The following is a 72089-nucleotide window of genomic DNA, read 5'->3' on the forward strand; positions in this document are numbered from 1 at the left end:
GCAGAGCAACAGGCTGCTGCACATGCTCAAAACAGGGAACATGATAAAATGGACACTAAAGCTAGATGCATGTTGATGGTATCGATAGACGATTCCCAATTACCTCATGTGGAAAATTTAAGGTCTGCATTTGAAATTTGGGAAGCTCTTAGGCGAATTCACCATAGAGCCACGCCCGGAGAGAAGGTGAACATTATACGTGCTTTGTATGAGTTGAAATTGAAGCCAGGGGATAGTGTGGTTGAACACACGTCACAGATGACTGAGTATTTCAACCGACTGTCATCTTTAGGTGTGAATTTTCCTGAAAATATTAAAGTTTATACTCTGCTTAGCAGCCTGCATGCAGGGTTTGAAAAGTTAGTACTAACTTTACAAGTTTTGCCAGAGGACCAGCTGAATATGAATTATGTGACTGGTAGATTGTGTGAACAAGAATATCAACATCATCGAAAACGTATTGATAATTCAAATACCCCAAGGGTTGGATGTTCAGATAATTCCCAGCGTGGGGAAACTAGCAGGCAGAGCTGTAAGGAAGCCTCACAAGTGTCTGCTATGGCCAGCAAGTCATGTTTTCGATCTGGCAGCAGGTTTCATTTGATAGCAAAGTGTCCAGAAAAGCAACAGGAATTTCAACAGTCCAAGGCCAGTTTCCGGAGTTACAGGGGAAGACGACGTGAGAACTACAAGAATCAATGATCCAGAGGGGGAGCAGGTGCTGATAAGGGACTATCTGCAATGGCAGCACAACAGAGTCCTAAAAGGAGCCAACAAACTTTGAAGTGGATAATTGACAGTGGAGCAAGTCACAGTTTAGTTCCAGCGACATCTAGTGGCCGCTTGATGAACTGCAAGACATTGCCAGTTGTAAAAACCGTGACTATAGCAGACAATAGTAAACGAGAAATGAACCTTAAAGGCACAATTTATGTTAACTGTTTGCAAACTAACCTTCCTGTTTTTGTTCTTCCAGGAATGAAGAATGGACTTTTGAGTGTGTCATGCCTGGTAAAAAGTAGTTTTAAGGTTGAGTTTGAAAATGATGTGTGCACCATTTCGAAACAGGGGAAGGAGCTAGTTAAAATTGTCAGGAAAAAGCAGCAATGCAAAAGCCAGCTGCAGGTGGCTGGAAAGCAAAACAGGATGTTGTTGTCTGGAACTGTACTGGTGGGGAAAAGGGGCAGTCCATTCTCTGTACTGAGCACCGGATGTTAGCTCAGAGTGTCATCTGACCTGTACTGGAAGTACAGGGGCGGAGTGGTGACTCTACTGCTGGAGTCTGAAGGGTACAGACACGTTTCTCTGTACTGCTGAAATGACAGGAATAAAGACATGTAAATAGGACTCCTGTCTGTCTTTCTTCCCCTCCCTGGGGGAATGCAGGGAGGGAGAAGGAGGAGGGTGTGTTCTCCTCACATCTGAGGAGGATCGCCGATTTATGACCTTGCCTGCCGGGAGACGCAGACGGGAAGGTCAACAAGTATCTCAGTCGGTTGCCTGGAGTATGAGGCCAGTTACCTCTGACTGCGAGCTGAGATACTGACAAAAATTCCCTGTGATGATGGGCTTTTTGTTTTGGTTGAAGAGCAGTTAGCAGCAGGTAGATGTTCAACAGGTGAAGCACAAGCTAAGTGTGTAAATAAGGCTCCTCATACAGGTTGTGCACATCTACTACACAGAAGGTTAGCTCATATATGCTTTAAGTATGTAAGCAAGATGCCAGATTTAGCTGAGGAGTGTAACATGAAACCCTGTCCAAATTTTCTGGATTGTTGTGCTTGTAAACATGCTAAGGTTAAGACATGTAACTATCCTAGATCTGATAGAGTAAGCAAGAAACCCTTTGAACTTGTGCACACAGACGTGTGTGGCCCTATGCCAGTCAAATCGCTTGGAGGTGCGAGATTTATGCAAATTTTGGTGGATGACTTTTCAAGGGCTAGTTGGGTTTTCTTTCTGAAAGAAAAATCACAAGCAGCTTCCATCCTGATGGATTGGATTGAAGAAGTCGAATGTAAATTTGACACCAGGGTACGTAAAATACAATCAGATCGTGGTGGGGAATATGTGAACCACACGCTGGAGACGTGGTTAAAAAGGAAAGGTATAGTTCATAGACTTACCAATCCCTATTCACCACAGGAGAATGCAGTTGCCGAAAGAAAATTCCGAACATTACAGGAAGCCAGTGCTGCTTTGCTGTTTGATTCTGGACTTCCACAGCGTTTTTGGGCTGAGGCTGCACTGTATGCGAATTATACTTTTAACAGAGTGTACAATAGCACAGTAGGCAACACTCCTTACTTCATGCTATTTGGGGAAAAACCAAAAATTGATCATCTAAGAGTTTTTGGATGTCGTGCTTATGTGCTGGTGCCTAGGGCACAACGTAGGAAAGGCGATCCTAGGTCTAAAGAAATGTTTTTCTGTGGTTATCAAGCAAACACAAAAGGTTGGAGATTTGTGAATGTAGAAGGCAATCAAACGAAAATCACAATCAGCAGAAGTGCGGAATTTTGTGAACAGGATGGTTGGAATAAAATTCATGGAAATCCTGACATACTATTTGATGTGGTGAACAGTAACAATGAAACTCAGGCCCCAGGGCAGGTGTTAGTTCCAGAACAGACTGGGGAATTTGAGTCTGAGGACGAGGGTGAGAAATCGTCTAGTTCACCCAAGTCTGTAAAGTCAGAATCTTCTAGCTCTAAAAGTTCACCTGTACAGCAAGAGAGACGTGTAAAGTCAGAATCAGAAAGTTCTTCAACTACTAGTGACAAACAGGTGACGACTAGTGATTCTGGGTCAGAGGGGGAAACTGAAGGAACATCGCAGGAACAGTTAAGGCGTTCTAAGCGTATCAACAAAGGTAAACCTCATGAAAGGTACCAAGCTATTAGTGTTTGGGCTGGTTTGGCAAATTGCGAACCTGAAAGTTTTGAGGAGGTTGAGCAATTACCCCAGGAGGAGGCCAGTAGGTGGCGTGAGGCCATGCAAAAGGAGTTGAATTCTATGAAAGAACTGGGTGTGTTTTCCATCAGCAAACTGCCAGAAGGTACCAAGGCAGTAAGTTGTAGGTGGGTGTACAGGATAAAGACAACAGCGATGGAGAAACCAGAGTACAAAGCAAGGCTTGTAGCTCGAGGTTTTACGCAAAGAAAGGGGTTACATTATTCCGAAGTCTATGCACCCACTTCAAGGAGTGAAACTCTACGGGCACTATTAGCAGTTGCTGCTCAGAAAGGATTCAAAGTGAATCAATTTGATGTCTCTACAGCTTATCTTCATTCAGACTTGGCTGAAGAGCTCTATATGGAGCTACCGCCAGGATTGAAAGTTGGTAAATCAAATCAGGTATGGAAACTACATAAATCTATTTATGGACTCAAGCAATCTGCTCATAATTGGAATGAGTGTTTGAATGACGTTTTGGTAGGCATTGGTTTTAGCAGGAGCAAGGCTGACAATTGCTTATATTTCAGAAGTTCAGGAGATGCTCAAGAATCTTTGCTTGTTTATGTAGATGACCTGATTTATACTTCAAAGACACAAGAACAAGTAAAAAAACTAGCCAAAGAGTTAAATAAACACTTCAAAGTTAAGAATCTTGGTGATGTGAAGGTCTATCTTGGTGTTCAGATAGATAGGACCAAAAATGGCAGTTTTCTACTGAATCAAAAAGGCAAGATATTGCAAATGTTGAAAAAGTTTAACATGACAGAGTGTGCAGGTGTTAGAACACCAATGGAAATGGGTTTTGTAAAAGACAATGAGTTCATGGATAGTGCTGAATTCAAGCGTGCTCAAATCTGTCAGTTAGCACTGGGAAGCTTACTTCATCTTTCACAATGGAGTAGACCAGATATTGCTTACACTGTTAACTTACTCAGCAGAGAAGCTTCGAAACCTAGTGTAAATGCATGGAAAGGAATTCAAAGACTGTTAAGATATTTACAATACACCAAAGATTTTTGCCTTGAATTATCTTCGGAAGGACAAGCACAGATTACTTGTTGGGCAGATAGTGATTGGGCAAATTTAAAGGATAGAAAATCAGTGTATGGCTGTGTAATAAAATTTGGTAACTCTCTGATTGGGTGGAGATCCAAGAAACAGAACCTGATTACTTTGTCGTCAACAGAAGCTGAGTTCTGTGCCTTATCTGAGTTATGTAGAGATCTAGAATTTTACAAATGCTTGGCACAAGAGATGTATGAAAAGGCCATCATTCCAATCACTGTATGGGGTTATAATCAACCGTGTCTTAAGTTAGCACAAAATGGGCAGTTTAAAGGTCGTACAAAACATTTGGATATCCGCTTTCAATATGTTTGTCAAACGGTAAAAGCAGGAATTGTTAAATTAAATTACTGTCCCAGTCATGAAAATCAAGCTGATGGTTTTACAAAACCGCTTAGGTTTCAGCGGCATGAAAACTTTTGTGAAGAAATGGGTCTGAAGTAATTTTGTTCTTTGTATTGCCAGCGAGAGGGGGTGTTAGGGTGTGAAACCTAAGACGCTGGCAAGTTAGCAATGTCATGTAACTTTAAGTAGTCAAGCTCGTTAAGTTGTTAAGTTGCTCAGTATATAAAGAGTGTTAGTTTTCTCTCCGTGGTGTGGGGCGTGAAGCAAAAATGTCCGAAAGCTCCGGAGGTGTTTCTGTTATCTTTCTGCAATAAACCTGTCTTTGGAAAGACAGGCTTCCCTGTGTCATTATTTCTTTGCTGCTGAGACTTTGAAGCTTGTACTGCAACAAGAATCTCTGCACTGGACTTAATTAATGCTCTGCAAAGCGAGCCGTTGCTGATGGCGCAGTGGAAGCGTTTACTGGACCAGTACACAAACTCTCTTAGTTTTGTGTACATTCCATTGTAAGAATGGAAACAGAGCCAGAGCCACAGCCACAGCCTAAGTCTGAAACAGCCCTTGATAGAGAGCCAGAATCAGAGAATCAGAATCAGAGTCAGAACCAGCTCTTCGGTAAAGACGTGGTCTGGTCTTAGCGCAACTGCTCCTCCCACCCGCGATAACAGAGATTGGGTGTTCCAATACATCCACCCGTAGGGAACCTGCCCCAGCCATTCTGTTGGCTGAGGCCCCCTCCCAGGCAGCCCTGACCCTTTCCCCTTAAAAAGCAAAATACAAACTATACAGTAACCTAAAAAAATAGTAAAAGAAAAACAAAGCAAGAAACAATTATGCTAAACTTAAAATAATCCCCGCCCCACCCCAGAAAGAAAATAACAACAACAACAATAACAACAACAACAATAAACCACCGTTTGAGGTGCAACAGAGACACAGCCAGAAACAGAGCGAGACCCTGAAACAGTGCCATAATCAAGCCCTCATTCAGAACCAGAGCCTGAAAAAGAGCCACAGCCTGAACCAGAGCAACAGCCACAGCCTGAGTCTGAAACAGTCCTTGACAGAGTGCCAGAGCCAGAACCAGAGCGAGACCCTGAATCAGAGTCAGAGGGAGAACATGAATCAGAGCCGGAGCCGGAGCCGGAGCCGGAGCCGGAGCCGGAGCCGGAGCCGGAGCCGGAGCCGGAGCCGGAGCCGGAGCCGTCTCATTGCGCGGAAGTCTTCTGCACAGGGAGGGCGTGGGTAGTGGAGGACCAGTGCTCTCCTCACTGACTTCCAAGGAAGAATCCTGGAGCCCTTCCACCTCCTCTGCCATTTGCTCTCCTGTATCCATGGTGTTACGCTGATTTCCTTCCCGCTCTATCAAGCTACTTCTCCCCCTTGTGCTGGTACCTTCCCCTGCAGAATCGGAGAGCCTCTCCTTCTCCCGTTGCTCTGATGTCAGTTCCCTGACAATGAACAACATCTGAAAAGACGGAACCATGCCGGATTCTTGGAAAGACAGCCTTATTGCATTAATTCCAAAACAGGGAACCGACAATCTACTTATTAACAACTATACTTGACACTTGCCTGAGGAGGTGTTCTAGGTTCCCCCCTCTGAGGGATCCTGAGCTGTCCCTGCCTTGGACTCTGTCCCTGTGGTGGACCCTGTTGCTCTCGACCGTGGTCCCCAGCAACAAGTTCCTCTTCCTCCTCAACATCTGAGTCATATAACTGCTGCGAAATCATGTCTGGATTAGCGTGCAGACGTTTCCAACCAGCTTGCTCACAGAATTCAGCGCTATTGCTGATAACCAACCTAGACTGGTTTCCACTTGGGTACGCAAACCTCCAGGCCTTTGAGCCAGGCTCATACCCTACAAAGATCATTCTTTTAGATCTTGGCTCACCTTTCTTGCGTAGAGCCTTTGGAATAAGAACCCAAGCCTCACAACCAAACACATGGAGGTGTCAGGAAAAAGCAGCAATGCAAAAGCCAGCTGCAGGTGGCTGGAAAGCAAAACAGGATGTTGATGTCTGCAACTGTACTAGTGGAGAAAGGGGGCAGTCCATTCTCCGTACTGAGCACCGGATGTTAGCTCAGAGTGTCATCTGACCTGTACTGGAAGTGCAGGGGTGGAGCGGAGACTCTACTGCCGGAGTCTGGAGGGTACAGACACATTTTCTCTGTACTGCTGAATGACAGGAATAAAACATGTAAAAAGGACTCCTGTCTGTCTTTCTCCCCCCCCCCCGGGGGGAGTGCAGGGAGGGAGAGAAGGAGGAGGGTGTGTTCTCCTCACGTTTGAGGAGGATCGCCGATTTACGACCTTGCCTGCCGGCAGACGCAGACGGAAGGTCAACAAGGATTCCAGCCGAATGCCTGGAGTGAGGCCAGTTCACCTCTGACCCCAGCTGGAATCCTGACAACTGGTAGCAATTCCGGTGGTTCTGATCCATGGAAATCTGCACGAGAGGTGGATGGATCGTTTGCCATCCTCTGCTCAAAAAAGGCAAGCGTCTGCGTGCAGCCAGAAGCTCAACAGACGGCTGGTGGAAAGAGGAGGTGTTTTTCCAAGCAACGGAGCCAAAGGTATGCTGCGTTTCGGGCTAAAAGTGTGAACGCAGATTGATTTATTCTCTGGTTCACGGGAGCTGCGTTTGGGAAAAACAACAGCTCTGAGAGAAGAGGCCTGCAGCTTGGCAGCTCAGCCTGCATTCCAGAAATTTTTTGTGGTTGATAAGCTTTCGTGGAAAAGGGGCTGGACTGGCAAAGGGGCTGTACTGTGAGGCTGGGAAAAGCAAAACAAAACCACGGAGTGTTTTGGCTACAAACGTACGAGCTCTTGGAGGGGACTTTCCATAGCAGCCAGCGTTTAGCTGCCAGGTGCCAAGAGCGTAAACAGCTTGCAGTTTGCCTGCCAGAGAAGGCAGGAAACAACTGTTGGATTTTAGAGCTTACTTGAGAGTGTGAGCTGAAGGCTTGGATTAAAAATGGATGCCAAGAAGGGGGGAGACTTGCCTTGTCCATCTCCCCTGACTAGAGACAATTATTCATCATGGTCTAGATGGATAACTACCCCAGAAGGGGTGAGCCAAGATGATGCTGGCCAAGTTCCTAAGAGCTCATCGAAAGCTGAGGAGAGCTTTGACCCCAGAAGGGGGAGTGAAGGAACTGTTGCTGAAGGAACTGTTGCTGTTCCTGTTCAAGAAGCAATGGATGTTGCTGACAGGGGGAGGGAGGAACAGAGTTCTGACTCCCCCACTGATGATGCTACTGGAGAGCGTGCTGTAGCATTGAGCGCTGTCCGATGTTACAATTGTGGACAGACTGGGCATCTACAGAGGAACTGTAAGAAGCCACGCCAGCCAAGAGGAGCAAAGAGCAGCTCTACGAAGCCTGAGGCGTCAGGCAAAAGCCGTACCAAGTGCCAGGTGAAACCTGCAAAGGCTTTGATGTCGAAAGGAACCACGCCAGATGTTGGGAACTCGTTTGTAATCGACACTGGAGCGACGGTTCATATGTGCCCGCACAGAGAACTGTTTTCAACGTTAAAGAAGCGAAGCTTCGCTGTGAAACAGGCCAACGGTCAGGAGCTGGAAGCGACCGGGATTGGGACTGTGTATCTTGAGAGTCTGAACTTGACTATAGACAATGTTTACCTGGTTCCAGAACTGCGGTTCAATCTGCTGAGTGTGTCGCAGATTGCAAAGAAAGGACTGAAACTGTCCTATGATGCTAAGAGCTGCAAGATCTACAAAGATGGAGAACTGTATCTTACTGCCAGAGAGAAAGATGGACTGTATTTGTTGACTTTTGATCAAAGTGATTACATGAAATGTAATTCCTCTGATTCTAACGTAATCTCTCTTGCAGGTGTGAGCACCAGGAAGGTGACCAAGAAGGTCGACAGAGCATTTCAGCGGGTGTATGCTGATGTGATTGGTCCTCTAGAGCCATCTAGAGGCGGTGCAAGATTTTACCTTGTGTGTGTGGATTGTTTTACTAATTATTCTTGGGTTTTTATGATGGAAAAACCACAAGAAACCTTAGAAAGGTTTCAGGAGTTTTGTGACAAGGTTAAGAATATGCATGATGCTAACATTGACTGTCTCTTCACAGATGAGAAGCCAATTTTTCTGTTACAGAAGTTTCAGATGTTCCTGGATGGAAAAGGCATAGACCACAAAGTTGCTGTTTCGGCGGAAGCATGGAACAGGGGGGTCTGTGTGAGGGTGAACAAAGAATTGCAAAAGGGGAAGAATGCGCAATTGCTGAGTTCACATTTGCCACATGAATATTGGGCGGAGTCACTATTGTCCTATGTTCACGTGTGGGTGAGAAGAGTCTCAAGAGAGTTGGGAAGTTCTCCTTTTGAGAAGCTGTTCCATAGAAAACCTTCTGTTGCCTATTTTAAGGTTTTCGGGTCTCATGTGAGAACAGAAGCTCCAGGTGGAGTAAAGAATGCCAGAGGCATTTTTGTGGGATATGAAAAGGGTCTCTACAGAGTAATTTTGTCTGAATCTGGTCAGGTGATTCTCACAAAGTTTCTGGAGAGTGCTCCTGAACAGGAGCGGGTAGTAGTACACACATTTCCCACAGAGGACAATTCAGATGATGATGATTTCACAGATTACAGTGGTACTGATGATGACAGTGATAGCTCAGAGAGCTCAGTTGTAACAGTCATTGAGAGGAAGGCTCACACAATGGATAGACCTTCACAGGTGAAGGAGGAACCACTGTTTGCAATTGGATCTGGTTCTCAACAAAGTCCAGAGGTTGAACCAGTGAGCAGAGAGGATCAGCACCTCATACGCAGGTCTGAGAGAGTTATAAAGGGTGTACCACCAAAGAGGTACTCAAAAGAGTTTGATAACTTAGCTGTTGCATGTGTTGCTATTGTTAACAACTCAAAACAGGTTGAAGCAGTGTCTACGTCAGAGACAAAGACACGACAGAGGGCTGCCAGCCAAGGTAATGCAGAAGCACTCATTCCTTGGAAGCCAGACAACCAGAGAGGTACACTGGTGGAACCAGTGGTGGGGAGTTCCAAGGGTGGAACTGAAACAACAGGGGACTGTTATATGTATAACAACTGTTTGTTCTTTTCTCTGGATCATGTTTTGCCCATTGATGCTTTTGGGGGAGGTTGTCAGGAAAAAGCAGCAATGCAAAAGCCAGCTGCAGGTGGCTGGAAAGCAAAACAGGATGTTGATATCTGCAACTGTACTAGTGGAGAAAGGGGGCAGTCCATTCTCCGTACTGAGCACCGGATGTTAGCTCAGAGTGTCATCTGACCTGTACTGGAAGTGCAGGGGTGGAGCGGAGACTCTACTGCCGGAGTCTGGAGGGTACAGACACGTTTTCTCTGTATTGCTGAATGACAGGAATAAAACATGTAAAAAGGACTCCTGTCTGTCTTTCTCCCCCCCCCCGGGGGGAGTGCAGGGAGGGAGAGAAGGAGGAGGGTGTGTTCTCCTCATGTTTGAGGAGGATCGCCGATTTACGACCTTGCCTGCCGGGAGACGCAGACGGAAGGCCAACAAGGATTCCAGCCGAATGCCTGGAGTGAGGCCAGTTCACCTCTGACCCCAGCTGGAATCCTGACAGGAGGCAGTGTACCTTGGGCTTCTTTCCATGCAGTAAGAAATACGGCGTATTTCCTACACTAGAGTTGTACACTCTATTCTGCGTATGAACAACGTAGCGCCAGGCCTCAGACCAATATTTCTGGGGTAGCCCTGCGTCCCACAGGATCGCAGACACAGCTTCCTCCACCGTCCTCTTCCTTCTCTCTGCGACCCCATTCTGTTGCGGAGAGTAAGGAGCGGTCAAACGGTGGCTAATCCCCTTCTCCCTAAAGAAATCCTGTAAAGCAGAACCAGTGAATTCAGAACCTCTGTCACTTTGAAAACCACGAACTTTGGTGGAAAAGGTTACCTCAACTGCGGTGATCCAATCCCTGATCATTTTAGCTGCCTCCCCTTTCGTTTTCAGAGAGAAGGTCCAAGCAGACCTCGAAAAATCATCAATCAAAAGCAGAGAATACTTTGATCCTCCCAGTGACTCAACTGTCATGGGTCCACACAAATCTGAATGAATTAATTCAAAGGGTTGTGTGGTCTGCCTCTCTGACTTTGGATATGAGCATGTCACAATTTTTGCCTGTTTACATGCATTGCAATCTAAAAATTTGTCACAAACATTAAATTTGCACCCTTGTGTCAGCTCTGGTGCTTTCTGAAGATATCTCCAATTCAAATGGGCAAAGCGTCGGTGCCAAATATGGGAACAACCATGGTGAGGCGCCACATTCACACATTGGCCCTTCGCATCTTCGGTGTCATCCTCTCCTGTGGAAAAAGGCACATTTACAGCAAACAAATTATCTTTAGACTGCACTGTGTACATGTGTTTCCCATCTTTGGAAAATTCACATTTGTCACCTGCAAAAGAGACATGAAAACCATCAACTAGTAGGTCATGCACACTTAACAAACAGTTACCACAAAAGCTTTGACTTCATGCTTAAGGAAGGGACAGAAGAAAAAGCCTGTCTCTGTTAGTCTTTTTCTGCTTCCATCCGCGATCGTCACAAATTTCTGAGTTTTTACTGCCTGCAATTTCTCAAAAGACCGCTAGATGGCACCAGCGAGTTGGCGGCTCCACTGTCGATTATTACAGTAAGAAAGTCTTGTTGTTGACATTCCTGCACCCCCTCTGGTGGGTAAAGGGCTCCCAACACTTGGCCTCTCTCCTGGCTCCTCACACAGACACGTTGCAGCATCCAAACAGCTCCCAGGCTCAGCAAAAGCACCAGCAGCATTGCCAGCAACAGCAACAGTCCCTTCGCCCCCCTGTGGGCGCTCCCAGCTCCTCCCAGCTGTGTATCGGCTCTCAAGAATGTGGCCGGCGCCATCTTGCCTCTCCCTTTCGGATGCAGCCACTTCTCGGCCCTTGCTTCCCACCCCAGCTCCACAAGCTTCTCGGAGTGCTAGCCAAGCGGCCTCTGGCCTTTTTGCACCCAGGACAACTGGCACCAGCTGAGCATCCACATTTTCTGCCAAAAAAGCAAGCACACACTTCTCAACTTCACTTTGCTCTGCAGCCCTCTTAGCCTCTGCTTTAACAGCTGCATTCTGTGGAGGCTGCACTACGTCCCAAAGCTGCTCCCCCACCAGCAAAAGCTCCACTTGAAAGCTCCACTGCAGCCAATTTTGGCTAGTCAGTTTCTGACATGGCAGTTTAAACTCAAAGCCATGTGCACGGGGCTGAGCCATTGCTTCCCTTCCCTTCTGTTGGCCTCTTGCAAAAGTACTCACTCTGCAGCCAAACCGGGCACTCCGGACGACGTGGCTCCCAGCTCCCACTCCGTCAGCCTCCTCCGATCTGCCCTCTGCTCTCTTTGAAGCCTTGGCAGTCGATCAAGGGGACGTTCAGTCCTTTTAAAGTCTTCCAAGCCCTTTCTCACACGCTTCACGTTCACCCATAACCATGTTTGGTAGATTTATTGCTTTATTGTTCGGCGCCCAGCCACGCTTCCCCTGGGAGCCTCTGTAGATCGTAAAGCAATTAGCAGAAGTACACAGTGGGGTGTGTCGAGAGAGCAGTAAACAAGTCCCACACGTTTCTTCTGTCCTACTATCCCTTTATTTGCTCAAATATAGTGTGTTTACAATTCATAAAGACCATCAGATTCAAGCTGCATTTTCTCTGCGTCCTTCTCTCTCAGTGCAGCGGCTGAACTGCTTTCGGTTCCCACTCAGCTCACAGCATTCCAAGCTGCTTTCGTCACGTCCTGGCTTACTTCCCTTGTAAGCGCCTCCTCTCAGGCTTGAGGCACAGAAGCCTAACCCTTCACTACATCCAACAAGTCAGAATCAGAGAATCAGAATCAGAGTCAGAACCAGATCTTCGGTAAAGACGTGGTCTGGTCTTAGCGCAACTGCTCCTCCCACCCGCGATAACAGAGATTGTGTGTTCCAATACATCCCCCCGTAGGGAACCTGCCCCATCCATTCTGTTGGCTGAGGCCCCCTCCCAGGCAGCCCTGACCCTTTCCCCTTAAAAAGCAAAATACAAACTATACAATAACCTAAAAAAAGTAAAAGAAAAACAAAGCAAGAAACAATTATGCTAAACTTAAAATAATCCCCGCCCCAAGCCCTCATTCAGAACCAGAGCCTGAAAAAGAGCCACAGCCCGAACCAGAGCAACAGCCACAGCCTAGAGCCACAGCCTGAGTCTGCAACAGTACTTGATACAGTGCTGGAGCCTGAAACAGAGACACAGCCTCAAACAAAGCCTGAGCCTGAAACAGAGGCAGAGCCACAGCCACAGCCTGAGTCTGAAACAGTCCTTGATAGAGTGCCAGAGCCAGAGCGAGACCCTGAATCAGAGTCAGAGTGAGACCATGAATCACAGCCAGAGCCAGAGCTGAAAGAAAGCCAGAGCCAGAGCCAGAAATAGGGCTTAATACAGGGCCGGAGCGCAAAACATAGCTGCAGCCACAGCCTAGAGCCACAGCCTGAGTCTATAACAGTACTTGATACAGTGCCGGAGCTGGAGCTGGAGCTGGAGCTGGAGCTGGAGCTGGAGCCAGAGCCAGAGACACAGCCGGAGCCAGAACAAAACCCTAATTCAGAACCAGAGCCTGAAAGAGAGCCAGACCCTGAAACATAGCTGGGTCAGAGGCAGAGCCATCATGAGACCCCGAATCAGAGTCACAACCAGATCTTCATTCAGATCCAGACCCTGAAAGAGAGCCAGAGCCACAGACAGAGCCACAGACAGAGCCACAGACGGAGCCTAGAGCCACAGCCGAGATCCACAGCCACAGCTGGATCCTGAGTGCTGGATCCTGAAACAGAGACACTGTCTGAAACTGAGCCTGACGCTTAAACGTAGCCAGGGGCAGAGGGAGAGGCAGAGCCTGATACAGTGCTTGATACAGCATAGGAGCCTTAAGCAGAAACACAGCCAGATCCAGAGACACAGCCAGAGCCAGAACAAAACCCTAATTCAGAACCAGAGCCTGAAAGAGAGCCAGAGCCAGAAACAGTGCTTGATAGAGTGCCAGAGCCTGAAACAGAGGCAGAGGCAGATACAGGGCTTGAAACAGCGTCGGAGCCTGAAACAGAGAAACAGCGTGAAACAGAGACAAAGGCTGAGACACAGGCCGAGCCTGAAATAGAGCTAGAATAAGTGCTAGAGCCAAAGACTGAGACAAAGCCTAATAAAGAGCAGAAGCCTGAGCCTGAAACAGTGCTTGATACAGTGCCAGAGCCTGAAACAGAACCAGAGCCACAGCTACAGCCATAGTGCCACAGCCTGAGTCTACAACAATGTTTGATACAGCGCCAGAGCCTGAAACAGAGACACAGCCTGAAACAGAACCTGAGCCTGGTTATTAGCATGGCAGTTAAAGAAGAGAGAGGCAGAAAGGCTTATAAATAGAGTTAAGTGCAAAGGCAAAATAATAAACAACCCTAAAGAAATAGAGAAACAATTTCTCGAATTCTTTAGAGAAATCTATAAGGAAGGAAATGAAACAACAGAAGAAGTTAAAGAACATTTAGAACAGAACTGTCTTCCGAAACTTACTAAAGAACAAAAAGAACTGTTGAATGCCCCTATTACATCGTACGAAATGCAAAGAGCAATTAAGGAAGCAAAGATAGGAAAGCCACCAGGGCCAGACGGCCTACCGGCAATATATTATAAAAAAAAAATGGAGGACTTACTGTCTGACCCATTAAGAAGTATCATGAACAACATCTTAAAAGACGGAAGCATGCCGGATTCTTGGAAAGACAGCCTTATTGCATTAATTCCAAAACAGGGAACGGACAATCTACGTATTAACAACTATAGGCCTATCGCACTTCTAAATAACGATTATAAATTATGTGCAAATATTTTAGCCGAAAGATCAAAAAAAGGCTTCCAGATGATGATACACAATGACCAAGCTGGCTTTTTGCCCGGGAGGCACATTTATAGCAACACTAGAAACATTATAAACTTATTAGCGTATTTAGACTTAAGAATAGAAAAGAAGGCAGTCTTAATGGCTATAGATGCAGAAAAAGCTTTCGACGGGGTATCCTGGAAATTTATGAAAGTTTACACCATATGGATTTTGGTATACAGTATATAAAAGGGATTGAAGCAGTATAATCAAAACAAAAGGCTAAAATCATAATCAATGGAAATTTATCACAGGAGTGTGAAATCAGTAAAGGGGTCAGACAAGGTCGCCCACTATCCCCCTTAATTTTCATATTAACATTGGAAGTTTTATGTAAACAAATTAGGGAAGAAAAAGAAATAAAAGGGATTATGCTGGGAAATAGAAGTTACAAAATGAGGGCATTTGCTGACAATTTAATTATAACTGCGGAGCAACCAAAACAGAGTTTAAGAAAGGCGTTGGAAATAATATATGGCTACGGTAAATTTGCGGGGTCCAAATTGAATTTAAACAAGACAAAACTATTAGTTAAAAATATGTTGCCAGATGAAAAAGCGGAATTAGAACAAATAATACACATTAAAATCTACCCCAAAATAAAGTATTTAGGATTATGGATAACACCAAAGAATATTAACTTATATGAAGATTGTTAGGATATTTCCGTTCCACCTTAAAAGGCAGGATGTTTGTGTCAAAGCCTGCGTATTTCCTGTTTTCACAGGATGTTTCTGTTGTGTCTTTTGCTTTCATTTTCTCACTCTCTGTGTCTGGAGACACTGACGCAGGCAGTCATGTCTTTCTTTGTTCTGATCAACGCTGAATAAAACTTGTAAATAATGCTCTCCTGAGTGCGACTTTTGCTGTGCATTATCTGCGGATAGAGTGTGCATGAGCTCTAGAATGTGGCAAGATATTTTCTAGAAACTCATGTCGCTAATTGCTGATACTGCGTGCCTACGGGAGATCGATGGATCGTCCGGCAGACGGCTTGGGGCCATGATGGACTTTGTCTCCCTGGCAGTATCCCAACAACAGGTTATGGGCCCAGATTCACGGCACTTACAGGAGAGTAAGACTGCGACAGACTGCTGAAAGGTATGTGGAGGAAAAGCGAAAGTGAGGCTTTTCGTTTGCCGCGGCAAGAGCTTTTGATGTCCAGCAGGCCTAATTGGCCTGGGAGCCGAGCCAAGCAGGCTTCGTGATTAATGGGCTGCCGATATAAGAAGCCTCTGAAGTGAATAAGATTCACGGCTCAAGTAAAAAGCTGGAATGGAGTTTTTCCAAGCTACTGAGGCTGCTGAGTGCCCAAAGTTAAATCGGCACAATTATAAAACCTGGGCAAAATGGTGTGAGAGTTTGCTGCGTCAGTTTGGAGTGTGGCATACTGTGTCTGAAGCCCCTCCAGTTCCTCTGACAGATAGATGGAGAGCCCAGAATTCGAGGGCCATTGACGTAATAGTCTTGTCCGTCTCTCTGGAGGAAATTAAAACGTTAGCTGGCAACGTGACTGCACGTAAGATGTGGAATGCTTTGAAGATAGCCCAACTGCCAGTCATCCCAGCCCAGAGTTTGACTGCAGCGGAGGTCCTGGCTGTTTCCCAGAATGCGAGTGAATGCAGGGATGCTGAGGGCACCGGTTGCAAGCTGCAGGGGGAGCTGACTGTGATGTCATCCCAGGCAGCATTCCAGCCTCCAGGGGGAGCCAAGGAGTTGGCAGCTGAGAACTCTGTTTCTCATGGGAGCCAAGGTCATCCTCACAGATACCGCAAGGCCAGAAGTAAACAGAGGCAGATGCCTGCAGATGGCCAGAAGCAGAGGGAGGGTGAAGAGCCCACGCCAGTGGAAAACAAGGCTTTGTTTGCTGACACAGCTTCACCAAAGGCTAAAGGCATGTCTGATGGCCAGGAGCAGGGGGGCAAGCTGCAAAAGCCCACGCCGGTGGAAAACAAGGTTTTGCTTGCCAGAAAGACTGCTCCAAAGGCCCAGGGCAGGTTTGTTATTGATTCGGGGTGTACCCGCCATGTCTCAAAAGACCGCCATCTCTTTATCTCCTTCAAACCTCAAGAAGGTGAGATCCACCTGGCTGATGGAAAGATGTTGCGAATCGCAGGAGAAGGGACTGTGAGACTGGCAAGTCTGCACACTACCATCAAAGATGTACTATATGTTCCAGGTGCTGCAGACAATTTGCTCAGTGTCCCACAGCTTACTGGGCGTGGTTTTGAGATTTCCTTCAAGAGGAGCGTCTGTGTCATCAGAAAAGGCAAAGAGGACATTTTGCATGCAAAGTTTATCGATGGTTTGTTCTGTGTCTAATGCTGATTCTTGTTGTGTTGCACAAACTAACAAAGTTCTTCATGCAGGATGCATTCACGATGCACACAGAAGGTTTTGTCACCTCTCTTGGAAGGCACTGCCCAAGATGCCAGAGATGGTTGAGGGTTTGAACATCAAACCCTGTAAGTTTCACATGAAATGTGTATCTTGTGCAGAGAACAAGGTGAAGGTTGCTCCAAAAGGCAAGGAGTCTAGCAGGCAGGCTTCCAAACCCTACCAGCTAGTGCACGCAGACCTGGTTGGTCCACTTGCGCCCTCTTTGGGGGGAGCAAGGTACTTCATGGTTCTAATTGATTCATTTTCCAGGTACATTCATGTGTTTATGCTCGAGCAGAAATCGCAAGTGTTCCCTAAGTTCAAGGCATTCTGTGCTTGGTTGGAAAATGTTCACGGTAAACGTATTGGCTGTCTCTTTACTGATCGGGGCGGGGAGTTCACTTCTCAGCAGTTTGAAGCTTTCCTGACTGAGAAGGGAATCCAGCATGACTTGTCAACGCCTAGATCGCCATGGATGAATGGACTTGCGGAGCGAGCAAATCAAATGTTGCTGCAAGGACTGAAAACCTTGTTGCATGATGCCAATCTCCCTGATAAGCTTTGGGGGGAGGCTCTGTCGAATTTTGTTTACACTTTTAATCGCACATTGTCATCACCTATTGGTTGTACCCCCTATGAGAAGATGTTTGGTAAGAAACCCAACATCAAGCACATGAGAATATTTGGTTCTGACATGTGGGTACACACCCCACAGAGCAACAAGCTTGGGAAGCGTGGGGCACATGGTTTGTTCATGGGGTACGAAAAAGGTGCATACAGGGTATGGATGACCGACTCTAAGTCCATTAAGTTCACAAAGAGTGTTGAGTACAATCCCAAGTGGGGGGGAAATGTGGGAATTTTCCAGAGTTACCCAGAGGAGGATGAAGGTGATGTGAAGAAAGCAGATAATGTTGAGGCAGCTGAGGAAGCTGAGGATGATGATGATGATCAGAGTTCGGATTCCAGCTCAGTGGGCGGCGCTGCTGCTGATGTCAGTGACAGTGATGACACAGCAGACTAAAAGAGCGCAAAGGCCTCAGTCAGACCATCTGATGCGTCTGACAATGAACGGGAAGAACCACTGTTCACCATTGGTCATTTTTCTCCTAAGAAAGAGGAGATGAGTCAAGAAGACTTGCGTCTGGTACACAGATCTGAGAGGGCCACGAAGGGCAGACTTCCAAAGAGATATGCTGATGAGTTTGCTAAGACAGCAACTGCTGTTCTTAGTAGCTCAGAGAAGGTGTGGGAACCTTCAAGCTTCAAAGAGGTTCAGGAGTTAACCTCTAAAGATGCTGAGCTTTGGCTTAATGCCATGAAGGCTGAAGTTGATTCCTTGAACAGGAACCAAACTTGGGAACTGGTACCGGTAGGGCCAGGGATGAGACTGGTTGGCAGCAAATGGGTCTTCAAGGCCAAGACAGACCAGAATGGCAAGGTAGTCAGACACAAAGCCAGATTGGTTGCCAGAGGTTTTTCACAGGATTACCACGAGACCTATTCACCCACAGTCAAATATGAGAGCATTCGGCTGATGCTCAAGATCGCTGCGGAGGAGAAACTGCATGTTTCCCATCATGACATTAATACAGCTTTTTTGTATGGGATTTTGGGGGAGGAGCTGTTTATGCTTCCACCTGATGGGATGCAGATACAGAAGGGAATGGTCTGTAAACTGCGGAAATCCTTATATGGTCTCAAGCAGAGTGCCAGGTGTTGGAACACAAAGCTCACTGAGACATTGCTTTCTCTAGGTTTTCACCAGGGCAAAGCTGATCCATGTGTCTTTGTCAAGGAGGAGGGGCAAAACAAACTGTATTGCTTATGTTTTGTTGGTGATCTTCTGATGTTTTGGAAGAATCAGGCTTTGTACCTGTCAGGGAACTGCCATCAGAGGGAAGAGGAGAAGTAAGACGCTCCAGTTACGCAGGGGAGGGAACTCGCAAGGAGAGAGAGAGAGAGAGAGTCCACGGGGGAAGGAAATCCAGGGGACACCAGGGAGAAAGGGGAAGTTGAGAGTACGGCAGAGGGGAGGCTCAGAGACTCTTCCAGTGAAATCAGCGGAGAGAGCACAGGACCTCCGCTTGGCACGCCCACGCTGTGCAGAAGGCTTCCACGCAGAGAATCTAGGAGGAGACTTGGAGTCAAGCAACTTTTATGTTGGAAGAAATTTAGGTCCCGCCCACTGACGGATTCTGCCAGTGACTAAGGCAGTCGCGTTTCAAGGGCTGTCAAACCAGGGAATAGCTTGGAGCAGTTTGCAGTTTACGCACAAGCAACCCCAAATCCCATTACAGCAATCCGTCAGTCCTCTCGTTGCTTGTGCGGAGAGCAGCAGAGGCAGCGTCATGAGTCAAGCTGGAGGAGCAGGCGCCGGAGAGGGGGCCAGGAAGGAACCAACGCTCGAAGAGAGAAACAGAGAGTTGGAGCAGCAACTGGCTATACTAGCGGCAAGGCTGGATGAAAGGCGGACTCAGGATACCCAAGGGAAGCCCTCCCCCATTGCAAGGAAGGTACCGGGACTAGTGCAGAAGTTTTCAGGCAACCCCAGAGACTATAATGCATTTAAGACAGAAGTGCAATATGCGCTGGACCTGCAGTATGAGGACTTTGTAGATGATGGGGGGAGGGTCGCTTTTGTGATAGGGCACCTGGAAGGCGGGGCCAGAGAATGGATTAGGCCCTTAATGGCATCGGAGAATGGCGCCTTAAAGGACTTGAGGAAATTTTTTAGCGCCATGGACCATATGTTCTCAAGTGATGTGGAGCAAAGCGTGACACGCAAGGAGCTGATGGCGTGCAAACAAGGGAACCAATCAGTGAGAGAGTACTGGTCACGATTTGCCATGCTAATCCACAAACTCGGGTGGGAACTGGGTTCCGAACCAGTACAAATGCTATTTGAGGAAGGCTTATCCTCTTGGGTAAAAGATGAACTTTCCTACTCGCCCCGCCCGCAATCGATGGACCAGCTGACTAAAATGGCGTTTGCTGTGGGAGTACGCCAAGAGGCGCGCACTCTGGAAAGGCAGGAAGGGAGAGCGGAGCGTTGGCATGACAATCGCATTCCAGACGTGCCTGAGCCACCTGCACCGCCCGTGCCGCCCGCGGAACCAATGGAAATTGGAGGAGTGCGTGCGCACGGGGTTTCAAACTCCGGCGAAGTTCGCAAGAAAGAGGGGAAAACGACCAGGAAGTGTTTTCTCTGCCTACAGCCAGGACATTTTGCCAGAGTCTGCCCTCAGAGAAAGGCGTGGGAAGGAATGGTGGGGGCCGCTGGGGGAGAGCAGGAGCAGGGAAACGGCAAGGCTTGGCTGCAGGAGAGCGGGCACAGCAGCCAGGCGAGCAACCAGTGAAGGTGCCCAAACCAGACCCCCCCCCCGGGCAGCCATAGCCATAGAGGTGGTGTTAGAGCTCCCCAACGGACACCCTATTAAGGTGAAGGCATTGCTGGATTCTGGCAGCTCTTGCAACTTCTTTAGCAGGGATTTTGCACTAGAACACCAACTCCAGGTGGTGCCTCTCGAACACCCCCTGCAAGTAACAACCATTGATGGGAGAGAACTCTTGGGAGGGGGGAAGTGACCCACCAGACCCCTCCCATGAAAACGAGGGTCTCCAGACACACTGAGACAATTGCCTTTCACGTTGCCACATTAGCAGGGCCACCAATCATACTGGAAATGACCTGGCTGGCACTGCACGATCCAGTAGTGGGGTGGCACCAGCGAACAGTCACCTTAGGGTCAGCTCACTGCGTAGAGCACTGCCACGAAGGGGAAACCCCGAGGATGGCAGTAGCCAGGGTGGCAGGGATGGCGGTGGGAGAAAAGGTGAGAGTACCACCTCAGTATGCAGACCTGGAAGAAGTCTTCAGCGAGAAAGAGGCGGATAGACTACCCCCTCACAGGCCCTTTGACTGCCAGATCAACCTACTCCCAGGGGCTCAGTTACCAGTGGGTAAGCTGTACGCCATGTCGGACAGGGAGATGCAGGAGTTGCGGAAGTTCATTGACAAGAACCTGAAGAGGGGCTTTATACGAGAATCAAGGGCGGTGGGGGGCAGTCCAGTGTTCTTTGTGGACAAAAGAGACTCCAAGGAGCCCCGCTTGGTCGTAGATTACCGGTCCGTCAACCGGGTATCGGAACCAGTGACCTTCCCAATGCCCAGGATTGATGACATTTTGGCCAGGGTAAGGAAAGGGAAGGTTTTTACCAAGTTGGACCTTTGAGGGGCGTACGATTTGATAAGGATGAGGGAGGGGGATGAATGGAAAACCACGATGTTCACCCCTCTGGGGGCCTTTGAGTACCTCGTGATGCCCTTCGGATTACAATCGGGTTCCAGCACATTTCAAGCATTCATGCACCACGTGCTGGGGTCCCTGCTGTACAAGAATTGCGTGGCCTTCCTGGACGACGTGCTTATCTACTCAGAGAACAAGGAGCAGCATGTAAAAGATGTCAGGGAAGTGCTGAAAAGGGTGCAGGAGCACCAGCTGTGGGTCAAACTGGAGAAATGCCAATTCCACGCCCGAGAGGTGGAGTTCCTGGGTTACAGGTTGTCAGACAAAGGCCTGGCAATGGACCCAGGCAAGGTGCAGGCAGTACTAGAATGGAAGGCTCCCAAGACCCGGAAGGACGTGCAGAGGTTCCTGGGGTTTGGAAACTTCTATAGAAAGTTCATCAAGAACTTCACCCACCTAATGGCACTCATATCTGATTGTCTCAGCAGCAAGAAGTTTGAATGGACAGCAGCAGCTCAGGAGTCTTTTGAAAAGCTAAAGAGGGTGTTCGCTTCGGAGGAGCAACTCTTACACGTGGATCTGCGGAAGCCTATGAGGGTGGAAACAGACGCGTCAGACAGAGTGGTCGGAGCCGTGCTGCTCCAGCCAGGAAATCGATCAGAGTGGAAGCCGTGTGCCTTTTTTTTCTAGGAAGCTGAACAAGTCAGAGCAGAACTACACAGTGTATGACCGGGAATTACTGGCAATTCATGAAGCCTTTCGACTTTGGAGACATTTCCTGATAGGCGCGAAGCACAAGATCCAGGTGTGCACGGACCACAAAAACCTGGAATATTGGAGGACTGCTTGAGTTCTCAACCAAAGACAGGTGCGATGGGCACAGGAGTTTTCCAAGTTCTTCTTTGAAATTCAGTATGTGCCCGGAAAAGAAAACGTCAGGGCAGACGCCCTCTCTCGTAAACCAGAGTACGTGGAAGGAGAGGGAGAGCCAGAAGCACGACATGTGATACCCGAGGACCGATGGGTGTGTGGGGGAGTGTTGATAGGGAGACAAGAACTAACCGGGTTGACGAGGAATGACGAGTACGCACAAACTAAAATCAGGGAGATACGAGACGCAGAAGAAAATCAGGGGGGTTTTGAGGAAAAGGAGGGGGCGCTGTACTATAAGGGAGCATTGCACATACCAGAAGGGGACTTGAGGAGAAAAGTACTCAAACAACTACATGATAACCCCACGGCGGGACATTTTGGTCAACACAAAACCATGTTGCTAGTTGCTAGGGGGTGCGAGCGCTGCCAGAGGGCTAAAGGGGAGAGGGCACCACCCGCGGGGTTACTGGAGCCCTTACCCACCCCGGAAAGGCCATGGGAGGTGGTATCCATAGATTTTATGACCGATTTACCCAAGTCCAGGGGGAAAACAGCAGTCATTTGTTCCAAACTTTGCAGATTCTCGACAAGATGGACTGTTTCAAGAGGTGGCAGAAAGATATTTTGAAATTTGTCTGGCAGGGCAAAAAGCCCAGAATTAAATTTAAAATATTGACAGATGCTAAAGAAAGAGGGGGATTTGCCCTGCCGGACTTAAAATTGTACTATGAAGCAGCAGCATTCTGCTGGCTGAAAGAGTGGATGCTCCTCGAGAACACAGACATTTTGGATTTGGAAGGTTTTAATAAGGCATTTGGTTGGCATGCATATCTATGGTATGATAAAATTAAGGTGCATAGGGCCTTTAAAAACCATATTGTTAGAAAAGCATTGTTCAATGTCTGGATAAGATATAAAGATCTGTTGGAAAACAAAACCCCTAGATGGGTCTCACCCGTGGAGGCTAAGGCAGTGAAGAAACTCAATATGGAGGTCGGATGGCCGAAGTATTGGGAAATCTTGGAACAGGAGGGAGATAAATTGAAATTACAAAGCTATGAGAAAATGAAACCTAAAGTACAAGATTGGCTTCAATATTTCCAAATAATGGAGATCTTTAAACAGGACAGGAAAATTGGCTTCCAGGTGGAAAAATCAAAATTAGAAACTGAACTGTTAGAACCCAATACTAAGAACTTGTCAAGAATGTATAATTTGCTGTTGAAATGGAATACACAAGATGAAACAGTTAAATCGGCTATGATTAAGTGGGCACAGGATATTGGTCATAACATCATGTCTGCTGACTGGGAATGGTTGTGGAACACCGGTATTAAATTTACGGCATGTAATGCCTTAAAGGAAAATATTATGAAAATGGTTTACAGATGGTACATGACCCCAGTCAAGCTAGCAAAAATTTATCATTTGCCTGATAATAAGTGTTGGAAATGTAAAGAAACTGAAGGTACTTTCTATCACCTTTGGTGGACATGCCCGAAGATTAAGGCTTTCTGGGAAATGATATATAATGAAATGAAAAAGGTACTTAAATGTACTTTTCTTAAAAAACCAGAGGCCTTTCTCTTGGGCATTGTCGGCCAAGTGGTGTCAAAGAAAGACAGAACTTTCTTTATGTATGCTACAACAGCAGCAAGAATACTCATCGCAAAGTATTGGAAGACACAAGATCTACCCACCTTGGAAGAATGGCAGATGAAAGTGATGGACTATATGACACTAGCTGAGATGACTGGCAGAATCCGCGATCGGGGAAAGGAGACGGCGGAAGAAGAATGGAAGAAATTTAAGATTTACCTTAAGGACTATTATAAACTTGCTGAATGTTAGAATGTCGAGGTTTGAGTAAGAAAGGGTTACAGCGAAATAACATCAGATGAAGAAAAGAGTAAGAGGACAGAGGACTGACAGATGTATTTAGAGTTGCTAAAAACTTTTTGGTCATTGGGATGCAGAAAGGGGAGGTACGGGGAAGTCGGAGAAACACGGTTTATGAAAAAAGGTTATGAAACTATACGTGTTTGTATGTCTTTTTATATGTTTGTATTGTCCTAAAAAATCTGTAAAACCAATAAAAAAGTTATATAAAAAAAAGAAAACAGCAGTCATGGTGGTAGTGGACTTGATGACCAAAATGTGCCATTTTATTGCTTGCTCGCATGCAGTGACAGCAGAGGAGACAGCTAGGCTGTTTATAGATCACGTTTTCAGGTTGCATGGCGCCCCCTTGAGGGTTTTGTCTGACAGAGGCAGACAATTTACTTCCAGATTCTGGAAGAAGCTCATGAGCCTGCTGGAGATCGAAGTGAGCTTCTCGACGGCCAGACACCCGGAGACCAACGGACAAGCAGAAAGAGCTAATAGCGTACTTCAGCAGTACCTTCGCTGCTACGTCAACGAAAGGGGGAACGATTGGGTGGAAAAGCTAGCGCTGGCCGAATTTGCATACAATAACGCTGAACATGTGTCCACGGGGATGAGTCCCTTCATGGCGAATTATGGGTGTCACCCCAGGGCCTTCCCAGGGGAGGGGGAGGGGAGGTGGAGTGTGCCGGCGGCCGAACAATTTGTGGAAGAAATGGAAGCTTTACACCAACAACTTAAGGCTAACCTGGAGAGGGCTAAGGAAGTATACAAGAGGCAGGCAGACAAGCACCGAAGAGAAGGGGAGAGAATAAGGGTTGGGGATCAGGTGTGGTTGTCAACCAAAGGGTTACCGTTCAAAGGGGGGTGTAAGAAATTACAGCCGAGACGACTGGGACCCTTTGAAGTAACGCAGCAGGTAAATCCGGTGACCTTTAGACTAAAATTGCCCACCAACATGAAGCTACACCCGGTGTTCCACAGGTCCTTGCTCTCACCGTACCGGGAAGGGTGGGAATTGCAGGGAGGAGAAAGAGAAATCCCCAGGCATCCACAGGTGGAGGAAAGGGAATTCAGTGGTCAGGCAGCGGAAATCCTCGATTCAAGGTGGAGAGGGAGAAGGGTGGAATATTTGGTGGCCTGGGAAGGGGAACCAGAGTCGGAAAATGCTTGGGTTCCTGCGGAAGAGATCAGGGATGAGTATCTGCAGGAGGAGTTTCATAGCAGGTTCCCAAGAAAGCCCAAACCCCTTGGAAGATTCTGGGGAGAGCAATTTGGCACCACGGAGGATGAAGAAGAGTTTGAGGGGTGGCCAGCCTCAGAAGAGGAGGAAGGAGGGGAAGCCGAAGGAGAGGAATCCGACTGGGGAGATTGGGCAGCGGAAAGAGATAGCAACAGATGGAGAGCAGTGTTTGAATCCTCTGAGGAAGGGGATAGCTCCTTCCCGGGGTTTCCCGCATCGCCGTCCAAGGAACGGACGGGAGAGGTGGAGGGCCCTGGGAGGGAGGTGGATGTCAGGAAACTGCCATCAGAGGGAAGAGGAGAAGTAAGATGCTCCAGTTACGCAGGGGAGGGAACTAGCAAGGAGAGAGAGAGAGAGTCCACGGGGGAAGGAAATCCAGGGGACACCAGGGAGAAAGGGGAAGTTGAGAGTACGGCGGAGGGGAGGCTCAGAGACTCTTCCAGTGAAATCAGCGGAGAGAGCACAGGACCTCCGCTTGCCACGCCCACGCTGCGCAGAAGGCTTCCACGCAGAGAATCTAGGAGGAGACTTGGAGTCAAGCAACTTTTATGTTGGAAGAAATTTAGGTCCCGCCCACTGACGGATTCTGCCAGTGACTAAGGCAGTCGTGTTTCAAGGGCTGTCAAACCAGGGGAAGTTTTAGCTATACGAATAGCTTGGAGCAGTTTGCAGTTTACGCACAAGCAACCCCAAATCCCATTACAGTACCAAAGCACCCTAGCTCAGCTGAAGGAGCACTTTGACATGAAGGATCTTGGTGAGGTATCCAACTATCTTTCTCTGCAGGTGGAGAGGGACCAAGCAGGTAATTTTCTGGTATACCAAACACAGAAAATTGCTGATGTGTTAACCAGGTTGAATTTGGTTGATGCAAACCCAACAGACACACCGATGGTGACAGGTTACCAGGTGGACAGTACTGCTGAAGTGTTTTCTGACACAACGCTGTACAGATGCATTCTAGGCAAGTTGAATTTCATTGCTAGATGCTCAAGACCTGACATAGCTGTAAGCTGTAACCTGCTTAGCAGACATGCCAACAATCCTACGGTTCAGGATTGGAAAGCTCTGAAGCGCATAGCCCGCTATTTGAAAGGGACTATGCACTACAGGCTGAGGTTCACCAGTCAAAAGACTGGTGGGGTCTTGAAATCTTTGCTGATGCAAGTTTTGGAAGTGACACCACAGATGGTACAAGCACTTCTGGAGTATGCTACATGTACAACCACTGCCTGTTTGACTGGTTGTGCAAGAAGCAGACAACAGTGAGCCTAAGTTCCTGTGAAGCAGAACTCAATGCTCTGTCTTTTTCACTCATGGATTGTGAATGGTTGATGCAACTGTTTAAGGACATCAGAGTGTCTGTAAAATGTCCTGTACAAGTGTATCAAGACAATAGATCGTGTTTGGCTTTGCTGAACTCAGAGAGTTGCAAGCAAAGGACCAAGTACTTGCAGATTAAGCTACATCGTGCAAGAGTGTGTATTCAGAAAGGACTCATTCAGGTGTCCTACATGCCAGGAAATGAAATTCCTGCTGATCTGTTGTCTAAGGTTGTTAACAGAGAACAACTTAAGGTTTACATACAAAGGTTGCAATTGGGTTACAGGTTACACGGAAAGGGGGAGGATGTTAGGATATTTCCGTTCCACCTTAAAAGGGAGCAGGGTTTGTGAGTCACAGAGTCTGCGCATGTCCTGTTCACAGGATGCTTATGTTTGCTGTTGCTTTCGATTTCTCAGTCGGTCGGAGACACTGACTCAGAACGGTCATGTTTTTCTTTGGTCTGATCAACGCTAAATAAAGTCTGTAGATATGCTCTCCTGTTGTGCATCTTCTGCTGTGTGCATTATCTGCTAATAAAGAGTGTGCACGAGCCCAGGAATGTGGCAAGGTATTTCCAGGAAACTCGTGTCGCTAGAAGCTGCGTGACTGCAGGGATCGATGGATCGTCCGGCAGCCGGCTTGGGGCCATGATGGACTATATCTCCCTGGCAGTATCCCAACATAATTGTCATTAGTCAGTGGAGGTGGGTAAGGTAAGCCTCCCCCCTTCTTGGTATTCATTTTGAATCCAAGCCTCAGCTCTCACTCTCAAGCCTGCAAAATTCCAAGAGTCTATTGGCTGTTCACTGCGTTGCACTTTGCAGCTAAACGCAGGCTGTTTTGAAAGTCCCTCCAAGAGCAGTGAGATAGCAGACAAAACAAATGCTGGAATTTTTGCCAGTGTTTTTCCAGCCTTTCACAGTCCCAGCCCCTTTTCCGTTGGCTAGTAACTTTCCACTTTACTGACGTTTCGTTGCTTAGCAACTGGCTTATCAAGACTCAGCAATGCGAAGAATGTGGCTCTCTCTCAGTGCTGTTTTCATCCAAAGGCAGACACTCAGTGAACCGAAGAATGCTTCAATTCGCGTTCACTCTCACAGCCATAAAATCACCATACCTTGAGGTAATCCGTTGCTCAGCAAAAACACCTCCTCCGGTGCTCAGCCATACTTGTAGCTTCCATCCGCACGCTACCATATCTTCCTTATCTCCTTGCAGAGGATGAAGTACGATCCATCAACCTCTCTTGTTGCTTTCATGAATCAAAACCATCGGCTACATGCTACCAGATGTCGGAAATCAAGCCTTTATCAGGAGAAACTGGCAACTCTCCCAGGAACCCGGCTTGGTCTCCTGTTGACCTCCCTGTCTGCTTTCCCGGCAAGATCCAGGCAGAGGTCGCGATAGGTGATCCTTCTCAGCGTGAGAAGAACACCCCCCCTTTCCTGCCCCCCCCCGGACAGGGGAAAGAGATAGACAGAAACGTATTTACATGCCTTTATTTCTGTCTTTGCAGCATTACAGAAAACATGACTGCTCTCTTCATACTCCTGCAGTTGAGAGAGAACAAACACTTCCTGTCCAGCTCATATTACACTCTGAGCTAATTCCGGTGCCCTCTGCACTATGAATTGACTGTCCCTCTGTTTCCCACGGAACAGTCCCAACATTCCCATTATGTTTTGTTTTCAAGCTACCAGCAGCTCGCGGCTGCATTGCTTCAATAGCGTAACAGGGAGGAGGGTGAACTAATATTGATAAGTTATGAGAAAATAAAAGATCACTTTTCTAGTTGGCTAGATTACTTCCAGGTGAATGAAGTGTTCAGACAGGATAAGCAGATAGGTTTTGAAAAGGAGCCTTCAAGATTTGAAAGAGAACTACTGAATAGTAAAACCAAAATAATTGCAAAAATGTATAGACTTCTTTTAGACTACAAAGTAATGGATGAGGAGGTTAAGGCTTCAATGATAAAGTGGGCCCAAGATGTGGGCCGTCCAATTATGCTAAACGATGGGGGAAACTGATGGAATGTAAATTTGAAATTTACAGCCAGCTATAATATAAGAGAGAACATGATGAAAATGGCTCATAGGTGGTACCTCACTCCTTCCAGATGATCAAGAATGTATAAAAATTTGGCGAATGCTTGTTGGAGATGTGGAGGAAATAACGGTGACATGAGCCACATGTGGTGGACGTGTGAAAAGATTAAGATTTTTTTTTGGGGGGGGGGATATACGATGAATTAAAAAAGATGATGGGGATAACTTTTACGAAAAAACCGAAGGCATTTCTATGAAGTATTTTAGATAAAGAGATCCCAAAAAATCTAAGAGAGGTATTCTTGTATGCAACCGCAGCAGCTCGTATACTTGTGGCCAAGGGATGGAAAGATCACGAGGCTCCAAAAATAACAGATTGGCAAATCAAATTACAGGAATTGGTGGAGACGGCTCAATTGACTAGCAAACTCAGAGGAATCTCAAAGCAAAAATTTGCAGAAAAATGGGATGGTTATACAAGATACGTTCAAAAATACAGTAATAGTTTTGACTCCGTGCTAGCATTCGAGTGATAAAGGAACTAAAAGGAGGTGGACAACAATTAAGGATTTATTATGCTTTCAGAATGTATTGGAAAATTTATATAGAAAGGATTATTGTTTTGTGTACATTCCATTGTAAGAATGGAAACAGAGCCAGAGCCACAGCCTAAGTCTGAAACAGTCCTTGATAGAGTGCCAGAGCCAGAGCAAGACCCTGAATCAGTGCCAGAACCAAGCCCTCATTCAGAACCAGAGCCTGAGAAAGAGCCAGAGCCAGAACCAGAGCAACAGCCACAGCCACAGCCTGAGTCTGAAACAGCCCTTGATAGAGAGCCAGAATCAGAGAATCAGAATCAGAGTCAGAACCAGATCTTCGGTAAAGACGTGGTCTGCTCCTCCCACCCGCGATAACAGAGATTGGGTGTTCCAATACACCCCCTCCGTAGGGAACCTGCCCCAGCCATTCTGTTGGCTGAGGCCCCCTCCCAAGCAGCCCTGACCCTTTCCACTTAAAAAGCAAAATACAAACTATACAATAACCTAAAAAAATAGTAAAAGAAAAACAAAGCAAGAAACAATTATGCTGAACTTAAAATAATCCCCGCCCCAACTAAACATTTGTCCCACCCCAGAAAGAAAATAACAACAACAACAACAACAAACCACCGTTTGAGGTGCAACAGAGACACAGCCAGAGACAGAGCGAGACCTTGAATCAGTGCCATAACCAAGCCCTCATTCAGAATCAGAGCCTGAAAAAGAGCCACAGCCCGAACCAGAGCAACAGCCACAGCCTAGAGCCACAGCCTGAGTCTGAAACAGTCCTAGATCGAGTGCCAGAGCCTGAAACAGAGACACAGCCTCAAACAGAGCCTGAGCCTGAAACAGAGGCAGAGCAACAGCCACAGCCTGAGTCTGAAACAGTCGTTGAACGAGTGCCAGAGCCAGAGCCAGAGCGAGACCCTGAATCAGAGTCAGAGTGAGACCATGAATCAGAGCCAGAGCTGAAAGAAAGCCAGAGCCAGAGCCAGAGCCAGAAATAGGGCTTGATGCAGGGCTGGAGCGCAAAACATAGCTGCAGCCACAGCCTAGAGCCACAGCCTGAGTCTGCAACAGTACTTGATACAGTGCCGGAGCTGGAGCTGGAGCCAGAGCCAGAGCCAGAGACACAGCCAAAGCCAGAACAAAACCCTAATTCAGAACCAGAGCCTTAAAGAGAGCCAGACCCTGAAACATAGCTGGGTCAGAGGCAGAGGAAGAGCCATCATGAGACCCTGAATCAGAGTCAGAAACAGAATGTTTTCAGAATGTATTGGAAAATTTATATAGAAAGGATTATTGTTTTGTGTACATTCCATTGTAAGAATGGAAAAAGAGCCAGAGCCACAGCCACAGCCTAAGTCTGAAACAGTCCTTGATAGAGTACCAGAGCCAAAGCCACAGTGAGACCCTGAATCAGTGCCAGAACCAAGCCCTTATTCAGAACCAGAGCCTGAAAAAGAGCCACAGGCCGAACAAGAGCAGAAGCCACAGCCACAAGCCACAGCCTGAGTCTGCAACAGTACTTGATACAGTGCCGGAGCCTGAAACAGAGACACAGCCTCAAACAGAGCCTGAGCCTGAAACAGAGGCAGAGCCACAGCCACAGCCTGAGTCTGAAACAGTCCTTGATCAAGTGCCAGAGCCAGAGCGAGACCCTGAATCAGAGTCAGAGTGAGACCATGAATCAGAGCCAGAGCCAGAGCCTCATTCAGAGCCAGGGCTGAAAGAAAGCCAGAGCCAGAGCCAGAAATAGAGCTTGATACAGTGCCGGAGCGCAAAACATAGCTGCAGCCACAGCCACAGCCTAGAGCCACAGCCTGAGTCTGCAACAGTACTTGATACAGTGCCGGAGCTGGAGCTGGAGCTGGAGCCAGAGCCAGAGACACAGCCATAGCCAGAACAAAACCCTAATTCAGAACCAGAGCCTGAAAGAGAGCCAGACCCTGAAACATAGCTGGGTCAGAGGCAGAGGAAGAGCCATCATGAGACCCTGAATCAGAGTCAGAACCAGATCTTCATTCAGAACCAGACCCTGAAAGAGAGCCAGAGCCACAGACAGAGCCACAGACGGAGCCTAGAGCCACAGCCGAGATCCACAGGCACAGCCGAGATCCACAGCCTGAGTCTGAAATAGTGCTTGATAGAGTGCTGGATCCTGAAACAGAGACACTGTCTGAAACTGAGCCCGATGCTTAAACGTAGCCAGGGGCAGAGGGAGAGGCAGAGCGTGATACAGTGCTTGATACAGCATAGGAGCCTGAAGCAGAGACACAGCCAGAGCCAGAGACACAGCCAGAGCCAGAACAAAACCCTAATTCAGAACCACTGCCTGAAAGAGAGCCAGAGCCAGAAACAGTGCTTGATAGAGTGCCAGAGCCTGAAACAGAGGCAGAGGCAGGTACAGGGCTTGAAACAGAGTCGGAGCATGAAACAGAGAAACAGCGTGAAAAAGAGACAAAAGCTGAGACACAGGTCAAGCCTGAAATAGAGCTAGAATAAGTGCTACAGCCAAAGACTGAGACAAAGCCTAATAAAGAGCAGAAGCCTGAGCCTGAGCCTGAGCCTGAGCCTGAGCCTCAACCTGAGCTTCAGCCTCAGCCTCAGCCTCAGCCTCAGCCTCAGCCTCAGCCTCAGCCTCAGCCTGAAACAGTGCTTGATACAGCGCCAGAGCCTGAAACAGAACCAGAGCCACAGCTACAGCCATAGTGCCACAGCCTGAGTCTGCAACAGTGTTTGATACAGCGCTGGAGCCTGAAACAGAGACACAACCTGAAACAGAACCTGAGCCTGGTTATTATCATGGCAATTTAAGAAGAGAGAGGCAGAAAGGCTTATAAATAGAGTTAAGTGCAAAGGCAAAATAATAAACAACCCTAAAGAAATAGAGAAACAATTTCTCAAATTCTTTAGAGAAATCTATAAGGAAGGAAATGAAACAACAGAATAAGTTAAAGAACATTTAGAACAGAACTGTCTTCCGAAACTTACTAAAGAACAAAAAGAACCGTTGAATGCCCCTATTACATTGTACGAAATGCAAAGAGCAATTAAGGAAGCAAAGATAGGAAAGCCACCAGGGCCAGACGGCTTACCGGCAATATATTATATAAAAAAAAATGGAGGACTTACTGTCTGACCCATTAAGAAGTATCATGAATATAGTGGTTGGGAGTTACTCGTGCGTAAACGTTCCCACTTTGAAGCTTGGTTGCATATTTTAAACCGTTTTGACTGCACAGCCCATCTCAGCGTGGCTGCCTCAGTCGCTAGCAGACTCTGTCTGTGGGCGTTTCTTAAACCTTTGCCAGCATAATAGCTGTTTGACACCCAATTGTCTCCGCGTCTCATTACGCGGAAGTCTTCTGCGCAGGGAGGGCGTGGGTAGTGGAGGACCAGTGCTCTCCTCACTGACTTCCAAGGAAGAATCCTGGAGCCCTTCCACCTCCTCTGCCATTTGCTCTCCTGGATCCTTGGTGTTACGCTGATTTCCTTCCCCCTCTATCAAGCTACGTCTCCCCCTTGTGCTGATACCTTCCCCTGCAGAATCAGAGAGCCTCTCCTTCTCCCGTTGCTCTGATGTCAGTTCCCTGACATCCACCTCCCCTCAAAGGACCCCCCACCCCCTGCTCGCCCGGTAGAATCGATTTCTTTTTTTTTATATAATAATTTTTATTACATTTTTTCCAATTACAGATAAGACAGAAAAAAGAGAGAACATAGAAAATAGAAAAAAAGAAAGAACAGAAAATCAAAACCATTTCAGTAACTTATTTCAAATTTCTATCGGACTTCCCCGCATCTCCCGCATAGTGCGTTCTTAACAATAAAATTATCAGCAAATTATACCCTTGTTTCATGTGTTTCTTTGTATTTTCAATTGCAGTTTAAGTTTAAACCCCTTATTTTCCATTTACTCTAAGAATATAGCATATTGTCGTTTTTACCCATTTAAACTTTGATTCTTTCATGAATATTATCCAATTTCATATATAATGCACTCTCGTTGCTGGGGCTAACCTTCCAAGTCATACGGCATCTTAAAGTTCATATAACTTATAATACTTTTGCAAATAGTCCTTAAATTTTTTCCAGTCCTCCTCCATTGCTTCTTCTCCCAAATCTCGGATCCTGGCAGTCATCTCGGCTAGTTCCATGTAGTTCATCAGTTGCGTCTGCCAGTCCTCCAGTGTGGGCAAATCTTGAGTCTTCCAATGCTTAGCAATAAGGATTCTTGCTGCTGTGGTAGCATACATGAAAAAAGTTCTGTCCTTCTTTAACACCTTCTGGCCGACAATGCCCAGAAGGAAGGCCTCCGGTTTCTTAGGGAAGGTGTACTTAAACACCTTTTTTAACTCGTTATAAATCATTTCCCAGAAGGCCTTCACTCTTGGACAAGTCCACCAAAGGTGAAAGAATGTCCCCTCAGCTTCCTTACACTTCCAACATTTATTATCGGACAAATGGTATATCTTAGCCAGCTTGACCGGGGTCATGTACCACCTGTATACCATTTTCATAATATTTTCTTTCAAAGCATTACATGCAGTAAACTTCATACCGGTGGTCCATAACCTCTCCCAGTCTTCAGACATGATATTATAACCAATGTCCTGGGCCCATTTTATCATGGCTGACTTAACTGTCTCATCCTGAGTATTCCATTTAAGCAGCAAGTTATACATTCTCGATAATAACTTGGTCTTTGGTTCTAACAACTCTGTCTCAAGTTTCGATTTTTCCACCTGGAATCCTGTTTTTTTGTCTAGCTTAAAAACCTCATTAATTTGGGCGTAATGAAGCCAATCTTGCACCTTACCCTTTAGTTTTTCAAAGCTCTGCAACCTCCAATTATCTCCAATGTTTTCTATTATTTCCCAATATTTCGGCCAGCCGGCCTCCATATTAGGTTTTTTCCGAGCCTTGGCCTCTATTGGTGATACCCACCTCGGAGTTTTGCTTTCCAATAAGTCTTTGTATTTTTTCCAGACCATAAATATTGCTTTTCTGACAATATGGTTTTTAAACATTCCGTATGTTTTTCCCTTGTCATACCACAAATACGCATGCCAACCTAGCGAATTATTAAAGCCTTCCAGATCTAGGACATCAGTGTTTTCTAACAGAATCCAATCTTTCATCCAGCAAAAGGCCGCAGCTTCATAATATAACCTTAAGTCTGGCAGGGCAAACCCCCCTCTCTCCTTTGCATCAGTTAGTATTTTAAACTTTATTCGGGGCTTTTTGCCCTGCCAGACAAATTTAGAGATGTCCTTCTGCCACTTTCCAAAACATTCCACTCTGTCCACAATCTGCAAGGCTTGAAACAAAAACAACATTTTTGGCAAAACGTTCATTTTTATAGCTGCAATTCGGCCTAACAAGGATAGTTTCAATCTTGACCAGATTTCTAGATCTTTTTTAACTTCTGACCAACATTTCTCATAATTATCTTTAAATAAATTCAAGTTTTTGGAAGAGAGATTGACCCCCAGGTATTTCACTGTTTTAACAATATTTAGTTCTGTTTCCTTCTGAAACTCCTCTGTTTCAATAGCTGTCAAATTTTTCCCTAACACTTTAGTTTTTTGTTTGTTCAGCTTAAAACCCGCCACCCGACCAAATTTCTGAATCAATTCCAAAACTCTTTTTGTACTAGATTCTGGCTCCTGTAATGTTAAAACCAAGTCATCTGCAAATGCTTTCAGTTTATATTGTTTCGCTCCGACCCGTATTCCTTGTACCTGCCGATCCTTCCTTATCATGTTCAGCAAAACCTCCAGGACTGAAATAAACAATAAAGGGGAAAGGGGGCACCCCTGACGTGTTCCTTTTTCAATATGAAGTTCTTCTGTCACCACATTGTTCACTATCAACTTAGCTTTTTGTTCTGAATAGATTGCTTCTATTCCATTCTCAAACCCCCTTCCCACTCCCATCCCTTCCAAGTTTTTCTTCATAAATTTCCAAGAAATGTTGTCAAAGGCCTTCTCCGCATCAATAAAAATTAGCACTGCTTTAGTGTTAATATTTGTTTGTAAAAGTTCCAGAATATCGATAATATTCCTAGTGTTATCAAACAAATGTCTACCTGGGAGAAAGCCTGCTTGGTCCTTATGAAATACTTCATTTAGTACTTTTTTGAATCTATTTGCCAAGATATCTGCAAATATTTTGTAATCCACGTTTAGGAGTGAGATGGGACGGTAGTTCTTAAGTTGAGTCTTTTCAGTTTCCACTTTAGGTATCAGTGTGATGAATGCTTCTTTCCACGTTTCTGGTGCCCTCCCTCCCCCCATAATCTGGTTGCAAACCTCCATTAATGGTTGTATCAAGTAGTCTTTTAACATCCTGTAGTACTTGGAGGTAAGTCCATCAGGGCCTGGAGATTTGCCTAGCTGCATATTCTGAATGGCATCCTCGATTTCCTGTTGTGTTATTTTACAATTCAAGATTGATCTCTTCTCTTGAGATAGTTCTGGTAGGCCATTATCTTTCAAGAATTGTTCTATCTCAGTCACTTCCTCGGACCCTTGGGTGTACAGTTTTTTAAAGTATTTCTGGAAGCACTTTCTAATTTCTCCCGGTTTCTGAATATTTTCCCCTTCAACTTCTAGGTTGGTAACATAATTTAATTTTTGTCTCTTTTTCAACTGCCAAGCTAGCAGTTTCCCACATTTATTCGCAGATTCAAAAGATCTTTGTTTCATTTGTTTGATTTTCCATTCCACTTCTTGGTTGATCAATTTCGTGTATTGTGACTGGTGGAATTTAATTTCTCTTAAAGTCTCTTTTGATTTTGGATTCAATCTTATTTTTTTCTCTCCATCTCTTATCTTCTCTAATATCTTGTCCTTTTTCCCATTCCAGAATTTTTTCTTAATCGTATTCTGTTGTATCAGAAACCCTCTCATAACAGCTTTACTTGCGTCCCAGATTATTCTTTTTTCCACCGAGGTGTTCAGGTTGATTTCAAAGTAGTTCTTTAAAGCTTTTTGGGCCTTCTTTACAATCTCTTGATCTCTTAACAGGTTGTCATTCATTTTCCATCTGAAGGAATCGGCAGTAGTAAATCTCATTTCCATTTTCAGAGCGTTGTGGTCGGAGCAGGTCTTTGGGCAGATTTCTACTCTTGTAGTCTTAGGTGCCAGCCCTCTAGTTGTCCAAATTTGGTCGATTCTTGTCCATGACAGGTGAGCCTCAGAAAAGAAAGTTCCTTCTTTACCTAAGGGGTTTCTCGTCCTCCATAGATCAATCAAATCCATATTGTCAGTTAGTTCGAAAAAAGTTTTTGGTAGTCTTCCATCCTTGGTCAGGTTCTGGTTCTGTGACTTATCCATATAGGTAGAGACCACCCCATTCATGTCTCCCATCATAATGATGTTAGAATAGTCCAGATAGTCCAGTAATGTCTCATGAAGCTTCTTGTAGAATTCTGATTTCCCCTCATTTGGTGCATAAATTCCTAATATCAAAACTTTTTCTCCTTGGGTTTGTATTTCAATTGCCAGGATTCTTTCTTGTTCGTCTTTAAACAAAAATTTTGGTGATAGATTCTCCTTTGCGTAGATCACCACGCCTCTCTTTTTAACTCTGTCTGATGAAATAAATTCTTGGCCTAATCTTTTGTTTATTAACACTTTCCTATGAAGCCTAGTCACATGCGTTTCTTGCAGACAGATTATATCCAAATGTTCCTTCTTCAAAATATGAAAAATCCTTTTGCGTTTTTCCGGGGAATTTGCGCCATTAATATTCCAACTATACAGCTGTAGAGACATCCTGTATCAATCTGTTGTTGCTCTTTATGGGGCGTCTTCTTTCTTGTCCAAATCCGAGGGTGCTGGCTCTTTTCCAGACTCTGGTGGAGGCCAAAGGGCTGCTACTCCCTTCTGCAGGTCTTCTCCGTGATCGTGTAGAAACTTCTGGCTGTCCTCTTTCGTTTTGATTTTAATCTTCTTTCCTTTGTAGTTGAATGATAGGCCTTGTGGAAACTCCCGCCTGTAAGGTATTCCGCTACTTCTCAGGAGTCCAGCTAGATCAGTATAGTTAGATCTGAGATCCAGTAATTGTTTAGGGATATCCTTGTAAATTTCTGCTCTTCTGTCCTGGATCTCAAGTGCTTTATTGAAGTGTAGGTCAAGTAATTTGTCTCTCTCCTGCTTGGTCCTTAAGATGATCAAACAATCTCTGGGCCTGTCCTTCCTGGCAACTCTTCCCAATCTGAATGCAGTTGTTATTTTAAAGTCTGTGTCTTCCTTTATACCCCAGAATTTAGAGAATTCTGTTGTCAAAAAGCCGGTCAGATCCTCTTTCTCAATCTCTGGGATGGAGCGTAATCTTAAATTATTTTCCCTGTTTCTCAGTTCCACCATGGACAGATAGGCCTGCTGGTCGCTGATATGTTTGTGTAGCGGCCTTACCTCTCCTTTCAATTCATCCACTTTCTGAATTGCTTGATCAGCTTTTTCGTTTGCAGCCTCGGCCAGTTTCCGATTCTCAGATGTAGCGTCTTTTAAATTCCCAATTTCTTGTGAATGCTTAGCCACTTGTTCAGATAGTTTAGTAATTGAAGATGTGGCTAAGTCAATTTTTGCTGTTTGGTCATCAACCTTCTTATTCAAGATTGCAAATTGTTGTAGCATTTCCTCTAGAAGGTTGCCAGTTCCCCCTGCTGCCATATCCTCAGTTGTTGGCTGCTCAGCTTCCTTGGATAGGGCTGTTGTTGAAGGTACAGCTCCCTGTAAAACAGCAGGGACCGAAGATCTGCGAGACTGGGAAATCAGAGTTGTTTGTACAAGTTGGCCTTTCCCTGCTTTCGACGCAGCTCTTGTTTTTGGAGGGCCACTCATTCCACACCTGTCTTTGGATTCAAGGTCAAACTGTCAAATGTTCCATGGGAAAGACAGGCCTCAAAGTGGATAACCAAACCACAGAGAGTCAAAACAAAGTTAGTTCTCAGGAATTTGTAAATCCCAAACTCCACTAGAGGGAGTATTGATGCAGTTCAGGAAAGAAGGAAAAAAGTTTTGGTCGCCATTAAAGTTCCTGCAGCTGAATAAGTTAACAATAGTCTCTAGAAAACTTTTTTTTCCACTGGCAGAGCCCTTTCAATGTTACCACAATAGTCTATCTGAAGGTGCAAGATACAGTTGTTTAATTGTATCTTCCAATGATGCCTCTATGTATCCATTTCAATTTTATGTATGTATCCGCAAAGCAGCCCTTTTCCCCCTGCCAGCCCGGGACTGGGTTTTTTAAAGTTTTTAGAATTGTGGATTCCGGTAGAATCGATTTCTCTCTCTTCTTCGGCCGACGAGACGGGGAAACCCCGGAAGGAACTGTCACCACCCTCAGTGGATTCGAAACCCTCTTCCCACCTGCTTTGGTTCCCACCCACGGGATGAACCTCCCAGTCCGATTCTGCCTCGGATTCTGAATACCCCCCGAAACCCTCTTCGTCATCTGTGGTTCCAAATTGTTCCTCCCAGAACCTCTCCAAGGGTTTGGGCTTCTCCGGGAACCGGCGGTGGAATACTTCCACCATATACCTGTCATCGACGGCTTCCGCTGGAACCCACGTGTTTTCTGACCCGGGCTCCCCTTCCCAAGCCACCAAGTACTCCACCTGACGACCTCGCCACCTCGAATCTATTATTTCCGTGGCCGAGCGCTGGTGTTCCCTTTCTTCTACTTGCGGTTGTGGGGGGACTCCTACCTCTCGCCCCGGGAATTCCCGCCCCTCCCTGTGTGGTGAGAGCAAGGACCTGTGGAACACAGGGTGTATTTTCATACTGTCGGGCAACTTGAGCTTGAATGCTACGGGGTTTACCTGTTGTATTACCTCGAATGGCCCCAGCCGTCGGGGCTGCAACTTCTTGCACCCCCCTTTAAAGGGTAACCCTTGGGTGGACAACCACACCCTGTCCCCCACCCGTATAGTTTCCCCTTCCCTGCGGTGCTTGTCTGCCTGCTTTTTGTAAACAGCCTTGGCCCTCTCTAAGTTCATCTTAAGTTGCTGGTGTAGGGCTTCCATTTCTTCCACGAACTGCTCCGCCGCGGGTACACTCCAGTTTTGCTCCTCACCCCCCGGGAAGGCTCTGGGATGGCATCCATAATTGGCCATAAACGGACTCATTCCCGTAGACACGTGTTCTGCGTTATTGTACGCAAATTCAGCCAGCGCTAGTTTCTCTACCCAGTCGTTCTGCCTCTCGCTGACGTAGCAGCGTAAGTATTGCTGGAGTATACTATTTGCCCTTTCCGCTTGCCCATTGGTCTCTGGGTGCCTTGCTGTCGAGAACCCCACCTCGACTTGCAGCAAGCTCATAAGCTTCCTCCAGAACCTGGAGGTAAATTGTTTTCCGCGGTCGGAGATAACCCTCAAGGGGGCGCCATGCAACCTGAAAATGTGCTCTACGAACAAACGTGCCGTCTCTTCCGCCGTCACCGCATGTGAACAGGCTATGAAATGGCACATTTTGCTCAGTAAGTCGACTACTACCATGACCGCTGTTTCCCCCCGTGATTTGGGCAAATCAGTCATAAAATGAATGGACACCACCTCCCAGGGTTTGCTCGGTGTGGGTAAGGGTTCCAGTAAGCCTGCTGGTACCACCCGCTCCCCTTTTGCCCTTTGGCAATGGTCGCACCCTCGTACATATTCCCGTACATCCTCCCTCACCCGTGGCCACCAGAACTGTCTGGTGACCAGCATCATCGTTTTGTGCTGTCCAAAGTGCCCCGCTGTGGGGTTGTCGTGGAATTGTTTGAGTACTCTTTCCCTTAGGGCTTCCCCCGGTACATACATAGCCCCTCTATAGTACAACACCCCTTCTTTCTCCTCAAACCCTTCTGGTGCCTCTCTCCCATCTCGTAGCTCCCTGATTTTAGTTCGTGCGAATTCATCATTCCTAGTAAGCCCTGCCAGTTCTCTATCTTTAAAGATAGAGAAATGAGAAATTTGGTACTCCAAAGGAATAGAGAGAGAAGATTATACATAGACGGGAATTACATAATTATATTCAAAGACATACCAATAAGACTGTTGAAACGAAGAGAAGCTTATAAACCGCTGGTGCAATTACTCAAGAAAAACAAGATCGACTTTAGATGGGAATTCCCTGAAGGAATTTCTTTCTTTTATAAAGGTGTAAAAAGAAGACTAGTAAGTCCGGAGGAAATAGGAAAATTTACAAGAAGATATAAAGAACTACAACAAGGAGAAGAAGAGGTAAAAGGAGCAGAAGGAGGAGCAAGAAGGAAGGAAGACTCTACATCAGGAGGAGAAGAAGAATTGACCGGGAGAGAATCAGAAGAAGAGGAGGAAGAGGAAGAAGGAGAAAGGACAGAAAAACTATAAAGTAAACTCAAATCCAAACAGCTAAAAGAATGACGCTAAAATTATGGAACTGGAACATCAATGGAATGAACGATAAGAGGAAACGGAACGGAATTGAACATATTTTGAAAAAGAAAAAGTTGGACATCATATGCTTGCAAGAAACGCACGTGGCAAGAAAGCATAGGAAAATTCTGATCAATAAAAGATTAGGGAACGAATTTATATCCTCGGACAAAGAGAAAAAAAGAGGCGTTGTTCTATATATTCAAAATAAAATCGAATCTCACCAATTATTTAAAGATGAAGAAGGGAGAATCATTGCGGTCCAAATTAATTGGCAAGGGGAAAAACTAATAATTGTTGGGATCTACGCACCAAATGGGAACAAGACAGAATTCTTTAGATCGCTCGAAGAGAAGTTATTTGAGTATATGGACCAGAAAATTATACTAATGGGAGATATGAATGGTGTGACTTCAATAGAAATGGATAGATTAAGGAAAACGATGAATAAAGAAGGGAAACTACCCAAAACTTTCTTTACGATGACGAAGAATTGTAACCTGGTAGATATGTGGAGGCTCAGACACCCATTGGAGAAGCAGTTTACCCATCACTCAGAACCAAATCAATCTTTCTCAAGAATAGATCAAATATGGGTTTCGAACGAGTTAACCCCAAGAATACAAAGAATCGAAATACAAGCGAGGGTGATCTCCGACCACAATCCAATAGTAATGGAGTTAACAAGTTTGGAAGAACGATCTTTTAGGTGGAGACTAAACGATAATTTATGGAATGACCAAAAGTTTGTTGAAAAAGTACAAAGAAATCTAATTGAATTCTTCACAAATAATATGGATAAAGGGACAAAAACGAGTGTGGTGTGGGACGCGAGTAAGGCAGTGATGAGGGGCCTCTGCATCCAACAGAATGTATGGAAAAGGAATAACAAAGAAAGAGCGACAAAAGAGATTCTGAGACAGATTATGAACAATGAACAAAAGTTGATTAAAAAACCCAACAACGTGAAGATAAAACAGGAAATAAAGATTCTCCAAACCCAATTTGCAATGTTAGTTAATAAAGAGGTTGAATGGAACGTGAAAAGATTAAGACAGATAAACTTCGAGTTCGCCAATAAATCAGGAAAATGGCTCGCCTGGCAGGTTAAGAAAAAAAAAGAACAAAATACAATTCACAAAATCGAGTTGAATGGAGAAGAAACATCAGAACCGAAGGAAATTAGGAGAGCATTTACGGACTTTTATAAGCAACTATACAGAAATAAAGATAGAAACAATAAAAGAAAAATAGAAAGATACTTGAAAGAAAAAATGGTAAGGAAGATCCCGGTAGATCAAAAAGAACAGCTGAATGCACCAATATGTAAGGAAGAGGTAGAAGAAGTTATAAAAGAGTTAAAAAGAGGGAAAGCACCAGGACCGGACGGATTCACTTGCAGCTATTACAAAGAAATGAAAGACATACTAATGGTTCCGTTGATTAAAGTAATGAACAACATCTTAAAAGAAAAAGATATCCCTGGAACATGGAAAGATGCATTTATTACAATAATACCAAAACAAGATTCGGACCTTACACAAGTTAAGAATTATAGACCCATCTCGTTATTAAATATAGACTATAAGATCTTCGCAGGAATTCTAGCTAAGAGATTAAAAAAGATACTAGTAAAGATTATACATAAAGATCAAGAAGGCTTTCTACCCGGCAGACAAATAAGAAATAATATAAGAAGCATAGTGAACGTTATTGAATACCTGTCTGATAGATGCGATAAACCAGCAAGTCTAATATTCGTAGATGCGGAGAAAGCCTTCGATAATGTGGTTTGGGAATTTATGTTGAAGAACTTGGAGTTTATGGAGGTGGGTCAAGACTTTTTTAACGGCATCGAAGCAATATATACGGATCAGAAAGCAAGATTGATAGTAAACAACTCTATCACAGAAGAAATAAAGATATGTAAAGGTACAAGGCAGGGCTGTCCACTTTCGCCTCTACTATTCATTGTAGTTTTAGAAGTCCTTCTAAATGCAATTAGACAAAATAGTCAAATTAAAGGGGTGACATTAGGAGTAAATGAATACAAAATCAAGGCCTTCGCGGATGACGTGGTTTTGACGGTGGAAGAACCCATAGAAAGTACAAAAGAGATATTAGATGAGATGGAACAATTTGGAAAAGTGGCAGGATTTAGGCTGAATAAGAAAAAGACTAAAATGATAGTAAAAAATATGGATGGCGATAAGATCAAATTATTACAACAAAGAACGGAAATTGAAGTTGTGAAAAAGATTAAATACTTAGGAATATGGCTTTCCGATAGGAACATAGATTTATATCAACTCAACTATATCCCAGTATGGAAAGGTATAAAAAGAGATTTAGAGAGTTGGGCCAGAATGAAATTATCATTCTGGGGAAGAATATCGATGGTAAAAATGATGGTTCTCCCTAAGTTGCTATTCCTATTCCAAACTATACCCATAATTAAAGACATAAAAATATTCAAAGAGTGGCAAAAGGCGATTTCAAGATATGTCTGGGAAGGGAAGAAGCCCAGGATTAAATTTAAATTATTAACAGACACAAAAGAAAGAGGTGGCTTCGCCCTACCAGATATGAGACTTTATTATGAGGCAGCATGCCTGTGCTGGATTAAAGAATGGGTAAAGTTGGAGAATAAGGAACTATTAGATCTTGAAGGGTTCAACAACAAAGCCGGGTGGCATATGTATTTGTGGAGTGACAAAAAGAAGGCAAATAAGGGATTTACGAATCATATTTTTAGAGGTGCACTAATAGAGGTATGGAACAGATACAAAAATATATTGGAACCAAAAATCCCGCACTGGTTATCCCCGTTAGAAATGATGTGTGTAAAAAAAGTTAATATGAGAGGGAAATGGGGAAACTATGGAGAAATGGTTATCAAGGAAGGAGGGAAGTGGAAATTAAAACCCTATGATCAAGTTAAGGAGTTAACATACGATTGGCTGCATTACTTTCAGATAAACGAAATGTTTAAAAAGGAGTTGAAGGAAAGAAACTACGTAGAAAAAGAGTCAACTTACCAAAAAGAGATAATAGATAACGAACATAAAATCCTGTCAAAAATGTACAAAATATTACTGGAGTGGCACATGAAGGATGAGGAGGTGAAAGCGGTGATGGTACAATGGGCAAGGGACCTAGGCTATAACATTCAACTAGAGGATTGGGAAAGGTTGTGGAAAGAGAACATAAAATTTACGGCTTGCATTTCACTGAGGGAAAACATGATGAAAATGCTCTACAGATGGTACCTGTCACCCGCCAAATTGGCAAAGATCTATAAGGTGGACAACAAATGCTGGAAATGTAGACATAAAGAAGGGACTTTCTTTCATCAGTGGTGGGAGTGTAAGAAAGTTAAAAGCTTTTGGGAAGAGATATACAACGAGATGAAAAAGATGCTGAAATACACTTTCGTGAAAAAACCAGAAGCATTTTTATTAGGTATCGTAGGGAAGGATGTCAAAAGAAAGGACTGTAGACTTTTCCAGTACGCGGTGACAGCTGCCAGAATTGTGTTAGCCCAGAAGTGGAAGCAGGAAGGGGTTCCAACGGTGGAAGAGTGGAGAACAAAACTGATAGAATATGCTGAATTGGATAAATTGACAGGGAAAATCAGATATACTAAGGATCAGAAATTTATAAAGGACTGGGAGAAATTTGTGTGTTATTTGGAAAATAATTATGGGGTAAAAATAACGCTAGTGGGATTTAAAGAGGCTTTGTAAAATACCAATAAATATTGTTTAGTAGAGATTATGAGGAAGGATGGAATAACTGGCAATAGGAATAAAAAAGATGGAATGTGTATTAAAAGGATAACTATGAATGATGTCAGCAACGTTGATGGAAGTCCAAAAGGAAAATGATTTGTTGTACATATGGTTTTATTTTTATCGTTATTCTCTTTTTTTTCTGTATATATTTTTCTTTTTTTTGAAACTCTAATAAAAATTATAAAAAAAGCCCTGCCAGTTCTCTTTTCCCCACTAGGGTTTCCCCACACACCCATCGGTCCTCAGGTATGATGTGTCGTGTCTCCGGCGGCCCCTCTCCTTCGAAGTACTCTGGCTTCCGCGAGAGAGCATCCGCTCTCACGTTTTCCTCCCCGGGCACATACTGGATTTCGAAGGAAAACCTGGAGAACTCCTGCGCCCAGCGAATCTGTCTCTGGTTGAGTACGCGTGCAGTCCTCCAGTACTCTAGGTTCTTGTGATCGGTGCACACCTGGATTCTGTGTTGCGCCCCTATCAGTAGATGGCGCCAACGACGAAAGGCAGCGTAGCTCGCGAGCAGTTCTCGGTCATACACGGTATAGTTTTGCTCCGACTTGCTCAGCTTCCTCGAGAAAAAGGCACACGGTTTCCATTCCTGTTTGCTCCGCCCTGGCTGCAAAAGGACCGTCCCTATGGCTCTGTCTGACACGTCGGTCTCCAACCTCAGGGGTTTCTCCAAGTCTATGTGTAATAGTTGCTCTTCCGATGCGAACGCCTTTTTCAATCTTTCAAAGGATTGCTGAGCTTCCTCCGTCCACACGAACTTCTTTTTGCTACTGAGACAGTCCGTGATGGGTGCGGTCAAATGGGTGAAGTTCTTGATGAACTTCCTGTAGAAGTTGCTGAAACCTAGGAACCTTTGTACGTCCTTCCGTGTTTTGGGGGGGGTTTCCATTCCAACACTGCTTGCACCTTGCTTGGGTCCATCGCTAAGCCCTTGTCAGACAACTTGTACCCCAGAAACTCCACTTCTCTGGCAGGACTGACAAACAGGCAATAATGATGTTTGTGGACGCAGAAAAAGCGTTTGATAATGTGGTCTGGGACTTCATGTTGAAGAATCTGGAGTATATGGAAGTGGGCAAAGATTTCTTCAATGGTGTGAGCGCAATATACACAGAGCAAAAAGCCAAATTGATCATAAATAACATCGTAACAGAAGAAATAAAAATACAGAAAGGTACAAGACAGGGATGTCCACTCTCCCCGCTGCTATTCATAATGGTATTAGAAGTACTTCTGAACTCAATTAGGCAAAATCAAAAAATTAAAGGAGTAACAATTGGACAAAATGCCTATAAGACCAAAGCATTTGCAGACGACCTAGTAATAATTACGGAAGACCCAATAATTACAATAGAAGAAATCTTAAAGGAAATAGACCAATTCGGTGAAATAGCAGGCTTCAAATTAAACAAGAGAAAAACGAAGATGATGGTTAAGAACGTGGATCAAAGTGTAATTGAAACAATCCAACACCAATCACAGATAGAAGTGGCTAAGAAAGTGAAATACCTTGGGATTTGGCTTACGTCCAAAAATATAGATCTATTTAAAAATAATTACGAGTCGGTGTGGAGAGAAATAAGAAAAGACTTGGAAGTATGGGGAGGACTGAGACTGTCCTTTTGGGGAAGGATTAACACTATCAAGATGAATGTACTACCGAGGGTACTATTTCTATTTCAGACTATCCCTATAATTAAGGGGAGCCGAACGTTTAAAGAATGGCAAAGAGTGCTTTCAAGATTCATCTGGCAGGGCAAAAAACCTAGGATAAAATTTAAATTGTTGACAGACAGTAGGGAAAGGGGAGGCTTCGCCCTGCCAGATCTGAGACTATATTATGAGGCATCATGCCTTTGTTGGATAAAAGACTGGGTTAAATTAGTGAATAAGGAGCTACTCGATTTAGAGGGCTTCGACAACAGGTTCGGCTGGCATGCCTACCTATGATGTGGTAAAAGGAAAGTACATAGGGGGTTTGAAAACCATATTTTTAGAGGTCCACTTATTGAAACATGAGAAAGGTATAAAAATATATTAGAACCTAAAGTCCCGCACTGGCTCTCACCTCTTGAAGTGATGAGTGTTAAGAAAATTAATATGAGAAGTGACTGGGCAACATATAGTCAATTGCTAACGAAAGAAGATGGGAAATGGAAACTAAAGCCATATGAGCAGGTTAAGGAGTATGTGCACGACTGGTTACATCACTTCCAAGTTAATGAGATGTTTAGAAAAGAGATCAAAGACAGAGGGTATGCAGATAAAGATTCAAAATTCCAGACGGAAATCATAAACAATGATGTGAAAATAATATCTAAAATGTATAAGATGCTGCTAGATTGGAACTTGGGAGATGAAGAAGTTAAAACAGTAATGATTCGATGGGCTAAAGACGTGGGCCATACCATACAATTTGAAGATTGGGAGAATCTATGGAAAGAAGGTCTGGAATTTACGGCGTGTATAACGGTGAAAGAGAATGTCATGAAGATGTTTTACAGGTGGTACATAACACCTGTGAAGCTATCGAAAATGTATAAAGTAGGCAGTAAATGTTGGAAATGTGAAGAGAAGGAGGGCTCCTTTTACCACATGTGGTGGGAGTGTGGGAGAGTGAGAGAATTTTGGGAAAAAGTATACATTGAGTTAAAGAAGGTGTTAAAGTATACGTTTGTAAAAAAACCTGAAATCTTCCTGTTCGGGATACTAGGGAATGAAATAAAAAAGAAAGACCATAAATTTGTATATTATGCAGTTACAGCAGCTAGGATAGTTCTTGCCCAGAAGTGGAAAAAACAGGAAATGCCAACAATAGAGGAATGGAGATTAAAGTTACTAGACTACGCGGATTTGGACAGATTGACGGGGAAGATTAGACACCTAAGAGACCAAAAGTTTATCAAGGAATGGGGAAAATTTGTAGATTACCTGGAACATATTAGTAAAGGACAAATAATGTTAAGGGGATTCAGAGAAGCACTGTGAAAGATTAAGAGTTACTGTTTAATGAAAATGGAGGAAGAGAAATGTATAATGACAGTACAAACTAGGTAATGTGTAATTTTGATTTCTATTACGGAAGATTTACGGACCAGCTGAAGGAAGTCCAGAAAGAGACGAGAATGTAAATTCGTAGGTGAAAACTTTTTTATTGTGCATATTGCTCATTTGTTTTGTGTTTTGTTGTTGTTTTTCTTTACTCTTTTGTCTGTTATGTGTGGTTTTTTTTCTTCCTTTTTTTTGGAAAATTAATAAACATCTATCTGCCAAAAAAAAAAAAAGAGAGACAGTCCGTGATGGGTGCGGTCAAATGGGCGAAGTTCTTGATGAACTTCCTGTAGAAGTTGCTGAAACCTAGGAACCTTTGTACGTCCTTCCGTGTTTTGGGGGGTTTCCATTCCAACACTGCTTGCACCTTGCTTGGGTCCATCGCTAAGCCCTTGTCAGACAACTTGTACCCCAGAAACTCCACTTCTCTGGCATGAAACTGACATTTCTCTAGCTTGACCCACAACTGGTGTTTCTGCAATCGTTGTAGCACTTCCCTAATGTCTCGTACATGTTGCTCCTCGCTTTCCGAATAAATCAATACGTCGTCCAGGAAGGCCACACAGTTCTTGTAAAGCAGTGACCCCAACACGTGGTGCATGAAAGCTTGAAAACAGGCGGAGCCTGACTGTAATCCAAAAGGCATAACTAAATATTCAAAGGCCCCTAGTGGGGTGAACATGGTGGTCTTCCATTCATCCCCCTCCCTCATCCTGATCAAGTTGTAAGCCCCCCTGAGGTCTAGTTTGGTAAAAATCTTTCCCTTCCTCACTCTCGTCAAAATGTCGTCAATTCTGGGCATTGGGAAAGTCACGGGTTCCGACACCAAATTTACGGCCCTGAAGTCCACTACAAGCCTGGGTTTATCCGTGTCTTTTTTGTCCACAAAAACACCGGATTACCTCCCACTGCTTTCTTATGAATCCTCTCTTTAGGTTCTTGTCAATAAACTCCCGTAACTCCTTCATCTCCCTGTCCGACATGGCATACAGCTTACCAACCGGCAGCTGCGCCCCTGGGAGCAAGTTGATTTGGCAGTCAAAGGGCCTGTGGGGTGGTAGCCTATCTGCCTCCTTCTCACTGAAGACCTCCCTCAGATCAGCATATTGTGGCGGCACCTCCCCTTTCCGTTCCACTGCCATTCCTGCCACTCGGGCTACACTCATCCTTGGTGTTTCCCCTCCTAGGCAGTGCTCCAGGCAGTAGGCTGACCCAAAGCTGACTGTCCTCTGATGCCACGCCACCACGGGATCATGTTGTGCTAGCCAGCTCATCCCTAATATTATTGGGGCCCCCGCTAGTGAGGCAACGTGAAAGGCGATCGTCTCTGAGTGCCTAGACACCCTCATTCTCATTGGTGGGGTCTGGTGTGTCACTTCCCCTCCTAGAAGCTCCCTCCCATCAATGGTGGTTACTTGCAAGGGGAAATCCAAAGGTAGCAAGTGAAGCTGGTGCTCTAATGCAAAGTCCTTGCTGAAGAAATTGCAGGAGCTGCCTGAATCCAGCATCCCCTGAACCTTGACTGGGTGCCCATTCGGGAGTTCTAGCACCACCTCAATGGCTATAGCTGCCTTTGGGGAATCTGGTTTGGGCACCTTTACTGGTTGCTGGCCTGGCTGCTGTGCCCGTTGATTGGCAGCCAAGCGTTCCCGTTTCCCTGCTCCTGTGTCTGTTGCACCTCCTCCTCACGCCCCACGGCTCCCACCATTCCTTGCCAGGCCTTTCTTTGTGGGCAGACTCTGGCAAAATGTCCTGGCCGCTGGCAGAGGAAACATTTCTTGGTCGTTTTTACATCCTTTCCCTCTCTCTTGCGACTTTTGCTGGAGCTTGAAGCCTCCCGGGCGCGCGCACTCCCTATTTCCATTGGCTCCGCCGGCGGGGAAGGCTCCCTTGGTATCTTAGGAATGCGGTAGTCATGACAACGCTGCTCTCTGCCTTCCTGCCTTTCCTGAGCCTGCGCTTCCTGCCTCACACCAATCGCAAGTGCAGCTTTGGTCAGCTGGTCCATGGACTGTGGGCAGGGTGCGCGCAAAAGCTCATCCTTGACCGTTGGTGACAACCCCTCCTCAAACAACATTTGTATGGGTTCAGAGTCCAGCTGCCACCCGAGACGGTGAACTATCATTGCAAAACGTGACCAGTAGTCTCTAACTGACTGGTCTCCCTGTTTACAGCTCATCAGTTCCCGCTTTGTCACACTTTCCTCAATATCGCTGGCAAACATCGCATCCATCGCCTGATAGAATTTCCGTACGTCCCGCATGGCTGCATTCTGCGTCGCCATCAGGGGCCTGATCCATGCCCTAGCCCCATCCTCCAGGTGACCCACGATATAAGCCACTCGCGCTTCATCGTCTGCAAAATCGCTATGCTGCAGTTTCAAGGCGTATTCTATTTCTGTTCTAAACGCCCCATAATCTTGAGGTCTCCCCCCAAACTTATGCACCAGTCCTGGTACCTTCCTTGCTATGGGGGTTGGCTTGCTCTGGGCATCTTGAGACCGTCGTTCGTCCAGCCTCGCTGTCAAGAGGGCTATGTGCTGTTCCAATTCGCGGTTTCTCTCCGCCAGCGATTGTCCTCCTGACTTCTCCTGTCTCACTCATGATGCCGCCTGCTTGTTGCGTACGAGCAACTTTCGGTGACAGACAGATTGCTGTAGTGGTTGGGAGTTACTCGTGTGTAAACTTTCCCACTTTGAAGCTTGGTTGCATAGTTTAAACCGTTTTGATTGCACAGCCCATCTCAGCGTGGCTGCCTCAGTCGCTAGCAGAATCTGTCTGTGGGCGTTTCTTAAACCTTTGCCAGCATAAAAGCTGTTTGAAACCCAATCGTCTCCGCCTCTCATTGTGCGGAAGTCTTCTACGCAGGGAGGGCGTGGGTAGTGGAGGACCAGTGCTCTCCTCACTGACTTCCAAGGAAGAATCCCGGAGCCCTTCCACCTCCTCTGCCATTTGCTCTCCTGGATCCTTGGTGTTTCGCTGATTTCCTTCCCCCTCTATCAAGCTACGTCTCCCCCTTGTGCTGGTACCTTCCCCTGCAGAACCGGAGAGCCTCTCCTTCTCCCGTTGCTCTGATGTCAGTTCCCTGACAATGAACAACATCTGAAAAGACGGAACCATGCCGGATTCTTGGAAAGACAGCCTTATTGCATTAATTCCAAAACAGGGAACGGACAATCTACTTATTAACAACTATACTTGACACTTGCCTAAGGAGGTGTTCTAGGTTCCCCCCTCTGAGGGATCCTGAGCTGTCCCTGCCTTGGACTCTGTCCCTGTGGTGGACCCTGTTGCTCTGGACCGTGGTCCCCAGCAACAAGTTCCTCTTCCTCCTCAACATCTGAGTCATATAACTGCTGCGAAATCATGTCTGGATTAGCGTGCAAACGTTTCCAACCAGCTTGCTCACAGAATTCAGCGCTATTGCTGATAACCAACCTAGACTGGTTTCCACTTGGGTACGCAAACCTCCAGGCCTTTGAGCCAGGCTCATACCCTACAAAGATCATTCTTTTAGATCTTGGCTCACCTTTCTTGCGTAGAGCCTTTGGAATAAGAACCCAAGCCTCACAACCAAACACACGGAGGTGTCAGGAAAAAGCAGCAATGCAAAAGCCAGCTGCAGGTGGCTGGAAAGCAAAACAGGATGTTGATGTCTGCAACTGTACTAGTGGAGAAAGGGGGCAGTCCATTCTCCGTACTGAGCACCGGATGTTAGCTCAGAGTGTCATCTGACCTGTACTGCTGAATGACAGGAATAAAACATGTAAAAAGGACTCCTGTCTGTCTTTCTCCCCCCCCCCCGGGGGGAGTGCAGGGAGGGAGAGAAGGAGGAGGGTGTGTTCTCCTCATGTTTGAGGAGGATCGCCGATTTACGACCTTGCCTGCCGGGAGACGCAGACGGAAGGTCAACAAGGATTCCAGCCGAATGCCTGGAGTGAGGCCAGTTCACCTCTGACCCCAGCTGGAATCCTGACAGGAGGTAGTGTACCTTGGGCTTCTTTCCATGCAGTAAGAAATACGGCGTATTTCCTACACTAGAGTTGTACACTCTATTCTGCGTATGAACAACGTAGCGCCAGGCCTCAGACCAATATTTCTGGGGTAGCCCTGCGTCCCACAGGATCGCAGACACAGCTTCCTCCACCGTCCTGTTCCTTCTCTCTGCGACCCCATTCTGTTGCGGAGAGTAAGGAGCGGTCAAACGGTGGCTAATCCCCTTCTCCCTAAAGAAATCCTGTAAAGCAGAACCAGTGAATTCAGAACCTCTGTCACTTTGAAAACCACGAACTTTGGTGGAAAAGGTTACCTCAACTGCGGTGATCCAATCCCTGATCATTTTAGCCGCCTCCCCTTTCGTTTTCAGAGAGAAGGTCCAAGCAGACCTCGAAAAATCATCAATCAAAAGCAGAGAATACTTTGATCCTCCCAGTGACTCAACTGACATGGGTCCACACAAATCTGAATGAATTAATTCAAAGGGTTGTGTGGTCTGCCTCTCTGACTTTGGATATGAGCATGTCACAATTTTTGCCTGTTTACATGCATTGCAATCTAAAAATTTGTCACAAACATTAAGTTTGCACCCTTGTGTCAGCTCTGGTGCTTTCTGAAGATATCTCCAATTCAAATGGGCAAAGCGTCGGTGCCAAATATGTGAACAACCATGGTGAGGCGCCACATTCACACATTGGCCCTTCGCATCTTCGGTGTCATCCTCTCCTGTGGAAAAAGGCACATTTACAGCAAACAAATTATCTTTAGACTGCACTGTGTACATGTGATTCCCATCTTTGGAAAATTCACATTTGTCACCTGCAAAAGAGACATGAAAACCATCAACTAGTAGGTCATGCACACTTAACAAACAGTTACCGCAAAAGCTTTGACTTCATGCTTAAGGAAGGGACAGAAGAAAAAGCCTGTCTCTGTTAGTCTTTTTCTGCTTCCATCCGCGATCGTCACAAATTTCTGAGTTTTTACTGTCCTGCAATTTCTCAAAAGACCGCTAGATGGCTCCAGCGAGTTGGCGGCTCCACTGTCAATTATTACAGTAAGAAAGTCTTGTTGTTGACATTCCTGGGTCGTCAGGGCAACAATTTTCTCACTACCCCACTCCTTGGGGCTTCTGAAGATGTCCTCTCTGGTTGTCACGGCAACAGACTCCCCCCGGCAGGAAGACTTGCCCACGACCTTCACAGCTTCCGTAGATGCAACTCTCTCAGTTGCCATGGTGACCGGACTTGTCTCGGCGTTCCCACACAACTCCACAGCTCTTATCTCTACTTGCTGCAGGGGGCCGGCCTTGAAGCCTTTAGCTCTTTTCAGCTTCCCAGGCTCCGACTCACGACGTAAACAACTCTTAGCAGCTTTTGGAGAAAGAGGTGTCTCTGAGCTTTCACTGCTCACTGCCCCCCCACTGCTCACGCGGCCTCCAGGACGTTTTCCTGCACCCCCTCTGGTGGGTAAAGGGCTCCCAACACTTGGCCTCTCTCCTGGCTCCTCACACAGACACGTTGCAGCATCCAAACAGCTCCCAGGCTCAGCAAAAGCACCAGCAGCATTGCCAGCAACAGCAACAGTCCCTTCGCCCCCCTGTGGGCGCTCCCAGCTCCTCCCAGCTGTGTATCGGCTCTCAAGAATGTGGCCAGCGCCATCTTGCCTCTCCCTTTCGGATGCAGCCACTTCTCGGCCCTTGCTTCCCACCCCAGCTCCACAAGCTTCTCGGAGTGCTAGCCAAGCGGCCTCTGGCCTTTTTGCACCCAGGACAACTGGCACCAGCTGAGCATCCACATTTTCTGCCAAAAAAGCAAGCACACACTTCTCAACTTCACTTTGCTCTGCAGCCCTCTTAGCCTCTGCTTTAACAGCTGCATTCTGTGGAGGCTGCACTACGTCCCAAAGCTGCTCCCCCACCAGCAAAAGCTCCACTTGAAAGCTCCACTGCAGCCAATTTTGGCTAGTCAGTTTCTGACATGGCAGTTTAAACTCAAAGCCATGTGCACGGGGCTGAGCCATTGCTTCCCTTCCCTTCTGTTGGCCTCTTGCAAAAGTACTCACTCTGCAGCCAAACCGGGCACTCCGGACGACGTGGCTCCCAGCTCCCACTCCGTCAGCCTCCTCCGATCTGCCCTCTGCTCTCTTTGAAGCCTTGGCAGTCGATCAAGCTGACGTTCAGTCCTTTTAAAGTCTTCCAAGCCCTTTCTCACACGCTTCACGTTCACCCATAACCATGTTTGGTAGATTTATTGCTTTATTGTTCGGCGCCCAGCCACGCTTCCCCTGGGAGCCTCTGTAGATCGTAAAGCAATTAGCAGAAGTACACAGCGGGGTGTGTCGAGAGAGCAGTAAACAAGTCCCACACGTTTCTTCTGTCCTACTATCCCTTTATTTGCTCAAATATAGTGTGTTTACAATTCATAAAGACCATCAGATTCAAGCTGCACTTTCTCTGCGTCCTTTTCTCTCAGTGCAGCGGCTGAGCTGCTTTCGGTTCCCACTCAGCTCACAGCATTCCAAGCTGCTTTCGTCAAGTCCTGGCTTACTTCCCTTGTAAGCGCCTCCTCTAAGGCTTGAGGCACAGAAGGTTAACCCTTCACTACACCCAACAAGCCAGAATCAGAGAATCAGAATCAGAGTCAGAACCAGATCTTCGGTAAAGACGTGGTCTGGTCTTAGCGCAACTGCTCCTCCCACCCGCGATAACAGAGATTGTGTGTTCCAATACATCCCCCCGTAGGGAACCTGCCCCAGCCATTCTGTTGGCTGAGGCCCCCTCCCAGGCAGCCCTGACCCTTTCCCCTTAAAAAGCAAAATACAAACTATACAATAACCTAAAAAAAAGTAAAAGAAAAACAAAGCAAGAAACAATTATGCTAAACTTAAAATAATCCCCGCCCCAAGCCCTCATTCAGAACCAGAGCCTGAAAAAGAGCCACAGCCCGAACCAGAGCAACAGCCACAGCCACAGCCTAGAGCCACAGCCTGAGTCTGCAACAGTACTTGATACAGTGCTGGAGCCTGAAACAGAGACACAGCCTCAAACAGAGCCTGAGCCTGAAACAGAGGCAGAGCCACAGCCACAGCCTGAGTCTGAAACAGTCCTTGATAGAGTGCCAGAGCCAGAGCGAGACCCTGAATCAGAGTCAGAGTGAGACCATGAATCACAGCCAGAGCCAGAGCTGAAAGAAAGCCAGAGCCAGAGCCAGAAATAGGGCTTAATACAGGGCCGGAGCGCAAAACATAGCTGCAGCCACAGCCTAGAGCCACAGCCTGAGTCTATAACAGTACTTGATACAGTGTCGGAGCTGGAGCTGGAGCTGGAGCCAGAGCCAGAGACACAGCCAGAGCCAGAACAAAACCCTAATTCAGAACCAGAGCCTGAAAGAGAGCCAGACCCTGAAACATAGCTGGGTCAGAGGCAGAGGAAGAGCCATCATGAGACCCTGAATCAGAGTCAGAACCAGATCTTCATTCAAAACCAGACCCTGAAAGAGAGCCAGAGCCACAGACAGAGCCACAGACAGAGCCACAGACGGAGCCTAGAGCCACAGCCGAGATCCACAGCCACAGCTGGATCCTGAGTGCTGGATCCTGAAACAGAGACACTGTCTGAAACTGAGCCTGACACTTAAACGTAGCCAGGGGCAGAGGGAGAGGCAGAGCATGATACAGTGCTTGATACAGCATAGGAGCCTTAAGCAGAAACACAGCCAGATCCAGAGACACAGCCAGAGCCAGAACAAAACCCTAATTCAGAACCAGAGCCTGAAAGAGAGCCAGAGCCAGAAACAGTGCTTGATAGAGTGCCAGAGCCTGAAACAGAGGCAGAGGCAGATACAGGGCTTGAAACAGCGTCGGAGCCTGAAACAGAGAAACAGCGTGAAACAGAGACAAAGGCTGAGACACAAGCCGAGCCTGAAATAGAGCTAGAATAAGTGCTAGAGCCAAAGACTGAGACAAAGCCTAATAAAGAGCAGAAGCCTGAGCCTGAAACAGTGCTTGATACAGTGCCAGAGCCTGAAACAGAACCAGAGCCACAGCTACAGCCATAGTGCCACAGCCTGAGTCTGCAACAATGTTTGATACAGCGCCAGAGCCTGAAACAGAGACACAGCCTGAAACAGAACCTGAGCCTGGTTATTAGCATGGCAATTAAAGAAGAGAGAGGCAGAAAGGCTTATAAATAGAGTTAAGTGCAAAGGCAAAATAATAAACAACCCTAAAGAAATAGAGAAACAATTTCTCAAATTCTTTAGAGAAATCTATAAGGAAGGAAATGAAACAACAGAAGAAGTTAAAGAACATTTAGAACAGAACTGTCTTCCGAAACTTACTAAAGAACAAAACGAACTGTTGAATGCCCCTATTACATCGTACGAAATGCAAAGAGCAATTAAGGAAGCAAAGATAGGAAAGCCACCAGGGCCAGACGGCCTACCAGCAATATATTATAAAAAAATGGAGGACTTACTGTCTGACCCATTAAGAAGTATCATGAACAACATCTTAAAAGACGGAACCATGCCGGATTCTTGGAAAGACAGCCTTATTGCATTAATTCCAAAACAGGGAACGGACAATCTACGTATTAACAACTATAGGCCTATCGCACTTCTAAATAACGATTATAAATTATGTGCAAATATTTTAGCCGAAAGATCAAAAAAGGCTTCCAGATGATGATACACAATGACCAAGCTGGCTTTTTGCCCGGGAGGCACATTTATAGCAACACTAGAAACATTATAAACTTATTAGCGTATTTAGACTTAAGAATAGAAAAGAAGGTAGTCTTAATGGCTATAGATGCAGAAAAAGCTTTCGACAGGGTATCCTGGAAATTTATGAAAGGTTACACCATATGGATTTTGGTATACAGTATATAAAAGGGATTGAAGCAATATAATCAAAACAAAAGGCTAAAATCATAATCAATGGAAATTTATCACAGGAGTGTGAAATCAGTAAAGGGGTCAGACAAGGTCGCCCACTATCCCCCTTAATTTTCATATTAACATTGGAAGTTTTATGTAAACAAATTAGGGAAGAAAAAGAAATAAAAGGGATTATGCTGGGAAATAGAAGTTACAAAATCAGGGCATTTGCTGACGATTTAATTATAACTGCGGAGCAACCAAAACAGAGTTTAAGAAAGGCGTTGGAAATAATATATGGCTACGGTAAATTTGCGGGGTCCAAATTGAATTTAAACAAGACAAAACTATTAGTTAAAAATATGTTGCCAGATGAAAAAGCGGAATTAGAACAAATAATACACATTAAAATCTACCCCAAAATCAAGTATTTAGGATTATGGATAACACCAAAGAATATTAACTTATATGAAGATTGTTAGGATATTTCCGTTCCACCTTAAAAGGCAGCAGGATGTTTGTGTCACAGCCTGCGTATTTCCTGTTTTCACAGGATGTTTCTGTTGTGTCTTTTGCTTTCGTTTTCTCACTCTCTGTTTCTGGAGACACTGACGCAGGCAGTCATGTCTTTCTTTGTTCTGATCAACGCTGAATAAAACTTGTAAATAATGCTCTCCTGAGTGCGACTTTTGCTGTGCATTATCTGCTGATAGAGTGTGCATGAGCTCTAGAATGTGGCAAGATATTTTCTAGAAACTCATGTCGCTAATTGCTGATACTGCGTGCTTACGGGAGATCGATGGATCGTCCGGCAGACGGCTTGGGGCCATGATGGACTTTGTCTCCCTGGCAGTATCCCAATTGTTGGAAAGATATCAAAAGACAGTTGGAGACATGGACAAGGTTAAATTTATCATTCCTGGGCCGTATTTCGGTAATTAAAATGATAGTTTTACCGAAGCTACTCTTTCTATTCCAAACGATTCCAATTACAAGAAAGACCAGCAGTATAAAAAACATACGGAAAAACATACGGAATGTTTAAAAACCATATTGTCAGAAAAGCAATATTTATGGTCTGGAAAAAATACAAAGACTTATTGGAAAGCAAAACTCCGAGGTGGGTATCACCAATAGAGGCCAAGGCTCGGAAAAAACCTAATATGGAGGCCGGCTGGCCGAAATATTGGGAAATAATAGAAAACATTGGAGGTAATTGGAGGTTGCAGAGCTTTGAAAAATTAAAGGACAAGGTGCAAAATTGGCTACACTATGCCCAAATTAATGAGGTTTTTAAGCTAGATAAAAAAATAGGATTCCAGGTGGAAAAATCGAAACTTGAGACAGAGTTGTTAGAACCAAAGACCAAGGCATTATCGAGAATGTATAACTTGCTGCTTAAATGGAATACTCAAGACGAGACAGTTAAATCAGCCATGATAAAATGGGCTCAAGACATTGGTTACAACATTATGTCTGAGGACTGGGAAAGGTTATGGACCACCGGTATGAAATTTACGGCATGTAATGCCTTGAAAGAAAATATTATGAAAATGGTATACAGGTGGTACATGACCCCAGTCAAGCTCGCTAAGATATACCATTTGTCTGACAATAAATGTTGGAAATGCAAGGAGGCTGAAGGGACATTCTTTCACCTCTGGTGGACTTGTCCAAGATTGAAGGCCTTTTGGGAAATGATCTATAACGAGTTAAAAAAGGTGTTTAAGTACACCTTCCCTAAGAAACCGGAGGCCTTCTATCAGGGGATGGTTAGCTGCTTGTGCTTAAAATAGTGCCCCTTCAGAGTTTGTGCGACCCCACAAACCTCTGTGTGTGACAGAGCTCCTCAGACATGTCTGCTCTAGTCACTAGTAGAGTCTGACAGTGGCTGTCTGCGGAAGCGCTTCCAGCAAAGAAGTTCCTTAACGGAAACGCGTCTCCTGGACTCACGACGTGGCAGCTTCCGGCGAAGCATGGGTCTCCCGGCAGTTGCTTCTGACACCTCCCCGCTATTTTCGCTCGAAGTGTCTCTCACCCCTTTCTCTCCCCTGCTGCTTCCTGCCTGGGCTGCTGCGTCTCTCTCAGGATTACTGAGATCCTCCTCCAGAGACCCCGCACTCCCCCTGCTGGTCCCTGCTTTGGCTGTTGACTCTCTCCCAGTCTCTGGGAGCCTTACCACTTCCCTTTCCTCCGATGTCAGTTCCCTGACATCCACCTCCCCTCCAGGGCCCCCCTCACCCCCGCCCCTACTCTCTCCTCTGGGCGGTGAGGAGCTGAAACCCCTAAAAGAATCCTCTTCATCTTCAGACGTCTCGAACAATTCCCTCCATCGGTCTTCGTTCCGACTCGCTGAATCCTCCTCCACCTCGGAATCAGCGAACCCCTCCAACTCTTCTTCGTCGTCGGTGGTGGCGAAGTATTCCCTCCGGAACCTCGCCACTGGCTGGGGTTTTCTAGGGAATCTCTGATGAAAAGTTTCAATCAAAACCTCGTCATCTACATCCTCTGCCCTGACCCAGGTGTTTTCCGACTCCGGCTCCCCTTCCCACATTACCAAATACTCTACTTGCTCTCCCCTCCACCTGGAATCGAGAATCTCCGCTACATGGTAGCTGTGTTCTTTTTCCTCCATAGCTGGTCCCCTATTGACCCTCCCCTCTCTGTCCCCTATATACGGTGACAGCAATGATCTGTGGAACACTGGGTGCAACTTCATGTGGTTCGGTAACCGGAGTCTGAAAGCCACTGGGTTGACCTGTTGCGTGACTTCAAATGGGCCCAGTCTTTTGGGTCTTAACTTCTTACAACCTCCTTTAAATGGTAACCCTTGGGTGGACAGCCACACCTGGTCCCCCACCCTAATGCTTTCCCCTTCCCTTCTGGTTTTGTCTGCCTGCCTCTTATATTCCTCCTTCGCCCTGTTTAAATTAAGTTGGAGCTGGCGATGGATCGCTTCCATTTCTTCAACGAACTGTTCTGCGGCAGGAACGCTCCAGTTCTCCCCCTCCCCCCCTGGGAAGGCTCGGGGATGACACCCGTGATTGGCCAAAAAAGGGCTCATCCCCGTGGACACGTTCTCTGCATTGTTATAGGCAAATTCCGCCAACGCCAGCTTCTCCACCCAATCATTCTCTCTGTCATTCACATAACACCTCAAATATTGCTGGAGGACACCATTAGCTCTTTCCGCCTGCCCATTGGTTTCTGGATGACGGGCAGTGGAAAAATTCACCTCTACATGCAATAAGCTCATGAGCTTCCTCCAGAACCTGGAAGTAAATTGTTTCCCTCGGTCCGAAACCACCCTCAAGGGGGCACCATGCAACCGAAACACATTTTCCACAAACAATTTAGCGGTTTCTTCTGCTGTGACCGCATGTGAGCAGGCTATAAAGTGGGCCATCTTGGTTAACAGGTCTACCACAACCATAATGGCTGTCTTCCCTTTGGACCTGGGCAGATCAGTCATGAAATCTATTGCCACTGCCTCCCATGGTCTTTCCGGCGTGGGTAGTGGTTCTAATAAACCTGCCGGTGCCCGCCTCTCCCCCTTGGCTCGTTGACATCGGTCACACCCTCTCACATATTCACGCACATCTTCCCTGACCTTGGGCCACCAGAATTCCCTGGTAACCAGCCACATGGTTTTGTGTTGCCCAAAATGCCCTGCGGTGGGGCTATCGTGCAGTTGCTTGAGTACCTTTTCCCTCAATTCCCCTTCAGGTATGTATAACGCTCCCTTGTAGTACAACGCCCCGTTTCTCTCCTCAAAACCCCCGGGTTTGTCTCCCTCCCTCCTGAGACCCCTGAGTTTGTCCTGGGCGTATTCATCCTGCACCGTTCCCTCTACCAGTTCCCTTTGCCCCACCAAAGCCGCCCCACACACCCAGCGGTCCTCGGGAATGACATGGGTCTCTTCGGGTGCACCCTCTCCCTCCAAATATTCAGGTTTGCGTGAGAGAGCGTCCGCCCTAACGTTCTCCGGGCCTGGTACGTAACAAATCTCAAAGTTAAATTTGGAGAACTCCTGGGCCCATCTCAACTGCCTTTGGTTGAGCACTCGCGCAGTTCTCCAATACTCTAGATTCTTATGGTCCGTGCACACTTGCACCTTCTGTTGTGCACCAATTAGTAGGTGCCTCCATCTCCGGAAGGCCTCATAAATCGCAAGAAGTTCCCGGTCGTACACCGTGTAGTTTCTCTCAGATTTGTTCAGCTTTCGCGAAAAGAAGGCACACGGTCGCCACTCTGACCCCTCCTTCCCCGGCTGCAGAAGAAGCACCGCCCCTATGGCTCTGTCAGAAGCGTCTGTTTCGACCCTCAGCTTTTTTTGTAAATCCACATGTAGAAGTTGTTCATCAGAGGCGAAGGCCCTTTTCAGTTCCTCAAACGCTCGCTCCGCCTCCCCCGTCCAAACAAACTTCTTTTTGCTGCTGAGACAGTCCGTGATGGGCGCCGTCAGGTGGGCGAAGTTTCGGATGAACTTACGATAAAAGTTTCCAAACCCTAGGAACCTCTGCACATCCTTCTTGGTCTTGGGTGTTTTCCATTCCAGCACCGCTTGAACCTTGCCGGGGTCCATGGCCAACCCCTTGTCTGACAAGCGGTACCCCAGGAATTCCACCTCCTTGGTATGAAACTGACACTTCTCCAGTTTCACCCACAGCCTGTTGGCTTGCAGCCTGCTCAACACTTCTCTGACGTCTCTCACATGTTGCTCCTCATTCTCCGAATACACCAACACGTCATCTAAGAAGGCCACGCAATTCTTGTAGAGCAAAGGCCCCAGTACATGGTTCATAAAGGCTTGAAAACACGCGGAGCCTGTTTGTAATCCAAAAGGCATAACGAGGTATTCAAATGCCCCCAAAGGGGTGAACATGGTGGTCTTCCATTCATCCCCTTTCCTTATACGTATCAGGTTGTACGCCCCCCTTAGGTCCAGCTTTGTAAAAATCTTTCCTTTTCGCACCCTGGTCAAAATATCATCAATCCTGGGCATAGGAAAAGCCGCCGGCTCTGTCACTGCATTTAGGGCCCGAAAGTCACATACCAGCCTCGGCTTGTCCGTGTTTTTTTTATCCACAAAAAACACTGGGCTACCCCCCGCTGCCTTGGACTCTCTGATGAAGCCTCTCTTCAGGTTCTTGTCAATGAACGCTCGCAACTCCTGCATCTCCCTGTCTGACATGGCATACAACCTGCCTACAGGAAGCTGTGCTCCAGGGAGTAAATTGATCTGGCAATCAAAGGGCCTATGCGGGGGTAGTTGGTCCGCTTCCTTCTCGCTGAACACGTCGCTGAAATCAGCATACTGTGGTGGCACCTTCCCCTTCTCCATTACTTCCGTCCCTGCTAGGGTGGCTTGGGCCCCTGCTGACCCCTTTTCCGCCCTGCAGTGTTCTAAGCAGTGTGCGGAACCGAAGGAAACCACTCTTTGATGCCAGCCCACCAGCGGATCATGTAGGGCTAGCCAGCTCATTCCCAAAATAATGGGAGCGCCTCCCAAGGTGGCCACATTAAACGCTATCAGTTCTGTGTGCCTTGCCACCCTCATTATCATTGGGACGGTCTGCAAGCTGACGCCTCCTCCCAACAGTTCCCTGCCATCGATCGTGGTCACCTGCAGGGGGTTGCTTAAAGGGATAGTCTGTATCTGGTGCTCAGCAGCAAACTCCTTGCTCATGAAATTGCAGGAGCTGCCTGAGTCCAACAGCGCCTTTAATTTTAGGGGGTGTCCATTTTGCAGCTCTAGCGACACTTCAATCACTAGAGCAGGTCTAGGGGCTTCTGGCACTGGCACTTGGGGAAGGGGCACTTTCACTGCTCTTTGGCCTGGCTGCAGTGCCCTGCTGGCAACCAGGCGTTGGCTTTTACCTGCTCCGTTTCTCCCTGCTCTTCCCCCTCAACAGCTCCCACCATCCCTTGCCATTCCTTCCTCTGGGGGCAGACTCTGGCAAAGTGGCCTGGCTGTTGGCAGAGATAGCATTTCCGGGCTCCCTTTCCCTCCTTCTTCGCCCCCTCACTGGGCTTTGAAACTGCGCGCGCGCGGGCTGTTCCGATTTCCATCGGCTCTGCAGGCGGGAAAGCTGGCTCAGGAATGTCTGGAATTCGTAACTCCTTCCAACGTTCCCCTCTCCCTTCCCACCTCTCCAAGGCTCTTGCCTCCTGGCGCGCTCCAATGGTCAGCGCAGATTTGGTCAGCTGATCCATAGACACCGCCCTGGGGCTCCTGGCCAGCTCGTCTTTCACAGCTGAAGAAAGACCTTCTTCAAATAGCATCTGAATGGGTGCTGCCGATAAATCCCACCCCAATCTGTGAATCAGCATGGTAAATTCAGTCCAGTACTCACGGACAGATCTGCTTCCCTGCTTGCAAGCCATTAGCTGTCTGCGCACCACCCCTTCCTCAATATCGCTGGAAAACATGATATCCATTGCACGAAAGAATTTCATAGTGTCCTTTAGGATATCGTTGTGCGTTGCCATCAGGGGTCGAACCCAATCTCGCGCCCCCTTCTCAAGATGCCCAATTACGAACGCAACTCGCGATTCCTCATCAGGGAACTCATCAAACTGCACATTCAGAGCATATTGCATCTCAGTCCTAAAGGCATGGTAATCCTTGGGGTCCCCCCCAAACTTCTGCACCAATCCTGGTACCTTTCTGGGGAACTGAGTGGTTCTCCCCTTTTTGTCAGCATCCTGAGCCCTTCTCTCCTCGAGCCTCGCCGTCTGCAGCGCAAGTTGGACCTCCAGAGCTTGATACCTTTCTTCCAAGCTTGGACCAGCTCCAACCCCTGCGTCTCCGGTTCCGACTGGGTTGCTCATGATGCTTTCTCCTGCACAGGCAGCGTACAGAGACTGTCAGACTGCTATCAGGGGATGGTTAGCTGCTTGTGCTTAAAATAGTGCCCCTTCAGAGTTTGTGCGACCCCACAAACCTCTGTGTGTGACAGAGCTCCTCAGACATGTCTGCTCTAGTCACTAGTAGAGTCTGACAGTGGCTGTCTGCGGAAGCGCTTCCAGCAAAGAAGTTCCTTAACGGAAACGCGTCTCCTGGACTCACGACGTGGCAGCTTCCGGCGAAGCATGGGTCTCCCGGCAGTTGCTTCTGACACCTCCCCGCTATTTTCGCTCGAAGTGTCTCTCACCCCTTTCTCTCCCCTGCTGCTTCCTGCCTGGGCTGCTGCGTCTCTCTCAGGATTACTGAGATCCTCCTCCAGAGACCCCGCACTCCCCCTGCTGGTCTCTGCTTTGGCTGTTGACTCTCTCCCAGTCTCTGGGAGCCTTACCACTTCCCTTTCCTCCGATGTCAGTTCCCTGACACCTTCCTTCTGGGCATTGTCGGCCAGAAGGTGTTAAAGAAGGATAGAACTTTTTTTATGTATGCTACAACTGCAGCAAGAATTCTTATCGCCAAGCATTGGAAGACCCAAGATTTGCCCACACTGGAGGAGTGGCAGACGCAATTGATGAACTACATGGAACTGGCCGAGATGACTGCAAGAATCCGAGACCTGGGAGAAGAGGCAATGGAGGAGGACTGGAAAAAATTTAAAGACTATTTGCAAAAGTATTATAAGTTGTATGAAACATAAGACGTCGTATGATTTGGAACGTTAGCCCCAGCAATGAAATTTAATTATCTATGAAATTGCTAACATTTGTGAAAGAATCAAAGTTTAAATGGGTAAAAATGATATCATGTTATATTTTTAGAGTAAATGGAGAATAAGAGATTTAAACTTAAATTGCAACTGAAAATATAAAGAAACACACGAAATAAGGGTATAATTTGCTGATGACTTTATTATCAAGAATGCATTATGCGGGAGATGTGGGGAAGTCCAATGGAAATTTGAAATAAGCTGTTGAAATGGATGTGATTTTCTGCTCTTTTTTCTTTTTTTCTTCTATTCTGCTTTTCCTTTTGTTCTTTCTGTAATTTGGAAAAAATGCAATAAAAATTATTATAAAAAAAATAAAATAGAATGTGGCAAGATATTTTCTAGAAACTCATGTCGCTAATTGCTGATACTGCGTGCCTACGGGAGATCGATGGATCGTCCGGCAGACGGCTTGGGGCCATGATGGACTTTGTCTCCCTGGCAGTATCCCAACAACAGGTTATGGGCCCAGATTCACGGCACTTACAGGAGAGTAAGACTGCGACAGACTGCTGAAAGGTATGTGGAGGAAAAGCGAAAGTGAGGCTTTTCGTTTGCCGCGGCAAGAGCTTTTGATGTCCAGCAGGCCTAATTGGCCTGGGAGCCGAGCCAAGCTGGCTTCGTGATTAATGGGCTGCCAATATAAGAAGCCTCTGAAGTGAATAAGATTCACGGCTCAAGTAAAAAGCTGGAATGGAGTTTTTCCAAGCTTCTGAGGCTGCTGAGTGCTGAAAGTTAAATCGGCACAATTATAAAACCTGGGCAAAATGGTGTGAGAGTTTGCTGCGTCAGTTTGGAGTGTGGCATACTGTGTCTGAAGCCCCTCCAGTTCCTCTGACAGATAGATGGAGAGCCCAGAAATCGAGGGCCATTGACGTAATAGTCTTGTCCGTCTCTCTGGAGGAAATTAAAACGTTAGCTGGCAACGTGACTGCACGTAAGATGTGGAATGCTTTGAAGATAGCCCAACTGCCAGTCATCCCAGCCCAGAGTTTGACTGCAGCGGAGGTCCTGGCTGTTTCCCAGAATGTGAGTGAATGCAGGGATGCTGAGGGCACCGGTTGCAAGCTGCAGGGGGAGCTGACTGTGATGTCATCCCAGGCAGCATTCCAGCCTCCAGGGGGAGCCAAGGAGTCGGCAGCTGAGAACTCTGTTTCTCATGGGAGCCAAGGTCATCCTCACAGATACCGGAAGGCCAGAAGTAAACAGAGGCAGATGCCTGCAGATGGCCAGAAGCAGAGGGAGGGTGAAGAGCCCACGCCAGTGGAAAACAAGGCTTTGTTTGCTGGCACAGCTTCACCAAAGGCTAAAGGCATGTCTGATGGCCAGGAGCAGGGGGGCAAGCTGCAAAAGCCCACGCCGGTGGAAAACAAGGTTTTGCTTGCCAGAAAGACTGCTCCAAAGGCCCAGGGCAGGTTTGTTATTGATTCGGGGTGTACCCGCCATGTCTCAAAAGACCGCCATCTCTTTATCTCCTTCAAAACTCAAGAAGGTGAGATCCACCTGGCTGATGGAAAGACGTTGCGAATTGCAGGAGAAGGGACTGTGAGACTGGCAAGTCTGCACACTACCATCAAAGATGTACTATATGTTCCAGGTGCTGCAGACAATTTGCTCAGTGTCCCACAGCTTACTGGGCGTGGTTTTGAGATTTCCTTCAAGAGGAGCGTATGTGTCATCAGAAAAGGCAAAGAGGACATTTTTCATGCAAAGTTTATCGATGGTTTGTTCTGTATAACTTATGATGACAATGCTGCTGTTGCTGTGTCCAATGCTGATTCTTGTTGTGTTGCACAAACTAACAAAGTTCTTCATGCAGGATGCATTCACGATGCACACAGAAGGTTTTGTCACCTCTCTTGAAAGGCACTGGCCAAGATGCCAGAGATGGTTGAGGGTTTGAACATCAAACCCTGTAAGTTTCACATGAAATGTGTATCTTGTGCAGAGAACAAGGTGAAGGTTGCTCCAAAAGGCAAGGAGTCTAGCAGGCAGGCTTCCAAACCCTACCAGCTAGTGCACGCAGACCTGGTTGGTCCACTTGCGCCCTCTTTGGGTGGAGCAAGGTACTTCATGGTTCTAATTGATTCTTTTTCCAGGTACATTCATGTGTTTATGCTCGAGCAGAAATCGCAAGCGTTTCCTAAGTTCAAGGCATTCTGTGCTTGGTTGGAGAATGTTCACGGTAAACGTACTGGCTATTTTAAAAAAGTTTAAAAGGCTTCAGAGGAGGCTGGAGGCGTCTGAAAAGTGAGTAAAACAAATCCCAAGGGGAAAGAGAAGAAAGGGCACACAGAGGGAGTAGCAGCAGACCCCAAGAATGGCAGTGGAAAATTTCCAGGTTCCCTTTACAAAGTTGAACTCTGCTAATTACGTGCAGTGGTCTAAGAGGGCTCAAGTCTGGTTGGAAGCCAAAGAAGTGTGGGCTGACTATGTCCAGAGGCGAAAGCCGTTTGTGGCTGTTGCAGCAGATGCCACAGCAGAGCAACAGGCTGCTGCACATGCTCAAAACAGGGAACATGATAAAATGGACACTAAAGCTAGATGCATGTTGATGGTATCGATAGACGATTCCCAATTACCTCATGTGGAAAATTTAAGGTCTGCATTTGAAATTTGGGAAGCTCTTAGGCGAATTCACCATAGAGCCACGCCCGGAGAGAAGGTGAACATTATACGTGCTTTGTATGAGTTGAAATTGAAGCCAGGGGATAGTGTGGTTGAACACACGTCACAGATGACTGCGTATTTCAACCGACTGTCATCTTTAGGTGTGAATTTTCCTGAAAATATTAAAGTTTATACTCTGCTTAGCAGCCTGCATGCAGGGTTTGAAAAGTTAGTACTAACTTTACAAGTTTTGCCAGAGGACCAGCTGAATATGAATTATGTGACCGGTAGATTGTGTGAACAAGAATATCAACATCATTGAAAACGTATTGATAATTCAAATACCCCAAGGGTTGGATGTTCAGATAATTCCCAGCGTGGGGAAACTAGCAGGCAGAGCTGTAAGGAAGCCTCACAAGTGTCTGCTATGGCCAGCAAGTCATGTTTTTGATCTGGCAGCAGGTTTCATTTGATAGCAAAGTGTCCAGAAAAGCAACAGGAATTTCAACAGTCCAAGGCCAGTTTCCGGAGTTACAGGGGAAGACGACGTGAGAACTACAAGAATCAACGATCCAGAGGGGGAGCAGGTGCTGATAAGGGACTATCTGCAATGGCAGCACAACAGAGTCCTAAAAGGAGCCAACAAACTTTGAAGTGGATAATTGACAGTGGAGCAAGTCACAGTTTAGTTCCAGCGACATCTAGTGGCCGCTTGATGAACTGCAAGACATTGCCAGTTGCAAAAACCGTGACTATAGCAGACAATAGTAAACGAGAAATGAACCTTAAAGGCACAATTTATGTTAACTGTTTGCAAACTAACCTTCCTGTTTTTGTTCTTCCAGGAATGAAGAATGGACTTTTGAGTGTGTCATGCCTGGTAAAAAGTAGTTTTAAGGTTGAGTTTGAAAATGATGTGTGCACCATTTCGAAACAGGGAAAGGAGCTAGTTAAAATTGTCAGGAAAAAGCAGCAATGCAAAAGCCAGCTGCAGGTGGCTGGAAAGCAAAACAGGATGTTGTTGTCTGGAACTGTACTGGTGGGAAAAAGGGGCAGTCCATTCTCTGTACTGAGCACCGGATGTTAGCTCAGAGTGTCATCTGACCTGTACTGGAAGTACAGGGGCGGAGTGGTGACTCTACTGCTGGAGTCTGAAGGGTACAGACACGTTTCTCTGTACTGCTGAAATGACAGGAATAAAGACATGTAAATAGGACTCCTGTCTGTCTTTCTTCCCCTCCCTGGGGGAATGCAGGGAGGGAGAAGGAGGAGGGTGTGTTCTCCTCACGTCTGAGGAGGATCGCCGATTTATGACCTTGCCTGCCGGGAGACGCAGACGGGAAGGTCAACAAGTATCTCAGTCGGTTGCCTGGAGTGTGAGGCCAGTTACCTCTGACTGCGAGCTGAGATACTGACAACTGGTAGCAGATCCGGTGGTTATGATTCATCGTAAATCTGCATGAGAGGTTGATGGATCGTTCATCCTCTGCACCAAGGGAAAGGCAAACGTCTGCGTGCAGCCAGAAGCTGAACAGACGGCTGGTGGAAAGAGGAGGTGTTTTTCCAAGCAACGGAACCTCAAGGTATGCTGAATTTCGGGCTAAAAGTGTGAACGCAGATTGATTCATTCTCTGGTTCACGGGAGCTGCGTTTGGGAAAAACAACAGCTCTGATAGAAGAGGCCTGCAGCTTGGAAGCTCAGCCTGCATTCCAGGAATTCTTGTGGTTGATAAGCTTTCCTGTTCTGAGATGGGTATGCACAGTTGCTAAGCGACGCCCGTCAGAGACGTGGAAAATTACTGACTGCGCAGATGGCTCTGAGAGAGAGCCTGGGAAGTTTGTTTTGGCTATCTTCGATGCTGTGCAAGGACTGAGAAACAGCTTGCAGTTTGTCTGCCAGAGAAGGCAGAAAACAACCCAGCAAAGGCTATTGGATTTTAGCAAGCCTGGAAAGTGAGAAAGAGGCTTGGCTTCAAGATGGATGCCAAGAAGGGGGGAGCCCTGCCTTACCCGCCTCCCCTAAATAATGACAATTATTCATCTTGGTCTGTAAAGATGAAGGCCCTGCTGCAGAATCAAAGGCTCTTTGGGGTGATTGAGAATCCCATCCCTGCAGCACCAACCTGAGGTTGGGAATCACAGAATGTAAAGGCCAGGACTGCTATAATTCTGTGTGTCTCAGATGACCAATTGGTGCATATTCAGCATTTAGAATATGCGCAAGAGATTTGGGAAACGCTACGTAGAACACATCAGAGAGATGCTGGTTCTTCAGCGTTGCTGTATTTTGAGATGTTGACCAATCTGAGGCTTGCGCCTGATGGTGATGTCCAAGCGCACCTGACAGAAATGAAATTTCTGCGCCAACAGATGGTGGAACGCAATTTCCGTCTACAGGAGGAAGTGTTTTGCTTCATGATGATCAACAGCCTTAGTCGAACTTACAAGGTTGTTGCCAGTCAGCTTGGTTCCCTACCAGCACAGGATCTCACCGCGGAGAGGGTGTGTGCCGTCGTTCTGAATGAACACGACAGACTTGCTGTACTGGAAGTGAAGGACAGGGGGAGGGAAGAACAGAGTTCAAATCTCCCCACTGCTATTGCTACTGGAGAGCATGCTGTAGCATTGAGCACTGTCCGATGTCACAATTGTGGACAGGCTGGGCATCTACAGCGAAACTGTACGAAGCCACGCCAGCCAAAAGGAGCTAAGAGCAGCTCTGCGAAGCCTGAGGCGTCAGGCAAAAGCCGTACCAAGTGCCAGGTGAAACCTGCAAAGGCTTTGATGTCGAAAGGAACCACGCCAGATGTTGGGAACGCGTTTATAATCGACACGGGTTGCACGGTTCATATGTGCCCACACAGAAAACTGTTTTCAACGTTTAAGAAGCACAGCTTCGCTGTGAAACAGGCCAACGGTCAGGAGTTGGAAGCGACCGGAATTGGGACTGTGTATCTTGAAAGTCTGAACTTGACTATAAACAATGTGTACCTGGTTCCAGAATTGAGGTTCAATCTGCTGAGTGTGTCGCAGATTGCAAAGAAAGGACTGAAACTGTCCTATGATGATAAGAGCTGCAAGATCTTCAAAGATGGAGAACTGTATCTTTCTGCCAGAGAGAAAGATGGACTGTATTTGTTGACTTTTGATCAAAGTGATTACATGAAATGTAATTCTTCTGATTCTAACATAATCTCTCCTGCAGGTGTGACCAAGGACACCAGGAAGGTGACCAAGAAGGTCGACAGGGCATTTCAGCGGGTGTATGTTGATGTGATTGGTCCTCTAGAACCTTCTAGAGGCGGTGCAAGATTTTACCTTGTGTGTGTGGATTGTTTTACTAATTATTCTTGGGTTTTTATGATGGAGAAAACACAAGAAACCTTAGAAAGGTTTCAAGAGTTTTGTGACAAGGTTAAAAATGTGCATGATGCTAACATTGACTGTCTCTTCACAGATGAGAAGCCAATTTTTCTGTTACAGAAGTTTCAGAAGTTCCTGGATGAGAAAGGAATAGACCACAAAGTTGCTGTTTCGGCGGAAGCGTGGAACAGGGGGGTCTGTATGAGGGTGAACAAAGAATTGCAAAAGGAGATGAATGCGCAATTGCTGAGTTCACATTTGCCACATGAATATTGGGCGGAGTCGTTAATGTCCTATGTTCACGTGTGGTTGAGAAAAGTCTCAAAAGAGTTGAGAAGTTCTCCTTTTGAGAAGCTGTTCCATAGAAAACCTTCTGTTGCCTATTTTAAGGTTTTCGGGTCTCATGTGAGAACAGAAGCTCCAGGTGGAGTAAAGAATGCCAGAGGCATTTTTGTGGGATATGAAAAGGGTCTCTACAGAGTAATTTTGTCTGAATCTGGTCAGGTGATTCTCACAAAGTTTCTAGAGAGTGCTCCAGAACAGGAGCGGGTAATAGTAAACACATTTCCCACAGAGGACAATTCAGATGATGATGATGGTGATTTTACTGATTTCACAGATTACAGTGGTACTGATGATGACAGTGATAGCTCAGAGAGCTCAGTTGTAACAGTCATTGAGAGGAAATCTCACACAATGGATAGACCTTCACAGGTGAAGGATGAACCACTGCTTGCCATTGGTACTGGTTCTCAACAAAGTCCAGAGGTTGAACCAGTGAGCAGAGAGGATCAGCACCTCATACGCAGGTCTGAGAGAGTTACAAAGGGTGTACCACCAAAGAGGTACTCAAAAGAGTTTGCTAACTTAGCTGTTGCATGTGTTGCTATTGTTAACAACTCAAAACAGGTTGCAGCTGTGTCTAAGTCAGAGACAAAGACACGACAGAGAGCTGCTAGCCAAGGTAATGCAGAAGCACTCATTCCTTGGAAGCCAGACAACCAGAGAGGTACACTGGTGGAACCAGTGGTGGGGAGTTCCAAGGGTGGAACTGAAACAACAGGGGACTGTTATATGTATAACAACTGTTTGTTTTCTTCTCTGGATCGTGTTTTGCCCATTGATGCTTTTGGGGGAGGTTGTCAGGAAAAAGCAGCAATGCAAAAGCCAGTTGCAGGTGGCTGGAAAGCAAAACAGGATGTTGTTGTCTGGAACTGTACTGGTGGGAAAAAGGGGCAGTCCATTCTCTGTACTGAGCACCGGATGTTAGCCCAGAGTGTCATCTGACCTGTACTGGAAGTACAGGGGCGGAGTGGTGACTCTACTGCTGGAGTCTGAAGGGTACAGACACGTTTCTCTGTACTGCTGAAATGACAGGAATAAAGACATGTAAATAGGACTCCTGTCTGTCTTTCTTCCCCTCCCTGGGGGAATGCAGGGAGGGAGAAGGAGGAGGGTGTGTTCTCCTCACGTCTGAGGAGGATCGCCGATTTATGACCTTGCCTGCCGGGAGACGCAGACGGGAAGGTCAACAAGTATCTCAGTCGGTTGCCTGGAGTGTGAGGCCAGTTACCTCTGACTGCGAGCTGAGATACTGACAAAAATTCCCTGTGATGATGGGCTTTTTGTTTTGGTTGAAGAGCAGTTAGCAGCAGGTAGATGTTCAACAGGTGAAGCGCAAGCTAAGTGTGTAAATAAGGCTCCTCATACAGGTTGTGCACATCTACTACACAGAAGGTTTGCTCATATATGCTTTAAGTATGTAAGCAAGATGCCAGATTTAGCTGAGGAGTGTAACATTAAACCCTGTCCAAATTTTCTGGATTGTTGTGCTTGTAAACATGCTAAGGTTAAGACATGTAACTATCCTAGATCTGATAGAGTAAGCAAGAAACCCTTTGAACTTGTGCACACAGACGTGTGTGGCCCTATGCCAGTCAAATCGCTTGGAGGTGCGAAATTTATGCAAATTTTGGTGGATGACTTTTCAAGGGCTAGTTGGGTTTTCTTTCTGAAAGAAAAATCACAAGCAGCTTCCATCCTGATGGATTGGATTGAAGAAGTCGAATGTAAATTTGACACCAGGGTACGTAAAATACAATCAGATCGTGGTGGGGAATATGTGAACCACACGCTGGAGACGTGGTTAAAAAGGAAAGGTATAGTTCATAGACTTACCAATCCCTATTCACCACAGGAGAATGCAGTTGCCGAAAGAAAATTTCGAACATTACAGGAAGCCAGTGCTGCTTTGCTGTTTGATTCTGGACTTCCACAGCGTTTTTGGGCTGAGGCTGCACTGTATGCGAATTATACTTTTAACAGAGTGTACAATAGCACAGTAGGCAACATTCCTTACTTCATGCTATTTGGGGAAAAACCAAAAATTGATCATCTAAGAGTTTTTGGATGTCGTGCTTATGTGCTGGTGCCTAGGGCAC

The sequence above is a fragment of the Podarcis vaucheri genome (assembly GCF_965113315.1).
Source record: "Podarcis vaucheri genome assembly, chromosome: W".
NCBI classification, from domain to species: domain Eukaryota; kingdom Metazoa; phylum Chordata; class Lepidosauria; order Squamata; family Lacertidae; genus Podarcis; species Podarcis vaucheri.